The sequence below is a fragment of the Lycium barbarum genome, chromosome 11 (genome assembly GCF_019175385.1).
Source record: "Lycium barbarum isolate Lr01 chromosome 11, ASM1917538v2, whole genome shotgun sequence".
NCBI lineage: Eukaryota > Viridiplantae > Streptophyta > Magnoliopsida > Solanales > Solanaceae > Lycium > Lycium barbarum.
The window spans coordinates 117,468,378-117,539,644 of NC_083347.1; the positions used below are offsets into that span (position 1 = coordinate 117,468,378).

Genomic DNA, 71,267 nt, shown 5'->3' on the forward strand with positions numbered 1-71,267 from the left:
TAGTTCAGAGAGGAAAATGAAACAACTGATAGTTAAGGGGTCAAACTCGTGAAAAATTGATATTGAAGGTGTGTTTTTTTACCATTAACTCTAAATAAATTGCTAAAAAAGACACTAAACATTATATTCATTAATACAAAATAATACAATACGATACTGTACATTATGAAATCATGATTAACTAACATCCAAACAGAGTGTAAGAGCTTATTTGGATTGACTTATAACTTATAAGCCAAAAGTCATAAATTAAGAATTCTAACTTTATGGCTTTTGACTTATTTTTATTATTTTAGATTAAAACAAATGCTTTAAAGTGACTCATTTATTTTAGGAAAATTAACTCAAATATCCCTAAAATACAAAATAATTACCCACCCCATGCCGCTCCTAAACTAATTACCCGCCGTACCCCCTCGCCCAAAACAATTTACCCGACGTACCCTCTCGCCCAAAAGCCTTCCTCCATGACATCATCGCTGTATATTTATATGACGTGGTGGTATCTCTTAGTCCTCATACAATCTCAGTATATTTATATACCACGATGGTACCCATGGTCCTGGGGAGTGTTTCATTCAAGGATTAAAACAGTCCTCCATGATACCATCACAATATATGTATATAAGATGATGCTATCATAGAGGGTTTTTTTTTTTTCCAGAAAAGTGTGTCTTTTTGAATAAATTTACATGATCATCTATAATACCATCTCAGTATATTTATATATCATGATGTATCTTGGAGGACTAAGAGAAGGACTGAAGCAGTCTTCTGTAATACCATCTCAGTATATTTATATACTATATTCGTATTATAATTTCGGGGCATCTCGAGTAAATTATTTTAATTTTTTCTAAGGATACGAAAGCAACGAAGGTATGAGCGAATTATTATTTTGATTTGAGCGAGCGCGTGTCGTTTCTCCTTTATTTTATCCTAAAAGCTACTTTAACTTAAAAGGTAATAAACCAATCCAAACAGGCTCTAAATGGCCGACCTGAGTATTTATTTTTTTCATCACAGGAAAACTGGGTTTCTTTTAGCTAGTGGGAAAAAAGCCTAGGATAATAAGGACAGACAAAACAGAAAAGCTGGCAAACAAAGAAACAAATGGAAGTTGTGTCCAAGTCAACGTACAGTGTTCAAATATTTGGCATTTTCTGATCTGTGCAATATAATCTTATACTAATTGAGCTTCACCACTCAAATCTTTAAATCTCTCTTAATTGTAATTCACACTGTTGTCCTATTTTACTCTGTTAAAGTTGCAATCTTTTACATTTTTGAAGCCCCATAGTCTTGATTTCTTGTAACTTATTGAGTACCAAGATTCAATCTTGTCAAAGTTGCATTGTTTTACTTTGTTGAGGTTCTTGATTTCTTGTAACTTGTTGAGGAATTGAAGTCCAAAATACTCAATCTTGTCAAAGTTGCAATCTTTTACTCATTTAAACCCCAATTTCTTGAGCAAATAAAGTCCCAAAATTCAATCTTTGCTCAGTTAAGCCTCAAATTTTTAATTCCAAAGTTCAATCTTGTCAAAGTTACAATCTTTTACTCTGTTAAAACCCCAAATTTTTGATTTCTTGTAACTTGTTTAGGAATTGAAGTCCAAAAAATTCAATCTTGTTGAATAAACGGTAGAAATGGGTGGTTGTTTTAGCAAGAAACATACCCAAGAAGGTGCTAATGTGTATGGAAGAAGAAGTGGTAATCAAGAATATCAAAAATCACCACAACCCCAGCCAGAAAGACCATATCAGCCACCGCCACAGCCTCAGCCCCAGCCAGAAAGACCATATCAGCCACCGCCACAGCCTCAGCCCCAGCCAGAAAGACCATATCAGCCACCGCCACAGCCTCAGCCCCAGCAACAGGCACGGCCTGTTACCGTGCAGCCCCAAGACCAAATGCAAGGAACCAATGTGAATAACATATTAGGAAAGCCTTTCGACGATATTAGAAGGATGTACACACTTGGGAAAGAGTTGGGTAGGGGTCAGTTTGGAGTGACTTACTATTGTACAGAGAATTCAACCGGGAAACCTTATGCTTGTAAGTCCATACTTAAGAGGAAACTTGTTAGTAAGAATGATAGGGAGGATATGAAGAGGGAAATTCAAATTATGCAGCATTTGAGCGGGCAGCCAAACATTGTGGAATTCAAGGGTGCTTATGAAGGTAGGCAATCGGTCCACCTCGTGATGGAACTTTGTGCTGGAGGAGAGTTGTTTGACAGGATTATAGCTCGGGGATATTACTCGGAGAAGGATGCTGCTGAGATTATTAGACAGATTGTAAATGTTGTTAACATTTGCCATTTTATGGGTGTTATGCATAGGGATCTTAAGCCAGAGAATTTCTTACTGACTAGTAAGGTTGAAAATGCTATGCTTAAGGCAACTGATTTTGGACTTTCTGTCTTCATTGAAGAAGGTCAGTTTTTTTTTTCCCGTCGAGATTTAGAATAAATTGTTGTGTTGTCAGTAAGTTAATATTATGTTAAGTTTTAAATGCTTACGTGAATTCTATTGCTTCGATGTGTCTGTCAATGCATGACGACAAGGACATTTTAGCGCTAAGACACTAACGGTAGATACTATTTGAGAAGAAGTTGATATTATGTTAAGTTTTAAATGCTTACATGACTTCTATTGCTTCGAGGTGTCTGTCAATGCATGAAGACAAGGACATTTTAGCGCTAAGACACTAACAGTAGATTCTATTTGAGAAGTCTTCAAAAAGAAGAGATTTGATTGGGGATTTGGGATAAAATCTAAAGATACATGAATCTTTGTTGAAGATGTATTTATTGTTAGCTGGAATAAGAATTGCATCAATCCTGCCAATCAAGCAAGCAATCAATGATTACCATTAGGGTGTGACAAAATTAGCCCAAGAAAACACGACCCGCACAACCCGTATTGACCCGCCCATTATTAGCTTAGCCTATTTTGACCCGTCCAATTCAGCCCATTTAAAATCTGAGCTGATATGTAGCCCAAATTGACACATGAGAAATCTTGTCAAATTTTTCTTTTTTTTTTTTTCTTTTTGATATGTTATATATAGTCATAATAAAGAAAAAAAAAGTATCTCCGAGGAAAACTACAAGTGTCAAACAAACATACTCCCGACATTTTATTTTATGTGTCTTAGTTTGACTAGGCACAAAGTTTAAAAAAACTAAGTAAGACTTTTGAATCTTGTGGTCTTAAACTAAAGATGTGTATACAACAACAATAACAACAACAGCCCAGTGAAATCCCACATCTTGGGGTCTGGGGAGGGTATAATTTACGCAGACCTTACTCCTACCAAACTAAAGATGTGTATAACGTATGAAAATGCCCTTGAATCTTGTGATATTGGAGTTAAAGAATTACTTTGACATTCTTTTTGAAGCAGACTAGAACGGAAAGTAAGACGCCTAAGCATACTTAAGTGTTAAAGTTGCAAGCTAGCTAATCATAAATAGTTTATAAATGATGGCGCAAACCATATTTGTTAATACATTTGTCCAAGATTCATAATTAATTTTAAAAATCGTCCAAGATTATGTGTAGCGTGACTGAAATTTATAGTTCCTCTGAGTTCCAGATAAACCGCGTAGGGATGATTTGTGTTAGAAATAGGAAAATCAGTCTATACAGACAAACGGGACCCATATCTGAGAATATCCTCCTTTATTGGTTAATTTTGGTGTAACCCGAGTTCCCCCTTTGTATAGATGATTGGATTCTTTTCTAGAGATCCATATTTTTGTATAACTTCTACTTTTTCATGTAGTGCTTGTATACAGGAGTTTTATTCCAAATCAATAGAATTTTTACTCTACCAAAAAAAGGGACTAGTATTTGAGTTTTCTACCCTTGAAGATATCCTTGGCTGAGTCAGGCACGAGTCATGACCCATGTATTTAAGAAAGAGAAAAAGGCGTCTGTCACTGATCCTGGGACGTATGATGAATAGGAATATATCTATTGATTAGAGCCAAGAACACAATGTAACCTCCCAAAATAGGGATTCATAAAAGCACTAGAGGAACAACAAAAGTTTGCATAAGATTTTAATTTATTTATTCTCCCCTCCTTTAGTCCAAGGGTGTGGCCTAGTGGTCAATGAGGTGGGAGAAGAACCATGAAGTTTCAGGTTCAAATCCCAACGAAGGCGAAAAAAAAACAAGACGTTTCTTCCTATTCGCGTAAACCTTGGTTGGCAGAGTCAGCCGGTACCTGCGCTGGTCGAAGATAGTAAGTACTTGTGGAATAGTTGAGGTTTACACAAGCTTGGCCCGGAGACCACTGTCAATTAAAAAAAAAAAAAAACTCTCCCCTCCTTTTTTTCTTATAACAGTGGCAGCTCGCGATTTTTGTTATTTCCCCATTAACTGGTATAGAAGAATATGGTGATACTTGAGCTAATTACTCACTTGTTCCTGCAACGACTTATGACTTAATATAACTTCTAGTCCGATTTAAAAAAAATACCGATTAAGACTTGATGGCTGGATTTAATACAAATTTTCTCCGAGGTAGCATGTTGTCGACCAAGCAAATTCCACTTGGATCTTTGTAGAGTAGCCTAAATCAGTGATTCAGTGGCATCCCAAAAGATAGTAAATGGCGCTTAAGTTTGAAGTTAGAAAATTACTTAAATTTGTAAAAACAAGCCTTAGTGGATCCCTCCCAACATACCCTAGAGGACATTCTTAGTTTATTTTTGCTTTTGTTTTTTGGTCTTGTTATTGTTCTCACCTTTTTTTTTTTGGGTGATAGGTATACTTAACAGCACATCCACTAGTCATGTGATCTGAGTTCCCTTTTTTTTTTTTTTTTTTGGGATTCTCTGTGCTATAGTTGATTTCACAAACTAGTTAAACTTGCATCCCATTCAATGTAACACATTTTTCTATGTGCTTTTATGTCATGTGCTGTCTTGTCACTAGTTCAGTATTACCGCATGGATCATTACCATGGTTAACTTCAAATATCTTTTGTTTCCTCCACTCTTCTATTTAGGATCTAAAATAGATGAACTTATGTTTTATTTATAAATGTCAGGGAAGGTGTACCGTGATATAGTTGGTAGTGCATATTATGTTGCTCCTGAAGTATTGCGGCGTAGTTATGGGAAGGAAGCAGATGTATGGAGTGCAGGTGTTATTTTATATATTCTACTCAGTGGTGTACCTCCATTTTGGGCTGGTAAGGATGGAAATAAAAGTTTAATAAGATTGTGTACTGTGTTTTATTTGCTGTAATTTGTTAACGCATCTTGCCAAATCTTTTTGCAGAAACTGAAAAGGGAATATTTAATGCCATACTAAAAGGAGAAATCGACTTTCAAAGTGATCCATGGCCATCTATATCAAATAGTGCCAAGGACCTTATTCGAAAAATGCTAACTCAGGAACCAAAGAAGAGAATTACTTCAGCGCAAGTTCTTGGTATTTCTGTCTTTTCCCTTCGTGTAATCAGAAGTTACAGCCGCGTGTCATGTCTTTTCATTATGCATATGCATATTTGGTTCTGGGTAATGGATTTCACTGCCGAGTTCTCATTTCTTCTGAAGAATTCGTTCTTCTGTTGGATCACTAGCAGCCCACATTCTTGTTTCTTTTCCGATTCTTTTTTCTTTCTGGGTATAGTTAAGGTTTCAGTATATGGATAAATCACATTGAGTTGTTCTCGTACTACAGAGCAAGCATGATGTGTCATTCTGGTTAATCCATTCCTCTCCTCTCTCTCCTTCTCTTCCTCTCGCTCGCTCACTCTCTCTTAACAATGGTATTCGGGCCAATTTGTACACACCTCGACTGTTCCACCAGATACCTGCATCACAATGCGCTTATAGAACCCAGTGCGTGCGCCAAACCACGTTAATTTACCATAGTTAAAAGAGACGAGTTAAGAATACATGTTAATTAATCATGGCTAAGTGATAAACCACATACAAAAGACACACGTCATGCATTTATTTCCTTGGTCTGTACACCATATATGGGTAAGTGTTTTCCTACTTGCATCCTTCTATCAATACAGGTACCAGGTAACTTCGCTCATTAAGATTTAGTCAGATGAGAAACCATGGTATTCATCAACCACTAACCACCCTCGCCCCCTCTTTTCAGTTTGCTTCCTAGGTTTCTTAGGTCTTTGCCTGCAAGCAAGTGGCCTCACTCACTGGCATGCACCTTGTGTTTAAATGCTCTATATGCTGGATTTAGGTTTTGTTTGCTTGTGTATTACTTAGCATTCATTGTGCTTGTTTCTACAGAACATCCATGGCTTCGACTTGGAGAAGCATCAGACAAGCCAATAGACAGTGCAGTACTGTCCAGAATGAAGCAGTTCAGAGCAATGAACAAGCTGAAAAAACTTGCATTGAAGGTAGAATCTAATATTGCAATCTAATTTTGGCACCACACGTGGTTAAGTATTTTCTCGAGACTGCTGTTACTCAGAATCTTTGACTATCATTACGAGTTCTTCAGTAGCAAAAGTGATACGGCATATGCCGTCCATACTGAATTATCTAGAGGATGTAGCATTTTCTAGGCACTTGATAGTGGAAGTAGAACTATACTCAAAAAAATACTTAATCTTTCTAAGGAAGGTGCTAAACAATGGATATGTTTGCTCAACTAGATGAGAAAATTTCTTAACATCACCTGATTTTTCCATCCACAAGGTGCCCTTTGTGGTTGAGTAAGATCTTACGGTGTGTTTGGTATGGAGGAACGTTTTTCAATTTTCCCATGCTTGGTTGGTCAAAATTTTTAGGAAAATAAGTTCTTTAAAACTGAGAAAAATGACTTCCCGCATGGGAGTAGGGAAAACAAGTTCTATAAGTGGCATTTCGAGCACTTTGTCTCCTCCCTACCCCCAACCCCACACCTTGACTACCCTGACCCCCACCCCCACCACTCCGACCCTCCACTATCCACCCCATCCCACTCCACCATCATAGTGTTTTCCTAGATTACATATAAATGCTCTTGAGACAATATTTTCTTGCTTACTTACCAAACACTAGAAATAAGTTAGAAAATCACTTATATTCCAGGAAAATATTGTCTATGAAAAGCATTTTCCTTCATACTAAACATACCCTTAATTGATGATCATTTTCCATTCACAAGATGCCTCATACCAGTATACGGATTTTCATCGAACGAAGGTCTACAAATTACAGTTTCTGAATTTGACTAACATGTACTCGGATTACTAACAAAGCAAAGCAAAGATATGGATATCAGCATTTTCTGTTCTGACAAGCTCTTGATATTCTGTTACGTTTTGTAATCTCCCCAGGTCATTGCGGAAAATTTATCTGAAGAAGAAATCAAGGGTTTGAAAGCTATGTTTGACAACATCGATACAGACAATAGTGGTACAATCACTTATGAAGAATTGAAGTCGGGATTGGCTCGACTTGGATCAAAGCTAACTGAGACTGAAGTCAAGCAACTCATGGAAGCTGTAAGTAATATGATGCCTCTGACTAGATTTAATTTTTCTTAATTTCATTTTCTAACCTGTAATACGGTTTGACATTTCAGGCTGATGTGGATGGAAATGGAACAATCGACTACATTGAGTTTATTACCGCAACAATGCATAGACATCGGCTTGAAAGGGATGAACATCTCTTTAAAGCTTTTCAGCATTTTGACAAGGACCATAGCGGGTAAGTCCATAAAAACTTCTAATTGAAGTTTTGACTACTAAATCTTGGTGTGTTCAGCAAATGCTCCACATGCCAATGCAGATCAATAAAATATAATTTTTTCCCAAAACCAAAAGAAAAACCTTATCTCTCTGCTCCAATTTATGTCTCACTCTTTCCTTTTTAGTCAGTCCAAAAAAGAATGACATCTGTTTAGATTTAGTAACAATTGACTTCCCTTCTTACCCTTATTGAGATGATTTATAGATTTCTATGGCTTGTTTTATACCGGTACTTTCAAAAGTCTTTCTTTTTCTCTTAAACTCCGTGCACAGTCAAACACCTTCACATAAATTGGGACGGAAAGAGTATTATTTTCCTTGTTGCTATTCGTATCTTATATCATCACATAAGGAAATATCCCTTTATTTGGTTTATCGATGGATTCATGGCATCAACAGGGAATCAATAACTTGATAGGGGCCGGAGATTTTGCAAGTGATTACCTTTGTTGTTAGACCATTAGGATATTGAGAGGAAAACCTCCAAAGCCATCTAATTACTTAATTTACTTGAGTTAAGGGTGGGATTGGCCATAGGTGGTTGGTAGATTTCATTTACTTGCACGATGTGTTGCTCGGACTCTTCAAAAATGCCGACGGGTGCGTGTTGGATCCTCCAAAAGTAGTGCATTTTTGGAGGATCTGATACGGGTGCGACAACATTTTAGAAGAGTCCGAACAACATAAGCTTAAAGGGCAGTGGCTTCTGATTGCTTTAACTTGGGAGTTAATACAGCAATACTTAACGCTTACCCCAGTATCAGATGTCCCCTCATAGTTTTTGCCATATGGTAGTTCCATCAAGAAACCTTCCTGATTATGAAGAACTAAGAGGAATCTTTAAATGAACAGTATTATGGTCTATAGAATCAAGAATTAAAGGTGATTTTGGGTCATCCTCGTTGCCCAAGGGCGTGGCCTAGTAGTCAATGAAGTGGGGGTAGAACCATGAGGTCTCTGGTTAAATTCCAGCTGAGACAAAAAACATTCAGGTGATTTTTTCACATTTGCCTATGCCTTGTTGGGCAGAGTTACCCGATACTTGTGCTGGTGAGAGGTGGTGAGAGGTAGCAGGTACCCAGTAGAATAGTCGAGGTCCGTGCAAGCTGGTGTGGACACCAGCGTGTGATTTTGGGACACTCTTGATTTAAAATTGAACCTTTGTAATGGCATAAGTAACATATTGATCTCTTGCTGGCTGTTTCTATGCTTTGGCTATTTTGGAAGATTTTTATGGTTTCTGAACCTTTTGGAAGCATCCAGTGGTCGTGTAAAATTTTAAGATTTCACACATTTTTCTTTTGCCGGGTAAGTAACATGTTCACTTTTATATGTTGTTAATGTTCTTCAGCTTCATCACGAGAGATGAATTGGAAAACGCTATGAAGGAATATGGTATGGGTGATGAGGCTACAATCAAGGAAATAATCACAGAGGTGGACACTGACAATGTAAGTGGTCTTATATGAAATGCTTGACATTGAAAACTCTAATGTGAAAAATAGTAGAAATAGGTCACCATAAAAAGTGGTCTTGAACTTTTGGCTACGCTTAACAAAATCTTTAAAAAATGACCTCTGTTACCCATCAGACATAAGTTCTAGTTGTAGTGGGTGCATAGGTTAGCTTTCCCTATGAGGCAGGAGATCAGGACATTTCAAGAAGTTACAAACAATGAAGATAGTGTGATGTGTTGGCTATTCGAGCAGAAGTTACAACTTTTACCTCTGATGCTAAATTTGTTGTCAATCGAGCAGGTTTACTGTCTCCAACTTACTGAAATGTCCCGAAGTCCTAACTCATAAGCAAAACTAATTTATGTCACAACGTATGACCAATGAGCAATAGAGGTCATATTTTAAAGGTTTTTTTTTTAAGCGAGGCCAAAATTCAAGACCATCCCATATGGAGGTCATTCTTGCAAATCACCCGATAATTTCATACCGATTCTTCCAATTGACCAGGATGGTAGGATCAATTATGAGGAGTTCTGTGCTATGATGAGAAGTGGAACCACACAACCACAACAAAGGCTTTTCTAGTGCATTGACGGAATTACTCATGCAACAAACACAAAATGTTCACCAGTCAGCACGATGGAGAGGCGTCTACCATGAGACAATCACTTTAGAAAAGGGAGATGAAGTATAGGTGATGTACTAGGTATTTCTTCAATCCTTTAACTTTCTTCAGGTAGCACTGGATTACAGAAGGCACTTTCGTGTAGGTTGAGTTCGCGCGGAGAATGTGTGTGTAGCTAGTTAATGGCATATTTTGAGTTTCCTTTGATGTAACCGGTCCCCTTGTAATTTTGTGTGGATCGCCGTTGTCATGTTGACCCTGTCTATAGATTACAAAATAAGACAGCCTGAAAATAGCTCTGTGCTTGAAAAGAAAGAGGTTTTTTGTTGACCTTATGCTACTGATGTGCTTAAGATGCCAATGACTGATGTCTATGGGAGGCATTGGATGCTTTTCATATTTAACTATGCTAACTAGCAAGTTATAATTTGAGGTTGGGTACTTGATGCACATAAGCTGACTCGGACACCACGTGTTATATGGGAAAAAGGCAGAAGTTAATACGACGAAGACATATGGAAGTTAATCGTACTGAGGGTGTCTTGATCTTCTGTTTTCATTGTTGACTTGATTTTTTCTTTAAATCTTAAAATTCTTTTTTTATAATTCTTACTTTTAGCCTTTTTGGCCAAAGCTTCCAAGTCCCAAATTTGTTCATTCTGAAAAGTGCTTTTTGTTATAAGTGCATTTGAAAAATGTACTTTTCAAGAGTAGCAATTTGTGTTTGGCAGTCAATTTGGAAAACTGTCAATATTAGAACGCCAGTTTGTGCTTGTCAAAGGTTTAAAAAGTGCTTTAGGAAAAAAGTATTTTTTCATCTTTTCAAATACGAGTTAGTTATTATTCGAAAACACTTTTTTTTTCCTTCTAAAAGCTTGGCCAAATTTCATTTTTCTGAAGTAAGCATTTTCTTTAAAAAGAATAAGCAGCTTCTCAAAAGCCTAGTCAAACAGGTTATAAAATTGTTCGAATGAACAAAATCCTAGGAAAATTGTAACATCAAGCAGTAGAAAAAATACATTTTTTTAATCATTACATAGAAGTTCGAAGATAAGAGTGAAAATTTAAAAGATATATATATATACACATATGTACCAGATCTGTCAAAATAAGAGTGGTAATAAAGGGTCCCTTGGCTCTTCTTACTAATGCTGGCCAATTAATGTAAGTATGTGCATGTACTCATTAAGTACCTTTAATTACTGAACAACTAGAGATACAATTTAAAATTGTGACCAAGGATTCCTTTGTTTTTCGTAAATGGAACACCCCTTGACAAATCATAGAGTTCAGTATAATAGAAGACAGATTCAAAATTTAAATTTGATGGGCTTGCTGTTTAAAATTTTTAATATCAAACTCACTATAATTTTAGAATTATACGTTTAAATCTAAAATTTGTTAAAGTTGTATGTAGTAGATTATCACACGCATAGACACATGCTCCGTATAAAAAATATTGAGTTCGAATAAATCCGTTACCAAGGAGCTTCATTGCTTTTAATGTACTTTGTGTTAGAATGAACACTCTCAAAACGCTTCACACCATTAAAATTATCAATCACCTTACATATAGCTTCTTTTTTCTTTTTAACTATCAATGTGAAACTTTATTCACACCCAACGGCCAACACTTTGCTCTCTTGCATTCAGTTTACATGGTTAATATGAAAAACCTTAGTTTTTTCTACTGAAAAAGGAAAGGTACATGGATCAGGCTTTATTATTTTGAAAGAATTAAGAAGGCTTAATACCCAGATGGACCCTTAAACTTGGCATGTTTTGTAAGATAGGCGTATAAACTTACAAGGAGACCAGATAGACACTTAAACTTACTCAAAGTGTATTTTTCAAGTTTTTCAGTTGTTTTGAAAACAAAAACTATATTTTTCAAACACTCACAATTTTCATGGCCAAACAAGCCCTAAATATATCACAAAATATTTTTTTTAAAATGCAAAAATAAGGCAAACGCATATACATGAGACTATAAATGTGCACTTAAACCAATAAATACTCGCTAATCGCAATTTTGCAGCTTTCAATTAACTCGGATTTTTTTTTTACACTTGAATAATTAAAAAACAATAACTTTAACCAATAAAAATCCTTAAAAAAAGAAATTTCAAATTAAGAAATTTCTAAGTTCAGTATTTCAAGTGTAAAAGAAATTTCAAATTAAGAAAACTGTAAAGCCGAGAATAAAATCCTTAAAAAAAATAAATTTCTTAATTTGAAATTTCTTTTTTTAAGGATTTTTATTGGTTAAAGTTATTGTTTTTTAATTATTCAAGTGTAAAAAAAAAACCGAGTTAATTGAAAGCTGCAAAATTGCGATTAGCGAGTATTTATTGGTTTAAGTGCACATTTATAGTCTCATGTATATGCGATTGTCTTATTTTTGCATTTTAAAAAAAATATATTTTGTGATATATTTAGGGCTTGTTTGGCCATGAAAATTGTGAGTGTTTGAAAAATATAGTTTTTGTTTTCAAAATAACTGGAAAACTTGAAAAATACACTTTGAGTAAGTTTAAGTGTCTATCTGGTCACCTTGTAAGTTTATATGCCTATCTTACAAAACATGCCAAGTTTAAGGGTCCATCTAGGTATTAAGCCAATTAAGAAGATGGAATCCAAGGTTAAAGTCTCATATTCTGCTGACATAAATTGCAATTGAAGAATGGAGACAAATCCTTTGAAATTGCCAGTGCACGTGAGGTTAATATTTTATGTTGTATTCCCATTAAGCATATTATATTCATGTGCACGTGTGCACTTTCTCCTTTTTTGCCTTGGAAACAGACTGTCATTGCTACATTGGCTCATACACCAAGACAAATAAAAATGTAATCTTTTATAATGTTGTTCGTTGGAGTTTACTTATGTGGAAGGATGAATAACAGTACTGTGAAGCTTGGTTGTCCAAATAAAATGATCAAAAAAGAAAGGATCCTAGGATTAAAAAACTTTACTGCTCTCTCCTACCCCAAATGTGAGTTTCGATATATTGGCTTTGTTCTAAATATTTGTCGTTTTAGAAGAAGTTATTTTTTATTTCTTTTTCAAATTTACCTTTAACGAATACAATTAGTGAATGTTAATTAAAAGAGTCGTTTAAGGAGAGATAAGGTTGTCTCCATATGACTTATAGATAGTAGGTTGAAGCCATAGAATCAGTACAGACAAGGTAAAACCCTTCCTTAGATCCTACATGATCACGGAATATTTAGTGCACTGAATTGCTTTTTTTTCTTTTTAAAAGGAGAGATAAAAGGTAACAGCCTACAGTTTACCCCCTTAAGCTGCGACCCTTCCTCAGACCCTGTGTGAACGCGACATACCTCATGCACCGAGCTACTTTTTTATTTAAGAAGAGATAAGGAACAATAGACAAATATATTTATGACTATGGCCAAAAGGAAGTAACATTTGTGTTGAGGGGTGGAGGCACAATGGTGCAAGGGGTTCAATTGAACACTCTTTGGTGAAATATTATACTACGTAAATAGGATAAAAATAATTTTATATATATATATATATATATATATATATATATATATATATATATATATATATATATATATATATATATATAATTTGTTAAATCATCTTGGCATATATATATATTTTTTTTGAATTTCTGGTTCCGCCGCTATTTGTTTTGTGTTAAGAGACTTGTAACATACTAATATAATAGTATAAATGGCGCCTAGGATGCTCCTAATGTTTCGATTATTGCGAAAACCAGCCTCACTTGCTCCCCTTAACAGCGAAGCTTTCCTTTTCATTTTTTTTAAATAAATTGCTTTCTTATAGTAATGTTTTAAAATTTTCACCATGAGAATTCATGTGCACTGACTAATACTATTATTATTTTATCTTGTACAGTAAGGAAAACTCAAGATAAAAGAACGAGTGACAATAATAAATAGTAAGAATATTGAGCTATGTTGCTCGGATTCTTACAATATACCATCAAGTGCATGTTAAAACCTTCACAAGTAGTGCATTTTTAAAGAATTCAACAGGACTGCAGCAACAGTTTTGAAAAGTCCGAGCAACATAAGTATTTGAGTGTTCTGTTTGTTGCACACAAGTTATTTTTATTACAATTCAATTCAGTACAACCAATAAATGCATGGTAAGTACTTTCATTTTTGGTAAAATTAGAACACAAGCTTATCAGTGACGACTCCCAGTCTCCTAACCTGTTCCCCTCCTCACGTCCTAATTCTAAATTTTTATTTATTTATATTTTTGGAATCCCATGAAAATAAACTTACAAAAAATGGAGGAGAGGTTGTCTTACACTCAATATGGCTGGATTATTCTCCAAACTCCACTTAGCGCTACCCTTCGAGATATAAAGAAGCAAACACACGAAGAAGCCAAGGGGATTTAACTTCTACCGTACAAACCTAAAAAGGTAATTTTGACCTTATATATGTAGTGTAATTTTTGGCTTATGATGAGTAATTTTTATTTGATGAGTCCACTGACCAGCATTAAAATAGTTAAACTAGCTGAGCTAGTTGTGACTGAGGCAAATTGAGTTGATCAAGTTCTTCAATAGTACTTCTTAAATTAGATAATAACCAGTTCCTGTTCATCTTTATCATTTGCATTAAAAGCCACAGCTTCTACCGAATCCATCTCAAAGTCAGACATACTTCTTCGGTTTTTTGCTCAACTGTAAAGTTTGAAACTTTTTTTTTTATTTGGATTTTAGGTGAAATATCACAACAGAAATGTCGAAAAACAGCAGGGTCAATGCTTCTGCATGTTGCATTGTTGAGCAAGAAGTGAAAGAAGAGAAAACTCTGAATGTCAGTATCGCTGAGATTTCTGCTGAATTGCAAAGGGAGAAACAGAAAAATTCAGAGCTCATGGAGAGAATATCAGCTCTTGAGTCTCAAATACAAGAAAAACAAAAAGACTTCAAGTTCTCAAATGCAAATGTATGATTGCTCAACTTAACTCTTATATATTAGCTATATCATTGTTACTGTGATTCTTACTTGGCTTTTGATCATCTGTTCATAGTGCTTCACTATCATTAAGTGTCCCACATTAGTTGAGGGAATGAGTTGTCGTGTCTCCTTTATGGTCTTGGAAAATTCTCATCTCACGAGCTCAATTTTAGATGTTGACTTAAGCACCCAAGATCTATTTTCTTGTCTGTGAAATTCCTTTTGGCCACATTGTTTTGCTCTTCTTGAAGAGTTAAAAGATACTATATGAAACTGGTTGCTGATTTCTATAGTTGATAGATGGTTGTTTTTGCTTATCCATACAGGTTGAACTTCAATAGTTAAGACCTCTGCAATAATTCCTTGAACAAAACTTCTCCTTAGGCTGTGAAATAATGGTTTATGGCTTTATGCCATCATATGTTTAGTGGGCTGAGGCTTGGGGGAGGGGTGATGGCGACGAAAACTCTATTAACAACTGTAGCAACGAAGGTACCAAGTAACTTGTTGGAAGTAATAAGCTGTGTTGCTCTGACTCTTCAAAAATGTCGATAGGTGTGTGTCAGATCCTCCAAAAAGCCTGATCCTCCAAAAGTAATGCATTTTTGGAGGATCCGACACGTATACGAACAATATTTTTGGAAAGTCCGAGCAACATATAGTGTAAAAAAAGTTCAACCATGAGTTTCCCTCGGAGTGTATGCAATAACATGATTCACTTTCAAAGTTTCTATTTCAGTAGCATTTGTTTGAGCATATTCAAAAAAGTTGGAGTTGAAAAGATTCTGATAACATAATTAATCACTTGCTACGGTTTCAGATTTCAGCACTAGTGCATTTATGTTATGTTGAGAAGCAGAAATTTTATCCTGTTATATTTATCTTTGTATACCTGCAACGTCATAGATTAAGCATATTAACAGTTTATTAGTGAAAATCTTCTTGTAAACTTTTATGAACATTCAAATACACCCATGCTTATTTTAACTATCTTTATGACAGGCTAGTTCTCAAAGTATAGGGGAAAGGCATTTCAGAAAGCCCAAGAGACAAAAAGTAGCACAATGTGTCGACAATAACGAGGACAGAACACAAAACATGGACTTCGAGGTGAAGGATCACACAGAAATCCTCCTAATGGAAGACATTCATACAGAACGTTGCCTAGTGAATTGGATGAGCATGGATGATACTAAGTTTCTGAATTTCGAAAGATCCAAAGACAGTGATTCAGCTGAAGACAATGATCCTGATGACAGCGAAGACGAAGATGACCAAGAATCTGATGACAATGGCACTTATACTGACATTATGCATATAAAAAACGTCAAGAACTTGAAAATTGAAAAGGAGATAGAAGATAGCGGTGAAGCAAAGAGTTCACCAACTGATATGGACGTTTACAAGAACGCAAGGGGACTCAGGAACTGTAATAATGAAGAATTTAATATGCTCAAAACCTACGAGGAACTTTCAGAAGCGCGTTCGATTGATCATGGAATAAGAAGACAGGGAAGTGCATTGTCACATAAAAAGTCCCTAAAGATGGCTTTTTGTCCAAAGGAAGTAAGCGAACTGCTAGGATCAAAAGAGCTTTCCCTGGAAAATGCTCAATCTCATACTATGAGAAAAATCTTAGTTTTTGCGCCTCTCGGTATAAGACATGGGAGTGAGGACATATATGAATTAGACTTCAACCATTTCAGCATTTTGCACAAGGGAGAACCATATATTGATGCAAAAAATCCAGGGGTATGCCACTAACTTCAATTATATGTCGCATTTCAGTTCCTCCGATTGTCTTTTTGGGATATTAAACTGCATGTGGAGATGTCTAGTTAGTTTCAATAAGGGATCCGTTACAGAAATAGCAGACTGGATTGACTGTTTACTTTTCCTAGCCGTATACATAGATTATACACTGACTATACACGGTTAAACACATATTATACATGTCATCCGCCGGCTATATTTTTAGTCTAAATTCTCCTTTCAAAGAAGCAAATGTTTATTGTAAGAACAGAAATCTGTCCATTGTACACTATTCATTAGCAGAAGAAAAGCTTAATTTCCTTGATGACCATGTTCATTCTTATAACAGACTGATAGAAATCTTTGAAACTTATAATCAAGTTATTTTACTAAACTTGGATGTCTAAAACTTTTGATGTATTACTTTCGTATACCTATAAGTGGTTCAAATTTCAATTGACTTGATATGTCCTACGTCAGGAACATGTATTATACGACAATCCTGGAGTTCGGAGGAAGATATTCTTTCCCAACAAACAGAACCGAGCCTTATGTCCTGTTAAAATACTCGAAGAGGAGAAGGCCATGCGTCCGGCTGATGCTAGCTGCCCGTCATGCTTATTCCTATGCATCAAGTATGGAGGAAGGACAAGAAATCTTCCTCAAAATGAGTAAGACTGCTTGACTAATTGTATCTTATACGCTTCGTTGCAATAGTGCATGACTTTATGTTTCATGTATTGAAAGTGTAAAGAATTTTTATGCTATTAGGTTGAGTTGAACTATATGTAACTCTCCATATCGAGCCTGATATGGAAATCTAAAAAGTAGAGTAATAAGCTGCAATAACTGTTAAATTGCACTGATAGTGTATACTGTCAGACCTCTCTATAACAACCATCCTTTATAACAATATTTCACTAGTAGCCATATTTTTTGTGGAACTGATATTTCATGTTATGTTATATTATATGTGCTCTATAGCAGCATTCCGCTAAGCAGCCAAAAATTATCGGGACAGAGCCGTTATAGAGAGGTTTGACTGTATAACTTAGACACCAGTGTACAATACAAAATTAGTGGCACAATCTCCTAGCTCTACCGGTCACTCATATCTTAGTTTTTAGTTGCCTATCTGTCAAAATTTAGAAGTATCTTGTCTAATGAACAAACATGAAATTGGTAAGGCACTTTTTCTCATAGTTGAGATTTTAGTAGTCTGTGAAACAAAGTCAGCAGAATTTTTCTTGCTTATAGTAACTTAAAGTTGATGCATTGTCATACCAGATACGTCAGGCAGCGGATGGGAAGAAACAAACTAAAATCTTTTGGTCCGGTTATATGTCGGATGGCAATGCTGGTCCATATTCGCAGCGGAAGCTTCTTCTTTAAGGCATTGGGAATTACACTTCTCTTCATGGCTGGCTTTCCAAATGATCTGGTTCAAAGGGAAACCAAATATAAGAACTTGAACCTCCTACAGAAGTATTACAGGTATTCTGTAACGAACCCTTATTGTATTGAGATGGATAGTTCGAATTACACGTACAATTGTAAGAGTTCATGTCCAAACTAGTAATCAAATCTTCCAAGGAAAGAAGTACATAAAAAAAGGAAGAAGGGAGGGAGGTTCCAGAATTAATCTAAGCAACAAAGAAAATAAAGAGACAACTTCATTGCTAACCCTAAGGCAACATTTCCTCTTCTATTATAGCCACATCACATGCATGATCCTTTCAACTGGGGCCCCAAACGTAATCTGTCAATTCCCCATTCATAACATATTCTGCATTGCATATGTCATATATTTTTCATCAAGTAGCCCTATAGTGAATCACGAAAAAAGGGTATATACTCCCTTCATTTCATCTTATATATATATATATATATATATATCTTAGTTGACTTGATACAGAGTTTAAGAATGTAAAAAAAAAAAAAACATTTGACCTCCTCCAGAAGTATTACAAGTATTCTACATTACATGTTTATCTTGTATATTTTCAAGTAGCCTACAACTTATCGCATAAAAATGGTATATACTCCCTCTGTTTCATTTTCATATATCTTAGTTTGACTTAATTGATACAAAGTTTAAAGAACCTTAAACTAAAGCCGTGTATAACATTCCAAAAATACCTTTTGAATCTTGTAGTCTTAAAAATGTCATGTTATTCCTATAAGAGACTGCCGTTATGGTAAAATGGGATTGTTGGAATTCAAAACATACTTAATATATAAAGATAACATTCTTTTTGAAACAAAGACACGTAAATCGAGGTGGAGGAATGGTTGATGAAGAAGTAATCTAAATAGCGTCTGCCCGACCACTTAAACTAAAAATAGCCAGCAGATGTATAATATATGTATAATCGTTGTATTATATGTGTATATCCATGTATTATCAGTGTATAATCTATGTATACTGGCTAGAAAAAGTAAACAGTGAATCTGGATGGCTATTTGTGTAATAATCCTGTAGTTCATCTGCAAAACTCCTCTCAATTTATTTCCATTACCTTGTTCGGAGATGTTCTGCTGGCAATATTTTTTTTATTTTTTGGGCTCGGGAGATTCTTCTTATGTTGTCGAATCATCTCTACATTTGCAGGACAGATGAGGATGCAGAAAGGGAGGAGTTATTTCTATCACATTATGAGACTGATGCTATAGTAAGATATGCAACTCATGGTCAATTTTCTCCAGAATTTGTGGTAATTCTGCTGCAAAGTAAAACTCAGTTACTAGTAATTACTCTTGCCTAAATGTTTCTTAAGGATACTACTTCCTCCGTTTTAATTTGAGTATCTGACTTTCCTTTTTAGTTTATTTAAAAAAGAATGACTCTTTCTATATTTCGTAACTTTCTCATTCCAACATTCTACTAAGACCACAAGGTTCAAAGAACATTTTGGCGCATTACGCACATTTTTAGTTTAAGACCATAAGATTCAAAAGTCTCCTTTATTTTCTTAAACTCTGTGTCTAGTCAAACTAAGAACTTAAATTGAAAAGGAGGGAGTATAAGTAGTGGCGGAGCTAGGATTTACATTAAGGGGGTTCAAAATATTAAGAAGCAGACACACAAAGACACCAAAGGGGTTCAACATCTACCATATATACATAAAAATAATTTTAACCATATATAAACAATGTAATTTTCCGTCGAAGGGGGTTCATCCGAAACCCCCTCGGCCCTACTTGGCTCTACCTCTGAGTATAAGTAGGCGAGATATTCATTGTTTGTGATTTTAAAGTTAATCATCTTGTGAAAACCTCCCTTAAGGGCTAAAAATGCATGTATTAGCGACGGACAAATTCTGTAGCTAAACAACAAAATCCGTCGCTAATCCTATTTAGCGATGGATTATCAAAAAATTCTGATAGCTATGAGCAATCTAGTGACATATTAGCGACGAAGTTCGTAGCTTGTAGAGTTTCGAGTTTAACTTTCACAGTTTAGACTAACACAATATTCATGTTCTTCCAGGATATTAGTCCCAATTCTGAGCAAGGGAAAAAAGCATTGACGAAAATGAAAATCAAGAGAGAAGCAATCTATAAGACCAAAACTTCAGAGAAAGTTACAACTATACATCCTGAACCTTCATGTTCTGCCCCATCTCCTGCACCGTTCGGATTAATGGGCTACGCCTCGTCTCCAAGTCCAGTGACGCAAGCACCAGTAGATATGACAAGGCCTGTAATGGCTAATACCGCATCCAATATTCTCTACCATAACCAATGTTCATATCCTGTTTTCCCAATGTATCCACCAAATTCTGTCATGCCTTTAGTATATTGGCCTCAACCTAATGCGTTTGCGCCATTTCCTCACCCTTCTTCCTATAGATATATTGCACCTGGAAGCTGCATTTCAGGACAACCATATTCTTACTACAGTCATCATCCTTTGATTCCAGAAACTTTAGGGACTGATGAGAAACAAAATGGAGGATCAGATGAGGCTAAAAGGGAGTCCAATAGCAGTTCAAGCAGTACAGATTCAAGAAAGAAGTAAAACAAACTTTAGTGCTAGGAAGTTAAAGCAATTCGTATTTCTTCTCTCTAGAAAAATCGAGGGGGTCCACTGGGATGTCCATAATTGTAGCATTTTCTTCATTTCAGATCAACATAAGACAAAGTAAGTGGACCTGACCTATTAAATCATGACCATATACACTATTTTAATATTCAAATTTGACAGAGATGAAATTTGAGCATGAGCAGTTGATCTTTCTGTGGAGCAGCATTTTTCTTCTTGATGAAAAGTTGTTCTGTGGCAGCAACTTGTAGTCATATCTGAAAAAGTTGGTCTTTAGGAGTGAAAACAGTTTGCATGATAATCATTTCATTCACATAACACCAAAACCATTAAAGTTGAAAGCTTTTGTCACTGTTAGCTTCTAGCCATCTCCACTAAATTTAGTCTTGATTGCATCAGCTGATGATGCCTTCTATAAGTGAAATTGCCCTAGACCAATGAACTTGTCTAATGACAACTTGAAACCAACAAGAGCACAATGCTGACTGACTTTCACTTTTGGAATGTGCGCAATCTTATACCAGTCTTCTCCTTGTCCTGGCTCGCAACGCTTCTCCAATATTGCACAACCCAAAATGTTCAAGGACTGAAGGTTCATTCTCTCCATACACTCTGGCAGTGAGGCAAGATTATCACACTGTAATATGTTCAGTTCCTTGAGAGACGTAAGTTCTCCTAACCACTCGGGCAATAAAATCAAACTTGGGAATCTACATACAGAAAGTGATTGCAGATTCTGGACATTTCGTAAATCCTCAGGCAATTGCCACAAAGCCTGAGGAATAGTGTCATCTCGAGATTGGAACATTGGCAGGCTGTCATCTCGCGATTGGAACATTGGCAGGCCATCAAGGTGAACACGATGAAGGGAATTCAGGTGTTTAATCTCGTGTGGAAAAGAAATCAACTTTGGACACCCAAAAATTTCCAGTTCCTCCAAGGAAGCTAGGTGCCGGAATCCTCTAGACAGATATCTCAATCTATCAGAGCAGTTGATTGACAATTTACGGACTGAGGTGAGGCCTTGCAATCCCTGCTCTGGTAGAGACTCTAGTTGGTTGCAGTAACCAATATGCAAGGACTTCAATGCAATGAGGCTTGCCAGGCTGTTCGGCAGTACTTCCAGCTTTGTGAAACCCCCTATCGACAATATTTCAAGGTTGGTGAGGTTTGTTAGCACCTCTTCAGGGAAAGAAGTTAGTTCCTTGTTGTAAGCAATTTCTAAGCAAGTAAGACTGCAAAGATTAGGGATAGAGGCTAGAGTCATGTTTGAGCATTTCCTATTTCTCAATTTTCTGAGTGATAGAAGACGCGGAAATGTCAGCAAAGGGCAATCTTCGATCCATATTTCATGAAGACTTGGAAAATGTTCTTCACCTTCTTCGATTGAAACTCCTTTTAAATTCGGGAGGTTGCACATCTCGAGTGATTCCAAGGATGGGAACTTTCTTAATCGGGATATTCCGCTTTCACGGTCACTGTCAATGTACTCCGCATGACTTCCCCTCAGTGAAAGAAATTTCAAACAAGGAAGCTGAGCTAGTGGAGAGAGATGCGAGCAGTATTTACAATCATGAAGATCAATGGTAATGATGGTTTCCAAAACTGAAGCCCTCATCCAACTTGCCAAGGATGTACTTCTGAAACCGGATACCTGTTAGGACCGAAGCAAGCAGATGTCATGCGAAAGCTAACAAAGAAAATCTCCAAAGACGATAAATCAGACAACAAAAGAGAAATATACAAAGAGACACACTAATTTAACGTGGTTCGGTCAATCGACCTACATCCAGAGGCAGAGATGAGCAATCCACTATATAAAAGAGTACAAAATATCGAGAGAAATATAACCTCACAAAATTCACTCAGAAAAAATAGGTTAACACAAGTGACAAAGTGACATATTGTGTCTCACAAGTTCTCCCCTAAACAAGACTCCCAAAGCCCTTAAGCTACATTGTGGATGCTGCCAAGTGAGAAGGAAGGGGCCTCAATTTATAGAAGTCCAAACCTTTTTCTCCAAGAAAAAGGATTAGTCAAATATGAAAAATTTATATTTCCTTTTAGGAAAAAGAAAACCCCATTATGTTAAGAAAATCAGGGAAAACACCTAACAATACCTTCAAATGCTGAAGGTTGGAATGAGGCACTAGCGCTTCGAGCACCTGCAGATCAACATCCTTTGATGACTCACACCCATTGGAATGGTTCCAGTACAGAGCTAAACTTTGGAGGTTTTTCTTTGAACTTAGAGCTTCTTTCGCCTCCATATGATTTTCAACCCTCTCAAGGTGTTCAATAACTAGTTCTCCCTGAAGATTCAAGTCTCGCAATTCACTAAGCTTGGAACAACTTTTCTTCCCCACAACAAACTTGTTTAAAGTCTTGAGGTGTGTCAATTGTCCTATATTAGGAGGCATGTGACTCAATGGACAGCCTCTTAGCCGAAGATGTCGAAGATTTCTCAGATATTTCAGATCTTTTGGTAAAACACGAAGTAAGCAACAATCTTCTACACTTAGCATCTGCAAGTTCTGAAGAGAACATATACTGTGAGGAAGACTCTCAATACATGTACTGAAAAGGTCCAAATACCTTAAATGTATTAGATTTCCGATTGCAGATGGCAATTCCTTTAACTGAACAGAGCAAAAAATCAACACCCTTAAAGAACCATACATTGTGATTGTTGAAGGGTTGTAAGGCATAGTACTTTTAGGAAAAGCAAGAAATGACTTATCTTCTGCATGTATTGTTGCATGGCGAATTCTGCTCACCGATATCTTTTCCCATCCTTCAAGTTTTGTTGGATGAATTCCATCATCCATTACAGATTGGGCCAGGTCATGAACAAGGTCGTGTATCTTAAACAACATCCTCCCATCTGAATTTTGTTGAACTTCTTGGAACAAAGATCTCCAGTATAATTCATTCCATACTTCATTACCCCTATCCTCAGGTTCCAAATTTCCCTCGGATGAGATAAATCCGTTTGCCATCCAGAAATAAATTAGCTCTTCTTTGTCAATTTTGGAGTCCTTCTCATATATAGCACAATAAGCAAAACAGTTTCTCAAATCTTGAGGAAGGTGAAAATAGCTCAACCTTAGAGCAGGCAAGATTGAACTTTCTTCTTGTGGCAAATTCCAAAAATCACTATCTCTGACAAACAACCATTCTTTTTCATCACTCTTATAGCGCAAAAGACTTCCTAGAGTTTTAGCAGCCAAAGGCAGCCCACAACATCTTCTTACAATCTCTTTTCCAATATCAACAAGTTTGGGGCTCTGTTTTCTATCTAGGCCAAATGCACGTTGCTTGAACAACAACCAACAGTCGTGCGCGGACAAGCAGGATAAACGATGTGGCTGTACTGTTCCCATAATTGAAGCAACCTTTTCTAGGCGAGTAGTGGTAATAACTGAAGTACCTCTAGATCCAATTGTTAGTAAGGCTTTTAATTTATCCCACTTCTCTTGATCTTCATTCCAAACATCATCCAAAATGAGTAAATATCTTTTCCCTCTCAACAAGGTTATGAGGTGACTTTGTAAAGAAGCTAACTCAGAAACATTTATATCTTTCCCAACTATGGCTTCGAGGATTGCTCTTATCACCCTCTTCTCATCAAAATTATATGACACACAAACCCAAATTTTCAAATCGAAATGTTCGTGTACCCACACATCATTGAAAATTAATTGAACAAGAGTCGTCTTTCCAAGACCCCCCATTCCAACTATAGGGAGAACCAAAAGCTCTCGAAAATCATCCACATGCTTCATTAAGATTTCAACAATCTTCCTTTTGTCATCGTCCCTTCCATAGACTTCTGCCGGAGTTAAAACAAAGCCAGTTTCACGTACTTCGTCTGTTGTGGATTGTTTCTTCGCGGTCGCAACTTTAGACAAATGGAATTTAATACGTTCCTCAGCAATTCCATCTAGTTTCCTGATGGCATCTTTAACCTTTTGCCCTATCTGACGACGAAACAAAATATTCTCAAAAGAAAAACCAGATGGCATGGAAATACATCCAATCCTTCGGGCATTTTCCTGCAATCTGATGGCTTTCGCTGCACATTCATCCAAGACATCATCAACTTCATAAGTAGCACTGTTTAGCTTCTGCAACCAGTTTCTTATTGCCTTTTCTTTCAGTTGTTCCTGATCAGCATCCTGGAGGACAGCCTTGATTGTCGATAGCAAGCTTGAAAGCTTTCTTAATTCTTCATCGACGCCATAGAGCAATCCAAGCTCCTTTTGGATAAAAGAGCTTAGATTTTGTAATAAAACTTCGATGAATGCTTCTGCCATGTTGCCTTGCAAATCAAACCAAGGAAAATTTTGAGTAGCGCAAGTATCAGTAGGAGAGCATTCAGAATTGCAATTAAACAGAGAATTAAGTCAAATTTTGTGTGTTTTACACCTGCTATAAGAGGAAATCGTTGAGGAATTTGCACATATCAGTAATCACAATATCCCATGATTCACTATATGCCAAGAATATTGTGGATACCATCTAATATACCAATCATCACAGTATACTATGATTCAACAAATATCATGAACATTGGTAATATTACACCAGTAATCACAGTATAACCATGATTCAACAATAATTATAGTATACAGTATACCAAGAATATTGTGAACACCGTTTTAACATACCATTTATTATGACATGTTGGGGAAGTGCAATGATCATAGCCCTCTGAATGCAATGACATCTAAGAGAGGGCTTGGGAACAAAGGACAACGTTATCTACAACAGAACTCAAAAGAATCTTCATTGAAATAAAGATTTCAGGTTGCATAGTCTTAGGTTGTTTTAAGAGGGCTTATATATTTTATAGGTTAAACATAATTCTAGCATCACATTGCCAAAAATTCTACTTCGGTGAAAATAAATACCAGCTTAATATACAATCAAAAAGCTAATTTAGTTAATCCGGCAATAAACTGATACAACCTACCCACTGTTTAGGGAGCACTGCTGTTTTTGCTCAGTTGCTTTCCCCCTTTTGCAGTAAGGACAAACAAGGAATAGCCATTTTGTTCTTGAACTCCATAGAACAGGTGGAATTTAGATATAAACTATGTTGCTCGGACTCTTCAAAAATACTGTCAGGTGTGCGCCGGATCCTCCAAAAGCTATGCATTTTTGGAGGATCCGACAGGATGCGGCAACACTTTTGGAGGGTCCAACCAACATAGGATATAAACAACCTTAAAAGGTGTTATGATTTTCCACCTTAGATAATAATTTTCAACCTTAGTTGGTTTGTATTAAGTAGGTAACACATTGTAACTGCACAAGCTAGGAAAAAATGACTTCCACTCATAAGTGAAGAAAGTCATGTATCCTTATTGTTGGAAAAAAATTTCCTGGAGAAAATATATTTTGAAATTCGAAGCAACCACTGTTAATGATTTCTTAATGAAAAATATTTCCTAGAAAATATTTTTCCTTTTACTTAACACACTTAGCTTCCTTTCTCTTCCTAACAAATTCTTCATTACTCAATAGAGCAAACCTAATTTTGATTTAGTTTTTTTTTTTAAAAAAAAATAGGTTCTCTTCCATTGTTTCCCTGAAAAAACAAGTTCAATTTTGACTGACAGCCTGCATGTTCCTCAACTAATCTACCACACAACCTACTATTACTCACAAGCAAAGTACTTGATGAGCTCACAACAGAGTACTTTAAGATAACAAACAACAACAACAACTGGGATCTGCGGAGGAGGATAGAGTGTACGCAGATCAGAGGTTGTTTCCAATACACCCTCGGCTAAAAAAATAAGCATATCAAACCAGGCCGAAAAAAGAAATAACGATAGTGAAGAAACCGTGACAAAATACGGTAGAAATCGTGACAAAACATTATGAAAAAAGAAACAGTAACTTTAAAAATATTAGCATAATTTAATCAGGAGAAAGAAATCAGAATTGAAAAAAAGTAAAGAACTAAATCACAAATAAACAAACCCCCTTTTAGTATCATATTAAATCTCTTAAACTCAAAATTAAAATTTCAATTTTCATGAATTATAAAGTAACTTTCTTGAACTTACCAGAGAATTACCTATTTATTATGCTTCAGATATAGTAAATATGTTTAGCTTCTTGAATTGAAACTCTTAAAAGTGAAGTAGGATTTTTAGTAAGTACTATATTGGAACAAAGAGACTCCTTTTTTTTCCCCTCCGCCTATAATAAATTATGATTTATTTGCTCAAAGGTCAAAACATAATAGTACTATTTTGGATTGATCTTGGATCTTCTGCCAAGTATTCTATGATATTTTTAGAGGATTTGAAAAACAGTTGATTTGGTCAACTTTCCAAAGTAGAGTAATAGCCTGTTCTGTTTGAAAAGTATTTTTTGACATTTGTAATTGAGAAAATTACAGTGAAATATCATTTCGCCTTCTAGTTTACAAAATAGGTATAAAATGTATAAGTAGTATATAGTTTATACTAAATATACATATATTATACATATCTATACATATAATATACATACCTATAACATATAATATACATGCTTATACACAACATATACAACTGAAGCGTCTAGGCAGTGTATACTTCAGCTATGCTTTGGTAAACTAGTTGGCCAAATGGTATATTTACATAAGTTTTTTATAGTAATTTGTGTTTGGCTAAATAATTTTAAAAAAAAATTGTTAATATTAAAATAATAATTTATGTTTGGCCAAGATTCCAAAAGTGAGAAAATTCACAAATAATCATTTTAAGAGCCTATGATTGAAAAATAACAGCATATTCAAAAGTCGTTGAAAAATACTAAATTTTTTAACATGGAAATAAAATCCTTTAATTGCCAACATTTTTTTTTAAAAAAAAGTACCAAGCAATTTAATCGACTATCATGTTTGTTACTCTATTTTTAAAGTTACTATATCAAACTTACAATGAATAATTACTTATCATTATAAATCAATTTCACCTAATGGTATGAAAGATTTTACTATTAGTAAATAGAATTTAAACTCGTGCTTACCAAGAAATTAGTTGAATCTTCCAACCAAAAGGATTTAAAAGTTCAATCATTAGTAAATGTCGCAATCAATGATCTATAACCTTTATTATAGAAATTACATGGTAGTAATTAAACGACCCCATTCTATAATAACCACTAATTAACAAGTTGAACATTTCCTAATGAAAGGGGAAAAGAAAGATTTGTGTAAGTGGTGGATGAGTGAGACTTGATGGGATCGGGAACATTTTCAATGAAGACAATGACCATATGCATTGAGTCCCCACTTATCTTCACAAGGCAAAGAGAAGAAGAAAAGTACATAAAGATGAAGAAAAAAAAAATCTCTCATATTGTGCCTCCTTTTCACTCAATCAATCAATCAGTTCCACAGCCAAGAAGTGTGGCGAGACAGATATTATCGATTTCTATCTTTAATCAGAAGTTTTGGGCGAGTGTCATGGATATGAAAAAAATCTTGATAGAAAACACTTCTTCCTTCAATAAATCTTATACGACGTAAATCAATATTCATCGAGATCTGTTGAGAATATAATTAAATAAATAAAAGTGTGCTCTTTCTAACAACTTAAGCTTTTAGATGAGATATCATACTCTTCAACATGATACCAGAGCAGTAAGAGGTCCTAGAATCGATTCTCACCGCCACCCATTATCAAAAAGAATTTCAACATTTTTGGCCAATGAAAAAAGAAAAAAATCAGGTCTGCACGTAAGAAGGCATGTTGAGAATATAATCTTAAATAAACAAAAGTGTGTTCTCTCTAACAGTTTAGCTTTTAGATGAGATAATCATACACTTCAACAAGATCCAATGCAATTACCGTGTACCGGGCGGAAAACAAAAAAAAATCAATCAATCAATTCAACTACATTGGTGAGAAAGAAAAGTGACCATGTTCCTCCACTTATTTGCACCTACAGTTTTACGATTATGTTAAAGTTGATGACAATTTCCTAGTCGTAGTGCTTTTCCTATCCAAGATGGCATATTGTATCACATTCATTAGCTTATTTGAATGTTGTCGTGAAGTTGGACATGTAATTAAATTTGTCCAAATCCCTTATTATCTTGTTTATGAATCTGCTAAGCTGTTGTCTGTTGAAAAAGCTGATGAAAGGAATTAATATGACTCATCTATGTATTACTTTAATTATATATATCAGTGTTAATTATTAAAACATGCCCGAGGCTTTATAGTTTATAAGGCTATGCGTATAACTAAAATAGATTATATATTTTAAGTGGTTAACTTATTTACGTAATGAACTTTTAATAACACGTGCAGAAGCTTTTTCAAAATTTAAACCGCCGAACATGTCGAGGAACATTCTATCGTTAGTTAGGTGTTCAATAGGAACATGGCATAATTCAAACGTCTAAATGCAATTCAAAACAAATATAAGATCTTGTCGAAATATTCTGCCTTAATCTAATATTCACCGCATGATGGGACATAAATAGGACCATGAGAGAGCACCTTATTTACATAAAAATTTTGTTTGGTAGGCCTCCATTTATGCTATGCAAATTAAAACCACCTTTTCGTTTTCCTTTGACATTATTGGCATAAATTAGAAATACATCTTATACCTATCTAGTTGCCCTTTTGTCAGAGAAGTAGGTCCTAAAAGAAAAGTAAATTCTGAAAGGATTATGAAATGATTTTTAAGTAGACTATAGATGTAGTCTGCGACCTACATTTTTGCCTTTCGTTATATATAACTGAATATAAATTATAATCGTGAGGGACATGAAACATTTGAGAAAAATGTAAATTGATGAGTCTACGAAGGCGTTTGGCCATGCATTTTCAAACCATAATTTCAAACTAGCTTTTGAACATGTGTTTTCACTCATGATTTAAAATTATGATTTTAACTTTTTAAATATAAAATTTAACTCATAAGTTTATATTGTGTTAAAAAAGACTCAAAAGTTGGTAGATATTTTTAAAAATTACCCTATCAATCATTTATCAATCTCATTAACTTCCACCAAATTTTATTATGTTTACCAACCTTTTAATTTGTATATTTCTACCAAAGTAGTGATGAAATATTCACGGAATATGAACATGATGATATAATTGCTAATGATATTGACCAACAACTGGCTCAAAGTAGCAATGTTGGTTCATCTTCTCAATCATCTAATCTAGAATTGCATGCTCGGCGTGAAGAGATTGTCCGTACCATGTAAGAGGATTATATTAAAGAGTAGTTACATTACTATTCATGTTAAATTTTCTTTTTTATTGAAATAAAATTTGATCAATTGATGTTGTATTTTTAGAAAAGTCTTCTAGTATTAATTTTGAGCCAGTTTTTATGAATTAACGTATTAATTTTGTTATGAACTATGACTTGCTCATTTGGTAAGATTGTATAAGAATTGAGAATGTTTTGATAGTTTTCACAACTGGTGAGGTTTTTATGTCTATAAGAGAAAATACTCCTTAAAACATTCAAATTGCATGTCCAAACATGATTTCAAACCATGTCCAAACGGGCCTACATTTAAGTACACGCAGTTGTGCTAAATTCTTTTAACGCAGAATACTTACACAGACTTAATGATTATTTTAAATCAAGAAATTTAATCGTCGTTAAACTTATATTAAGATAAAAATGTATATCACTTGACTATAATTAAGTGAACAAATTTACTTGATGTATGCGCTGAAAAGACTCCATCCCACAACCATTGACATGTGTATGCTCATTGCGTCTAGACATATACGTTCGATACATATACTTGCATTTAATGTTTATATGCAATTTAACAGCTAAACTTCAAGTCTTAAGAGCTATAAATAAGCTAACATATACTCTCTCCGTTCACTTTTACTTGTTCAATATTTCAAAAATAGATTTTCACTTTTACTTGTCACTTTTAGCATATCAAGACAAGACAATTTCTTTTTTCATGTTTTACCCATAGTATTAAATACTCACTTCAAATCATTTATGATCCAAAATTTTCCGAATTGAAACTACAAATCATCCCCTTTAGTTCCCTATCATTAATTATAGCTACCCCTCTCCATTACATTAAACTCTAATGGTGCTGGAGGAGTACTAGTTTCTTGCTTCTCAGATTCACTTGCTGCAGCTTCTTCATCCGTATCTTCATCGTTATTTGAACCTTTGTTCTGATTGGCCTTTAGTCTTTCAAACTCCCTCAACTTATACAAGTACCTCAACATGGCCTCAGCATAGTTGTCAAAATCAAGTGATCAAATCCAATAAAAATATGCACCAATTAATATGGGTACATTGGTAAATTATGCACTTCATTTATTATTTCTAATGAGGTGTGCATAGTCAAAAGTGAACGGAGGGAGTAGTATATTTTTAGTGGCGTACAAATTATGTATAATTATTTACTTGTATTCGATGTTTATACTAAATCTAATAATTGAATTTTAAGAGCTATAGATAAAGTGAAAACACATAATTTAGTGCCATAAAATACGTATAAAGTGAAAATACATAACTCGTGGACATATTATTTGGACATATTATTACAGTTCGTCTTGTATATGTGTTTGGACATGGGACTTCGGAAATTTTAAGATTCACTTCATGTTTCAACTTTCAAATTGATGTTTGCTTTGGACCATTTCCAAGCATTGTTGGCAGATTATATGTGTACATATTATTTCTTTTGCAAATATTATTTATATTTAATAAAACTATCAAACTATGCCCGTGCAATGCACAGGATCCAACATGATTAATTTGATTACTTAATTTAGTTAGTTTTTATGGTTTGTATATTTTGCAAAGTATGCTGCGATTCTCCTTAGTGAGTCTCCATATTTTTTTTTCTTTTCCTCTTATTTTCCCCCTTAATTTTTCAATTGTTGTTAAAATTTGTCTTATTTTGGTTATGTCCGCCTCTTTTTATATTTAGTAAGTTGACAATTCAAATATCCTACATGTCAAGTTAATAATCATAAGATTCAAAGGATATTTTATTATATTATACACATTTGTAACTTAGAACCACAAGATTCAAAAGTCTATCTTTATTTCTTAAACTCCGTGTCTGGTCAAACGTAGACACTAAAATTGAGACAGAGGGAGTATAGTATATGCCAAATGCAGGAAATTAAAGGACAACCGAGACATTGCAGACATGTGGGGACTTAAAAAGTAAACACACAAGAGGTAGAATTAATGTTCAACTTCTGAAATGTACAAATGTTAGTCTCCGCTTAGAGTACAATTTCAGTTGCTTTTCGTACAACTTCTTGTTGTTGTGTTCGTCCACTTGGGCGTTTGTTGTTAAAAATTAAAAAAAAAATTATCTTATTTTGATTATGTCCGTTTCTTTTTATATTTAGTAAGTTGACAATTCAAATATCCTACATGTCAAGTTTATAATCACAAGATTCAAAGAATTTTTTTATTATATTATACACATTTTTAATTTAGAACCACAAGATTTGAAAGTCTATCTTTATTTCTTAACTACATGTCTAGTCAAACGTAGACGCTTAAATTGAGACAGAGGGAGTATAAGCCAAATGAAAGGACAATTAAGACACTGCGGACCCGTGGAGACTTAAAAAGTAAACACACAAGAGGTAGAATTAATGTTCAACTTCTGAAATGTACAAATGTTAGTCTCTGCTTAGCGTACAATTTCAGTTGCTTTTTGTACAACTTATTGTTGTTGTGTTCATCCACCTTGGGTGTTTAATGTGGCCAAGTAATATAGGACAAAAGGAGTACTTCATTTATTAATTCTTAAAGAACGTGAAAAGTCAAGTAATGTGGCCAAGTAATATGAGACAGAGGGAGTACTTTATTTATTAATTCTTAAAAAACGTGAAAAATCAAAAGTGAACAAGTAAAAGTGCACAGGGGAAATAAATATGTGTCGGAGAATTAAAATTGAAGTGCATACATGTATACATGAGAAGAGAATAAATATTCAGCAAGAACGTGAAAAGTCAAAAGTGAACAAGTAAAAGTGCACAGAGGAAATAAATATGTGTCGGAGATTTAAAATTGAAGTGCATACGTGTAATAAATATTCAGTACTATGACATATATCCACGTGGAATTTATTAATTCTTAAAGAACGTGAAAAGTCAAAAGTGAACAAGTAAAGGTGCACAGAGGAAATAAATTTGTATAGGAGAATTAAAATTGAATTGCATAAGTCTATACATGAGAAGAGAATAAATATTCAGAAAGAACGTGAAAAGTCATAAGTGAACAAGTAAAAGTGCACGGATAAAATAAATGTGTCGGGGAATTAAAATTGAAGTGCATACGTCTATACGTGAGAAGGGAATGAATATTAAGTACTATGACATATGTCCACGTGGGATAAAAAAATAGTTGTGTAAAGTGTACAAGTTATATAACTTTGGGTACAAGCATTCATTGCGTGTACAATTTGTAAAACTTTTGGTACAAGTATTTGATGCGGTGTTAGTCCTCTTTAGCCACTTATATATAATAGAAAAATATAATATAAAATATATATAATATAGAATAGAATATAATAGAAATAGATGGGTACAACATGGAATGCTCTATGTACAATTTGTTAATGCTATGTTGGTCCTCCTTTGACACTTATATATAATAGAAATATAATAGAAAAATATATATTTTTAGTAATGTGGCCTAGTAATATGGGACGAAGGGAGTACTTCATTTTTATTAATTCTTAAAGAACATTAAATATCAAGTATAGTAATGTGGCCAAGTAATATGAGACGAAGGGAGTACTTCATTTATTAATTCTTAAAGAACGTGAAAAGTCAAGTAATGTGGTCAACTAATATGGGACGGAGGGAGTACTTCATTTATTAATTCTTAAATAACATGAAAAGTCAAAAGTGAACAAGTAAAAATGCACGGGGGAAATAAATATGTGTCAGAAAATTGAAATTGGAGTGCATACATGTGTACATGAGAAGAGAATAAATATTCAGCAAGAACGTGAAAAGTCAAAAGTGAACAAGTAAAAGTACACGGAGAAAATAAATTTGTGTACGACAATTAAAATTGAACTGCATACGTCTAAGTAAAAGTGCACGAAGAAAATAAATGTGTCGGAGAATTAAAATTTAAGTGCATACGTCTATACATGAGAAGAGAATAAATATTAAGTATTATGACATATGTCTACGCAGAATATAAAAATAGTTGGATTAAGTGTACAAGTTATATAGCTTAGGATACAAACATTCATTGCGTGTACAAATTGTGAAGCTCATCGTACAACTACTGGAAGCTGTGTTCGTACCCCCCATGGCACTTATATATATTGTAAAAGTTCGATGAGATAATACTCCCTCTTTTTCTAAATAAATGGTGTTTTAGGTTTTTCATTTTGTTTCAAAATAAGTGGTGCTTTAGGAGTTCAAGAAAAAATTGATCTTATTCTTTCAAAATTATCGTTACTTACATAATCAAGAATCATTAAATAATCTTTCTTTTCTAGACATATAATTAGGGGTAAGTTAGTAAAAATACTCTTAATTTTCTAGGAGTAAACACTTTCTTAAAGAGTTTGCATAACTAAAAAAATTACTTATTATGAAACATGGAGTATCAATAATCCGGAATCTCATGACACTTGTTATTGTCTTTCCAGAGTCAATATTTGAGCAAAAACTGAAAACAAGCAGCACTTAAAGTTGAGAAACATTTAACCCAAAAAAAAAAAAAAATTGAGAAACAAAGAGATTAGCAATGACTAAAAAGAGATGAAAGAAAGTTCCAAGTCACAGTGTCACACTTTAAAGGCCATGAGAAAAAAAAGTTAATGGCCAAAAATACGCTTCAACTATAATTTTTTTTGCTAGTTTTACGCCAATTATCAGTTGTTCATTTTTATTATCTGAATTATTATTATATATGTATTAAAACACACCTCAAAGTTAATTAGGCCAATTATCAGTTACTTTTCCCTACATAAACTATTAACTAAAGTGTGCTTTAATACATAGATGTTAATAGTTCAAGTAGAAAAAGAGAACAACTGATTGTTGAAATATGAAATTTGTGAAAAAATAATAGTTCATGTGTGTTTTTACCATTATATCCAAAAAAAAAAAAAGACCACAATTTATAGGACTAGATTCCGAATTTGAACTTTATTAGTTTGGATTTAGAATTTCAGCACATTCCATGGGACTTTTAAGCTTGAAATCCGTTATTTATATTTATTCACTAGCTATTTTACACAATATTAACGTTTGAGTTAAAACTATTAAATCGGACAAATCCAAAATTTATTCACTAGACTGATCCACCCTGCACAAATCCCTATGCATCAGCTGACTAGGTGTTTAGCATATTCCAAAAATGGTTTTTTTTTTTGGTGTTTATCTTTTTTTCACTGTCACTGACCATTTTCCCCTGGTTTTTTGTGCAAAAATTAGTTGTTTCATGAGTTGGACAAGGATAACCTAAATCAGTGAAAGTTTCCCAAAATCCAATAGTTTCTCTCCATTTTTCCGAATCTAATTTCTGTACCTGACCCCATAGTGCACCTAAGTACATTTTAAATGTTTTAAACCACCCCCCGCCCACCTCGCCTCAACACATAAGATTTTTACGTGAAGCATCACACGTTCACACAAGATTTTAGAGAAAGCCGTAATTAAAAAGAAATGTTAATTTTTGTCTTATATTATAAAAATAAATTGACAAGAAGAAAAAAATTATACATAAATTCTTTTATATTTTCCACTAAAATATAAGTTACTAATGATAAAATTAAAAGACTTGAACATTACTAGGCCTCAAGTAAAAGGGCCAAAATGACAAAAAAAAAAAAAAAACACTTAATGTTACTCATATAAAAAGTTTACTCCTTATTTTTTGCCAGATAGAAAAATCCTACTTCAATTTTTTTTTTCTATATAATACTAAAGTTTTCACTGAAATAGACAAATTTATCGTCTTGTGAGATTTCCATGGGCCCCTTAATTTACAACCTATATTAAACTGTGGGCGCTTTTGGATTTTCATGTACTAAAATATTCCAAATATTCCTTCCAGAATTTAAGTTATAAACCTTTTTTTTTGGAAGAGAAATGTGATTGAGAACACATAGTGGAAACCGAAAACTTTCTTGAAAAACCTCATTTTCTTTTTTAGTTTCCAGTTTATTATCTCACTGTTTTGCCTTTTTTCCTTCTAATATAGCACTTGAAAATCTGTGTACCTTGTTTGGCATTTTGCAAAAGCCATAGTAAAATAGTTTCTGGGGTTTTTGTGGAAGTTGCTATTCAATTCTGATTTCCCCTTTTTAGCTAAAAAGTTGGGAGTTATTTGGCCAAAAGCAAAGAAGGTTCTTGATCTTTGATGATTTCCTAGAAAACCAACTTTTTTCATCAGAAAGAGAACTAGGCCTTTACCTACAAATATTTGGGAAATTTGCTAGCTTGTTCTTGGTATTCAAAGAGGGACTAAAGTTATATACATCGTCAGTGAAAAGATTTTTTATATTATCGGAGCAGTTCAACTTATTATATCAGGTTGGTTACTAGCATTTTTATAAAGTTATGACTCCATGTTCAATATAATGATCTATCTATTTTCTAAATGACTTGATTGTTATTTTGCTCGGGCTGTTTTAAATGACGCTGTACTTGTGTTGGATCCTCAAAAAATTGAATATTTTTGGAGTAATTCGACACGCGCGTCGTGGCATTATATGAGATGTTGATTTCTTGTATGAGTCATCAGTTTTATGTATAGTTGGTGTGATAATATTTACACCATTAGAATATGTTATTTGAATTCTTCAAAAATATTGTCGCAATTGTATATGGTCCTAGAAATAGAAATGCACTATTTCTGAAGAGCCCGATACACACTCGACAACATTTTAAAAGTCCGAGCAATATAACTTGATTGTGTAAATATTTTTACACCAGCAATGCATAGCACTTAAGACACATTCAAGAAATCAACCTTTTTTCATACTCAATTCCTGAAACTTTTTCAAAACTATTTTGATTTATTGCACTTGAGCTGAGGGTTTTTCGGAAACAACCTCTCTACCTTCACGAGGTAGGAATAAGGTCTGTGTATACTCTACCCTCTCTAGACCCCACTCGTGAGATTACACTGGTTATGTTGTTATTGTAATTCTTGAAATATTGGGAGATTTAACTCATGATGAAAGTGTCTTTTTCTTTTAAATTTCTCCTAGTGGCAACATCATGACAGTTTTATTATGTTGGCTACAGAACAATACAAAACAGGGGGGAAAATATGGATGGAGATTTTCAAGAAGAAGATATATGGAGTCATCATGTTATGAAGAGGAAATTATCCACTGCTCCAAAGGTGATTCCAAGAGCTAAAAGTGCAATTAGCAACCATGAATCCAAAGTGCCACAACAATCATCAGCTCCTGTTAAAATCCCTGATTGGTCCAAAATTTATAACAAGAAATCAAGTAGTAATAATGGAAGTGTTGATGAAGATTGTGGTGATTTTGGTGATGGAATGGTACCACCACATGAATATATAGCTAGGAGGGTTGCTAGAAGTCAAATTGCTCCTTCTTCTATGTGTGAAGGTGTTGGGAGAACACTTAAGGGAAGAGATCTTAGTAAAGTGAGGAATGCTATTTTAACCAAGACTGGTTTCTTGGAATAAAATCATCATCAACATCAAAATCATTATAGTAAATTTTAGTAGCATTCAACCAACAACAATATGAGGCAAGCCATCTTCATCAGGTGTCATTGTCATTTTTAGTAACGCCAGGGTTGTCTTCGTATAACCTATAGCATATATGTTCGAGCCGTCGCATTAGTCACTAGTGATTGCATCAGAGTAAGTTGTGTACATAGTACTCCCTTGCCCTTGTGGTTAAGCCCTTCGGCGGATCCATATCAACGTGGGATGCTTTGTGTACCTAACTGCCCCTTTTTATGATATTTCTTATTAGCAAGGCAAGAGGTTGCCCTTGATTGAGCTAAGTGAATTTCGAATACTTAATAATTTAACATCCAATGATTCTTATTTTGGTTCTCTTCTCCTTTTTCTTATTTTCCCAATTTTAATTTGTATATGCCTTAGTAGGCACAAAGATTCTTGAAGAATAGTTATTATGGAAGGGTTGATGATATTGTAGAAGATGAAGATTGTGGTCATGATTATGGTGATGGAATGGTACCACCATATGAATATACAGCTAGGAGGTTTACTAGAAGTCAAATTTCTCCTTTTTCTGTGTAAGGTGTTGGGAGGACACTTAAGGGAAGACTGTTTTTGGAATAAAATACCATCACCGTTACAGTAGATTTTAGTTGAATTCATCCAACAATAACATGAGGCAATCCATCTTCATCATGTGTCATTGTCATTTTTAGCAATATGATCTTCTATATTAGCGAAATTCGGGATAAAATTATCTTCATCTGACTTATAGGTTATAGGTTCAAGCCATGAAATATGCTTGCGTCAGGCAGACTGCATATATCACACCCATTACATGCAGGCCTTCCTCGAATCATGTGTCAATGCGGGATACTTTATGTACATAGTTGTTCTTTTTATTATTTTTCTTATTAGCAAGTTTAGAGGTTAGTGCCCACGTTAGAATAGACAGTCTACATCATATGTCCATGGGGTGCAGCTTATTCCTTGGACTCCGTGTGAATGAGAAATACTCTACATCATATGTCCATGGGGTGCAGCCTATTCCTTGGACTCCGTGTGAATGAGAAATACTTTGTGTCGCTAGGCTATCTTTTTTATGATTTTTCTTATTAGCAGAGCAAGATGTCACCTCACTAGTCGGGCAAGTGGATTTCGAATATTAAATAGTTAAACTACTATAGCATTTTTTCCTTCTTTATTTTGGTTAACTTCTCCTTTTTCTTATTTTCTCGATTTTAATTTGTATATGCCATCGTGGCAGAGGCAATTTTGGGTCTTGAATTTTATCAGGAGACCGGAGGAAGTTTCTTGTTATGTATGTATGGAAAAAAGGCCTTTTACAGTATATATTTCTGTTTGTTGCTTTAGTATGTAGGCCGTAGGGAGTACATATTAAGGATGAGAACGCTTCGCAGGCACTTAGCCATGAAAATCAAATATTTTTCACTTTATTTGGAATTCTGAAGTTGGAGTTGAAGATGGAATTGTGTTTGATTATAGTTTTTGCAAAAAATATGTGGTTGTTTGAATGGACTTAAAAGTGAAAATATGATTTTAGGTGTTTTTCACATTTTACATGTAAATTCAAGTTGTATTTGGAATTTTTATGGCCAAATGCTGATTTTCAAATACAGTGATTTTTTTTTGGAAAAAAGTGAAAATTTGAATTACTCTTACATAAAATGCTAAATGGGTAACACATCATTTTTTTTTTTGCCAAAGAAGGGTTGTGGTGAGATGGATAGGATTCCTCCACCTTTAATCAGAGGTTTCAGATTTGAGCCTTGAGTATGAAGAAAATTAGCTCCCCACCCCCACCCTTCTTAAATGGGTCTTATGTTGTGCAAATCTGAATTAGTTTGGGTTGCATACAATTATCAGACAACGGATGGTAAACCAAAAAAAAAAAAAAACACCTTTTATGACACTACTCTACATGTTTTTGATTGACCGAAAAAATGATTCTAAAAAACAGTGTGAAGACCACTTTATCCGTTTCAATTCATGTGGTAGCATTTGACATGAAATTCAAGTGAGAGAAAAAATTTCTAAAATCTTTGATCTAAAAGAAATCATAATCGTTCATGTGGTTATAAATTACTCACTCCATCTCAATTTAAGGGCCTTACTTTCAATTTTTGCATTTCCCAAAAAATGTTTCTTTTCTATATATAGCAAGTTTTCCAATTTCGACGTTATACATGGCAAGCTTCAGAACACAAGATTTAAAGGACTACACACATTTTTTTAAGAACACAAGATTCAAAAATCTCATTTTATTTCTTAAACTCCGTGCCAATCAAACTAAGATGCTTGAATTGACACGGAAATGAGAAGTTTAAAGTTAGATTATTTCTAAATATAAAAAGTCTCATTTTTTAAATACCTTTTTTTTTAAAAAAAAAGTTGAGTAATTCTTTATTCAGTATTATTTGCCTTTAAATTCAACTCTTCTTTTTCTCCTTTTTTTTTTTAATTGACTTAGGAATTCATTAAAATAGATTCTTTCCTTGGACTTTTTAATGAAGGAATGCTAAATCAAATAGGTTAGGTCCAATAAATACGCAAACTAAACGACGCCGTTTCACCATTTAACATACTTAACGACAGTGTTTAAGGTATCACCGAACCCAACCCAAAACACATGAATAAGGAATAATAGCATGTTTGGTCTTTCAATTATTGATAAGTTCTAATTTTGATCCTTATGATTCTTGACTAAGCATATTTAGCCTTTAATTAATTGAATTGTATTCTTTTGAGCCCTTTACTTATAAATATTCATAATTATTTGTCGTTCTATTACTTAATTACCCATAACACGTCAAATTTGAATTGTTACTCCATATTTGACGGTAATATAGTTCTAAAATTAGTTCAAACATAACAACAACAACAACGATAACATACCAGTATAATCTTACAAGCAGGGTCTGAAGATGATCGTAAGATGTACGCAGATCTTACCCCTATCTTTGTGGGGTAGAGAGGTTATTTTCGATCGACCCTCGATTCGAAATAAAAGACAAAGATATGAAGCATGGTATCAAAAAAAATATGATACCAAAATAACAAGATAAAAAGCAAATGAGCCAATAGACAACAATACACATTGAAAATGGGAAACTACGTATATTAATTAAAAAGCTTGTTTTGTCCCTTTACATACAAGTATCATAGGGACCAAAATCATAATATTTTGATAATCGAGGGACCAAAAAATGCAACTCCATTATCCCTATAAATAATCACATTAAAATTCGTAGTTGAGAGAGTTTCCTTGTGAATTCAAACAAATTCATTCCTTTTCGTGTACGTATCAAAAACCCTAATTTTTTTTCTCTGTTGAATAAAGTTCATAATTATCGGTTCTTGACTTTGATGTGAAAAAAAAAAAAAAACTTTGTTTTCTTACTTTTTTGGGTAATTTGGAAGGTACCCTTTTGCTTGAATTGCTGTTTTTCTTATGATTTTCTACACGTTAATACAACTTACATGTGTGTATATATATATATATATAGATGTTTGTGTGTGTTTTTATTTTTTAGGTGAGTGAAATTTTGCTTTTTTTTTTTTTATGTGATCGTGATGTTTTTTAGATGTCTGAAATTTGCAGAAAGAGATCAAAGTTGGAGTTTTGCAATGGCTAAGAGTTCTTTCAAGCTTGAACACCCTTTAGGTATGTTTTTATATCCCCCGTTTATTTATATCTCCAGTTAATATATATATAATAGCCGTGGTGTTCGGATTAGGGTAAAAGGTCAGTAGGTAGTTGAGCGTTGTCATGCTCATCTTTCCATACTTGTAGTCATAGTTTCTTGTCCTTTGATTTCTGTTATTATCTGGTGTTTTCTGTCCTTCGATTACGCTATGATTTGGTGACAATTGTGCTGTTATTCCTCTGTTCAGACTGATTTTTGTTATTATCTGTTGTTTCTTTACTTTTGTTATTTCTTCTTTGTCCGGACTGCTTTTGTTTACTTTTCCTTGAGCCAAGGGTCTATCGGAAACAGCCTTCCTACCTCCCAAGGTGGGTGGGGGAGGTTTGCGTACTCTCTACGCTCTCCAGACTCTACTTGTGGAATTACACTGGGTCTGTTGTTGTGGTGTTGGGGCCAGCTTGAGAAATTCCACGGGCACTTGCTACCTGCCACAGGGTAACTCAATCCATCAAGGCTTGGACAAATGGGATGACATCACCCAGTGTTTATGTCTCCGCCAGGAATTGAACCTAAGAACTTATAGTTCTCAGACCACTTTGTTGACCACTAGGCCATACCTTTTGTGCCTAGGCCACACCCGGATGCTTACATTGTATCTATTTGAATATTTTAGATGCCATTTTTTAGGGCAAAGTCAATTAACTAAAGGTAAATATTTGGAAAGGCAACGACCAGATGTCAATGAAGTTATGAGCTGTGTCCTATATGTTCTGTTCTAAGTCTTCCTGAATCTAGGAATATATCAAGTGCATGAATTTTGAAACAGTTCTATAGGCATGAAATTAGCGTCTGTTGTTCTTTTCTGCCTTTGCATTATGGACGTCGAGATGCTTCTAGTATTTCGTCTTGTGACGTTTTCTATCTAAATCTGTGCTTGCGACAATATCTGTTTGTTGAATATCTCAACTTTATTCCATTGATAGTGCATTACTAGTATGCTGGACTGCTTCTCTGTTGTTTTACATGTGTATATCTGCACCGAAGCGGAAAACACATAGTGGTGCTTTATATAGGGGATACCAACAAATTAGGATTAAGGCTTATGTAACCGTTGTTGGTACATTTACAGAAAATGTGGTTTTTGCTCAAGTCTTTTTAGTTCGGTTGGAGAGTTGTTTATCAGTGTGGGATTTAAAGAACTTCTTGTTTCAGAGAACATCTAATTTGTCTTAACAAACCAAATAGAGCGGAGTGAATATAGATAATCTTTTAGTTAAAACCAATTATTTTGGGATTTTGTCATAATTGTTCCTTTGTAGTATTTACCCTCATACTTCATGTCTTTAAATTTCTTCTTAGTTTCATTAAATTTCTACAGTTTCATTAGTTGAGATATGTGTGGCATTTAGAAAATCTCTAATTAGCCTTAGAAGTCAATATTTGTACAATGTGATGCTTTTTCTTTCCATATAGCTTCTAGAGATCAGATCTGTTACCTGTTCTTATGATGTTTTTTTTTTTATTCCGAGCATATCCTTACTTAATTGAGTTGACAACTTTACAGTGCCTCTCTTCCTAAAAAAGCCTGTGAATGAGACAAAAGGGATGATTTTATTGTGTAATTGTGCTGATGTTTTCAATTTTTTGTTCTTCTTTAAAAGAGAGGAGGCAGGCAGAATCTTCTCGCATCAGGGAGAAGTATCCTAAAAGAATTCCGGTATGAAATCTGTTGTTAAAGGTCTTGCTCTTCATTGATATTTCCCTGTTCTTATCCCTCATTGCTCTGTTTCCTACCCAGGTGATTGTTGAGAGAGCAGAAAAGAGTGATATCTCAGACATTGATAAGAAGAAGTAAGTTTTGCTTCTGCGCTTTTCCATGATGATGGTTGTTAAGAATCAAGTGAAACAATATTTATGTTCCAAGTCCATCTATGTGTATCATTCTGTTTCGGACCGAAGGTTTATTATTAATAATAATTACTTAAATCTGGCTCATCGGGTTGTCATAGTTCATTCAAGATTAGGAGTTCTTGACTGAGTTAGTTAGGGGGATATATCTTGTGAATGCTGCTTGTAATAACAAAATTTGGCAGATTTTGTGTCCAGGAATTGATTAGAAAATATGTGTATATGAAATTTTAATGTAGTTTGTCATGGTCGATTTAAGATTATGAGTTATCATTATGATGGTGGATTTGCTGTTGTGCTGGACACAAGTTTGGGAGACATATCTTGTGAATGTTGCAGTTTTCTGCGTTTATCGGCATGCATTTTTTGTAGTACCAATTTAACAGGGTTTGTTGCCACGAAGGTTGTTGTTATAAATCATTTGCTTCTCTGTTAAACTCAACTTTCAAGTATGATCTCTAAAGTACTTTCTAGTGTTCATGGTCCCGATGTGAGGTTTCCGTTCCCTAGATACTATATTTTCCTGCCTTTATATCGTAATGCTTCAGTGTCATCTTATTTGCGCAATAAGCTTCAACATGTTGACAGAATTAGTCTCATATGACATGATTGCATCGACTATTGTTCCTACATATAAGTAGATCCAATAGGATTATAGCTGCTTTAGTATTATTTATTTATTTATTTATCTTACATTGAAACGTAGGTACCTCGTCCCAGCTGATTTGACTGTTGGCCAATTTGTTTATGTGGTTCGAAAGAGGATCAATCTCAGTGCCGAGAAGGCCATATTTGTCTTTGTCAAAAACATTCTTCCTCCAACTGGTAAGTAATTATTAGCATGTTTGGCCAAGCTACCAAAATTTGCTTATTTTGGAAAGTGTAGCCGTTAGTGTTTGGCTAATCAATTTTCAAAGTACTTTTACTAATATTATACCAGTAATTTATGCTTGGCCAAAGTTACCAGATGTTTCAGGGGAAAATCTACTTTTTAGCTACTAAAAACAACTTTGCAAACACCTCAACTCTCTAAAATAAGCAACCCGTCCAGAAGCTTTGACCAAACAAGCTATACGTGTCACTATGGTCTCAATACTTGTCTGAGACGTTTGTCCTGATATATCTTCTTCCCCCGTTGCAGCTGCTCTGATGTCTTCAATTTACGAGGAAAACAAGGATGAAGATGGATTCCTTTACATGACATACAGCGGCGAAAATACATTTGGGTTCCTCGAGCTTGGGAATTAATATTTGAAAAGTTTACTATCTGAACTGTAAAGCTGCTATTTCTTTGATTAGTTCATGGATGTTTTAACTGGCTCCTGACTTTTGTTTTTGTTGATGGAAATACCCATAAAATGTACAGATGACAAGTCTTTTTTACTTTTATCCAATATCTCTTTTATCTTCAGTGGGATAGTTGTATGACTTCATGCTCTTTGATTTTATGAATCACTCCAAGAAGAACTCCTCACTACATACCCTCACAAATTCTTATTAATTGGCTTGTGAAAATGACTTGGATTGCGTTTACTCTAAGTTTATTTTGCAACTCCATTTCTTTATTTGGGTTGAATCTATAGTTCATGTATCAAAAATTGCCTTGCACCTCCTCTGGTTTTGGATCTCTAGCTTTGATATAGGAATTAGATTTAATAGTTGCATAAACATTGGCCAATATCTTCTGTTTTAAGTACCAATGATATGTTGGGGAAAAATAGATTTTGGGGCAGTCAGATAACACCGACTTTTTAAAGAGATCTCTGTCGTTGAGGAATCTAAGCTTCTTCAAGATGTTACAAAGCCAACGGAATTTAAGTTTTAGCAATAAATTTGAATTTTCCACAAGAATGACAATGTGAATCTTTTGAGAAGAGAAGTAATCAGTGTTAGACAAATATGTTGTACTTAGGAGGCAAAAGACAGGTATTTAATATTTATAATACCTTTTGGGTATATGTTAAGATAGTTTTCTTAACGAACAGACATGACCTTAAAAGACATCATTTAACTAAACTAAAAGTCAAACTTGCCTTCTCTTCTGTCTCAACTCTTAGAGCCTGTTTGGATGAGCTTTTTTTTGGCTTATAAGCTGTTTTCAATTTATAAGCCGCTTAAAAAAAGCCCATCCAAACGGTCTAACTTATTTTTTTGATTTATTTTAAGCACAATATAACTTATAAGCTAAACACTCAAAAAAACTGAAAACAGCTTATAAGCTGTTTTCAGCAACTTATAAGCTAAGTCAAACGGGCTCTTAATCATATCTACACTAACATGGTACTCACATATACGTTTTCCTTTAAGAAGTACGGTATGAGAAATGCTTAGATGGCTTACAAACTAAAGGTATAGACGGAGAGTTTCTATATAATAGATGTGTGTTACAGTTCTCGTTTTGTCCTCCTTTATTCTTCCCCTTCCCTAATCTTCCAATATAATAAAATTTCTTTTATTAAAAAGAAAAACAGAAAAGGACTAAGCAAATTGATAAATTTCACACAGAAGACTATTAAAGACAAGATCTTCAACTAGAGGAATTCTTTTGGCATTTGTTCTTGACTCATTTGATGCCCATCAGCCCTTGGAAGTGCTATTCTCCTTCACCTTTTGTGCTCCAGCTAATGAGTGCTTTGGCCAGGGCCGGATCCAGCTTATCGGGTGCCGGTTTACAAGAATCCAATAACTTTTGCTCAAATCTTACATATATATTAAAATATTCACTAAATATTTATAAATATTTGAATGTGAACTCAGCTATTATCGTATATTAACTTAAAATTGTTGTAGGAACCCATAAACTTTAAATCTTGAATCTGCCTCTGAAAGTTGGCTTTCAAGTTCTTCTGATGATGAATCGGTAAGGTGAAACTCCACCTTTCCCCTAGAATCCACTCCGAGCCGGAGGAGTGACTAGTCAAACGTCTTTAGTAGCCGAGATATTGAGTGAACATTTTCTTCTTACTCTCGTTCTATTAGTATATAGTTGACTCCTAATAAACAAGTGCCATCAAAGCGTTTGTAGTCCAACGGTTAGGATAATTGCCTTCCAAGCAATAGACCCGGGTTCGACTCCCGGCAGACGCAGTTCCCCCCTTTTTTTAATACTCAAAACTCAAAAACAATCATCTAGTAGTATTATTTTTGGACTGAACTAATTTTTCAAAACCAGGGGAGATTATAAATTACCATTACTACTGTGTTGTGGGATGATTCGAACTCAAGGAGTAAAGTGCATAGTTTGTGTCCGCTTTAAATTTTTGCATGTGTACCTCTTTCGGGACAACTTTAGACATTCGGTGTCTGAATTTAGTGTTAACAAAGTAACTTTGGATAGAAATGACCAAAGTGCAGCAAAAATAACTTTAATCCAATCATTTTAAGCTGAACTTCCGTAAAATATGATTAAACTTTAGTTATATGTAACTCAGACACTGTGTTGAAGTTTGGTTTTGTCGAACCTAACTTCAGGTACCACATATTTTAAATGATGGTCTCAAAACAAGCTCCCTATGAAATTTCTACAAACTCAAGTATCTGGTCCTTCTGAAGTTCGTTGGGCACTATTATTCTATGTTCTTATTTTGGGACTTTTACAAAAGTATACGAAATAAAACTCATATTTATAAATAACTATTCATATATATTAAATTTAAATGAATACCCTTAGTCCCTGCAACCAGTGATGGCGAAACAAAAAGAATCTTAATAAGATTGTAATTTAATAGGCGTTTGAACATAAAAAATGTGGATATTGAAAGAAAGAAAATAGGAGTAGTATTTAAAAAGAAGTTAAAAAGTGTATTTGAAAATCCAGTTATGTTTAAACATACATTTAACTTGAAAATTCTTTGAAATTTTGGAGCGGAAGAAAGTTAACTTGAAAAACTGGTCAAAGCAACTTTTTCAAACTTAAACTCATCTTCAAAAGAATTTGAAGACACCAGTCCAATATAGAACTGAATGTTGTTCTATTCTTTTTTCTAACAAAAAGTAAAATAAATTTTATGGACGCGTACACTTTATATATATATTTACAAAAAGTTATTTTTTGACCTCTATATGTCATATAATTTTTTATATATATAGCATAATCTTACGACTAAGGATGTTCCACTGATCATTCTTCAGTCTATATAGCTCCACCAGTACTATGTACCTGCAGCTTTTTCAGCATTTCTTAAGAAAGTATGCCATCATGGTCTTTATCGAGGTTGTTGAAGCGCTCCGCGATGAATTTGCTGAATACTTCTTCTTCTTCGACGAAGCTAAGGATTGTGGCACTGTCCAAAACCTCTACACTCATATTTTTGTGGAGTTAATTTATAGGTTGAAACACAATGAATATAATGAGTAGTTTGTTTTCTTGTGCTGATATGGAGAAGACTCATGCTTCATGATTCTATTTACGAAAAAGGCTAAAATATGCCATCGAACTATTGAAAATGACTCATTTAAGCTACTCATCAACAGTTTGACTCATTTATGCCATCGAACTATCGGAAATGACTCATTTATACCACTCATCAATAGTTTAGCTCATTTATGTCATCACCTGTTACCAAAATGACTCAGCCATGCCATTTTTCATTGACGCCGGTTTTATAATACCAGTTATGACACGTGATCTCTAATTAGAGGGATGATGATTATGATGATTTTATTCATAGAGATTCTAAAGCTTATGAAACGATGTTATGATGAGACTAATGATCCTACTGCATGATTTTCTTGATATTACACATTGTTGATAGTCTCGCCTCATAATACTAGTTCCTTCAAGGTGAGACATAGTGATGATGAACGTTCCATAATAAAATCGGAGGTCACCGACCTTACGTCACTCCAATATGATTATAGCTTTGATTGGTCTCACATGCATGCTTATTTTTATGTATGATTATACCGGGCCTAGTTGGCCCGGCAAACACCACTACGCTAGGCGTAAGTGGGCGGCTTATGGATGATAATAGTACACCGGGCCTAATTGGCCGGGCTATCACCACTAGTGGGCGGCGTGAGATGACTATCCCGGAGGCGGGCTAGTGATGATATATGACTCAGACAGCTTACTTATATACATATATGTTATGATGTAGTTTTAAAAGTAAAAGTTGGCATGCATGGGTTCCGCCTTAAGAGGCAGTCACATGTGCAGGTTATTTCTTTATCTCATGTCCCTTATCTCTTTATTATGTCATCATTCATGCCTTGCATACTCAGTACATTATTCGTACTGACGTCCTTTCTTTTGTGGACGCTGCGTTCATGCCCGCAGGTAGACAGGGAGGCGGTCCAGATCCATAGGAGCATTATCAATAGATACACGGGAGCACTCCACTTCTCTGGAGTTGCCGTTTATTGGTATATTCTTTTTGAAGAAGAGGGGTCCCACAGGTCCAATGTGGATATAACTTAAAGGTGGTTAGGGAGTTAGTTAGGCAGTTAACAAGTAGTTAGGATGACAGCTATAATTAGTTAGTGGAATATGTTCTCAACCAAATCAGTGTAGTTAGTATATAGAGTTAGAAATATCTTGTATTAAATAGAACACTTCTCTCAATTTTGAGAATGAGTTGAATGAATAAAATGTGTTCTCTTCTTCTCAATTTTCTCTAGAACTGTTTCTTCTTCCTATTTTTGTTCTTAACCAGTTCATGGCTGAGCTTTTAACATGGTATCAGAGCTTTGTGTGTAGATCCTAAAGCTCGGCTAACTCAAATTTCTCAAATTAATTCTAATTTGGTTCCTCAAATTATCAAATTGTTCAAATTCGAAATTTACTGTTCTTGAGCCATCAAACTTACGATTCAGCTATATCTGTGTGTGTATTCAAGTTTGGAAGTGAAGTTACAGGTGATTAAGGTGAAATAATCATTCAGTTCATCCTGTAGAGGTTGTCGCAAAATCTAGGTCATCAAAATTGAACCAGATTCAACATGACAAATCCAGCAAGGACTGAATCATCTCTCAATGGTGAACAAACTGCTACGGAGACAGTAAATGCAACTCACGCAAATGGAAATTCACAACGAATCGATGAAGTTCACCATAATCATCCTCTCTACATTCATCCGTCAGATACACAAGGTTCAGTACTCATTTCAGTACAGCTTCAAGGTACAGAAAACTATTCTCTATGGAGTAAATCATGGATGCTTGTTCTGCGTGGTAAAAACAAATTAGGATTTGTGTTAGGTACATGTATGAAAGAAAACTATGAGTCAAATTTGCATAATTTGTGGGATAGATGTAATGCTATAGTTCTAGCTTGGATTATGAATACAGTGTCAAAAGATCTAATCAGCACTGTGATTCACTCTTTTAGTGCTCACAAACTTTGGGAAGATTTTAGGGAAATATTGGATAAAGTAAATGCTTCTCGAGCCTTTTACCTACACAAGGAGATTACTACCTTAACTCAGGGAACATCATCTGTATCTGTGTATTTTTCAAGGCTTATAGAACTCTGGGATGAGTTTCAAGCCTTAATTCCACCACCTTCATGTCCTTGCCCTGAGTCAAAACAATAGAAAGAGCACTTTCGCTTACAAAGACTGTGGCAGTTCCTAATGGGATTGAATGAATCCTATGATCATGCTAAGAGTCAAGTGTTGATGACTGTACCTTTGCCAAATGTAAACCAGGCATATGCAATGATAGTTAATGTTGAAAGCCAAAGGAGAAACAGTATTAGCAACTCTGCTGTTCATTCTGAGAAACATGAGTCAATTGCTCTTATGAGTAACAGGAACCAGGCTCATATGACCAATAACCAGAGAATTTCTGGTGGTGTGAATACTGAAGGTTATAACAGATCTCAGAATGGGCAAACTAGTGGTGGTTACAGGCCTAGAAATAACTTTGGAAACCAAAACTACCAAAATAATCAAAGTTATCACAATAAGCCCCCACTCATTTGTGATTTTTGCAACTTTAAAGGACAATGCAAGGGACACATGCTACAAACTGCATGGTTATCCATCTGATTCTAAGTACAAGAAGAAAGGAGCTACTGTTCATTCTTATGCCAACAATGTGGCAAGTACAGGCCAATCATCATCATCTGCTATGCAGGATAGAGCTGGTTCTTCCACACAAATCTTGGCACCATTCTTTACTCAGGATCAGTATAATCAAATCCTACAGATGCTGAACAAGGACACAGAAGTGGACTCTAATGCACACTCAACTCACTCTGCCTCAGTTAGAGCAGCAGGTAATATTGTTGTCTGCTTGTCTAAATCTGTAAACAGTACATGGATTGTGGATACTGGGGCTTCAAACCATATGGTACACAATCTAAATTTACTAAGTACTTGGGAAAAACTATCAGATATGCATAAAAATAAAGTCAACTTACCAAATGGTGGCCAAGTTTCTATCACTCATACAGGAGTTACCTCTATTTTTAAGGATAAATCCATAAAAGATGTTCTATATATCCCAGACTTCAAATTCAACCTCCTATCTGTGTCCAAAATAACCAAAGAGTTGCAATCTTGTGGCATTCCTTCTAGATTTTTGCATTTTCCAGGCACTCTCAAATGGGAAGGTGATAGGGATTGGTAAGGAAGATCAAGGTTTATACATTCTAAAGGCTGATTTTGATGCTGATCATGTCAAGGTTGCTACTCCACCTGTTACCTCTTCTGTGCTTAATAGTACTTGTAGACATAATAAGATAAAAAATAGTTTTAGTGCTGTGGAAACTAAATGTCCTACTGATAACATTTTGACTTGTAACTCTGTTGAAGCTAAGTCCTGCAGTGACTTGTCTATATGGAATAGGAGACTAGGACATGCTCCTCTGTCTGTTCTTAAGAAGATTGATAGTTTGAAGTGTACCTTCTCAAAAAATCATATATGCATTGTGTGTCCTATTGCCAAGCAGACCAGACTGCCCTTTCCTATTAGCACTTCTTCATCCTCTCATGCATTTGATCTTATACATGCTGATGTTTGGGGTCCCTATAGGGTGCCATCTCATGATGGTAAAAGATATTTAATGACACTAGTAGATGACTACTCTAGGTATACTTGGATTTTCCTAATGCATACCAAAGTTGATTCTATTGTAGTGTTGAGAAATTTTGTGTCATTTGTGAAGAATCAGTTTAATTGTGGTATTAAATGCCTCAGGTCTAACAATGGCACTGAGTTCTTCAATGACCAAGTTACTAGATTGTTCACAGATTTAGGTATAATCCATCAAGGTTCCTGTGTCTACACTCCTCAACAAAATGGAGTTGCTGAGATGAAGCACAGATATATTCTTGATATGGCTAGGGCCATCAGATTTCAAACCTATGTACCCTTAAAATTTTGGAGTAAATGTGTTGAAACTGTAGTGTACCTTCTTAACAGACTGCCTACTGTGCTATTAAATGGTATGTCACCATTTGAAAGGTTATTTCACAGAGTTCCTTCCTATATTATTTCACAGAGTTCCTTCCTTGCACCACCTCAGAGTTTTTGGGAGTCTTTGTTTTGCTACAAATGTCAAAAAATCTGACAAATTCTGTGCCAGGGCTATACCGGCTGTCTACTTAGGCTATTCTTCTATTCAAAAGGGGTATGTCTTATATGATCTCATCTCCAAAGTGTTCTTTGTCAGCAGAGATGATGTCTTTCAAGAGCATGTTTTTCCTTTCAAAGGTATTCCCTCTGATTCTAACTTGTCTCCTTTGTTTCCAGTCTTTACTCTACCTACTGAGCCTTATTCATCTATGCCATCTCCACCTCTCACCTCACCATCTTCCCCATCATCTTCTCATCCATCAAACACACTCTTATCTGATGAGCCTTCTGCTCCTCCTATGCCTGATCACACTGATCCTATACCTGCTCCTTCAGGAAGTCCATCTAGTACTCCATCTATTCCTTTGCCTTCTCCTAATATTACTCCTTCAGTTACACTCAGAAAATCATCTAGACCATCTAAACCTCCTATCTGGATGGCTGATTACATAGGTCATCCCTCTTCTTCTGCCTCTTGTGCTTATCCTCTATCTCATTTTGTCTCTTATGAACATTTGACTCCTGCATATAGATGTTCCCTCTCTGCCTACTCTGCTGTACTAGAACCAAAATCCTATGCTGAGGCTTGTTCCCAACCCCAATGGGTTGATGCCATGAAGGCTGAGATAGCTGCCCTACAGGAAAATCATACTTGGTCTCTAGTTGAGTTGCCTGCTGACAAGGTCCCTATGGGTGCAAGTGGGTATATAGAGTCAAGTACAAATCCTCTGGTGAAGTAGAAAGTTTTAAAGCCAGGCTTGTGGCAAAAGGTTATTCTCAACAAGAAGGCCTAGATTATAAGGAGACTTTCAGCCCTGTTGCTAAAATGGTAACTGTCCGATCAGTGGTTGCTTTGGCTGCTGCATCTTACTGGTACATATTTCAGATGGATGTACACAATGCTTTTTTGCAAGGAGATCTGATGGAGGATGTCTACATGAGGGTGCCAGATGGCTTTTCAAGCCAGGGGGAGTGAAGTAGAATGGTATGCAAACTTCATAAGTCTTTATATGGCCTAAAACAAGCACCTAGGCAATGGAATCTTAAGCTTACACAAGCACTGGTGGATTTGGGATTTAAACAATCTCATTATTGTTGACACCCAATTTTGTCCCACCTTTCCTTCAAAATACCTATTTTTCACTTCTAATATTTTGACAACTTTAAAAAATAATTATTTGCATTTTTACTATAATTAGCTTTTATTAATACCGGCATTTCATTATCCTGTCATTATCTTTTACTACCGTCATTACTACCGTTATTATTATTATTACTATTATTATTATTATTATTATTATTATTATTATTATTATTATTTTGTTACTATTTTTATTATTACTAGTATTATCAAAATTATCATTTCAGCATTTTTTACCGTCTTACGCACACGCATCGCATTTATCTTCGCATAATTAGATAACAACATTTACTTACTGTTGAATTTCAAATATTATTGCACTGCTATTATGACGGCATATAATTTATTATCCGAGTATTAGTAATTGCACATTTTATATTAAGTAATTTAAATTGGTCTTTTATTTTAATGTAGTAGCCCAATCAACTCATAAACATTTTTTGACCAGCCCATATTTTGATCCCAATTTTTTAGACCAGTCCATGTTTTAATTCACTAGTCCATCCTTTAATACCCAGTCTAAAAATTGACCCAGTCCACAAATGGACCGGGTCCGATCCATTTTTCCCTTCATTTTCCTTTACCTCTCCGCCGCGCACACCCTTCCCCCTCTTCTCTTCCTTTCTCCCTTCCTCCTTTCCTGCGAAAAAACCCTAGCCGCTGTCCCCCACTTCCCTTTGTCCCCCGCTCTTCTCTCTCTCCCGCTCCTCCTTCTCTCTTTCTTCAACACAAAACAAAACCCTATAAAAGGGTGGCGGGTTGAATCGTTTGGGGGAGGTTTTTTGGAATCAGAGAAAACCCCTAAGAATCAAAGCTTTCGAATCGCAAAAAATCTCCCTAAAAAGGAAGTTCTTGAATCACCGAAATACCCTAAGAAATCAAGTCCTTCCAGCCGTTTCAAATCCCCTGGAAAACTACTAAGTTTTCATCTGTTTTAATATTTCTTTGATATTCATTCGAAATAGAAAGTTATTCTGGTTCTATTTCGTTTCTTGTAACTGTTTCGAGTTCGAGTAAATTCGAGATCGGAGATTGAAGTGTTCGAGGGTATATCGGAGATCCCGCATCTAGTTCGCTGCACCCAAGAAAGGTCGGTAATCCTCCTTCCTCTTTCGCTTTAGTTCTGTTCTATGTAAATTTATGTAGTCAGATTAGTCTAATTTAGTTGGTTCTAATCTGGTATGTTTAGATTGCTGGTTTGTGATCCCTTAGTATAATTTTGTTCCTCGTCAGAGTTTATTTTCATTTTTTTAAGTGCTGTGCCTTTTTGATTTCTCATAAAATTAGCTTAGCTTGTTTTTGTGTTGTTGAAGTTGGATAAGTAATGGTCTTCCCTATTTCAATTCTAGCGCTTTTCCCTTTTCTTCATGTTTTGTATAGTTCTGTGATTGTGGATCTGTTAGCTTAGTTCTGAGTCGTTGGGTCGTGTTTACATCTCAGTTTTCTTTACTTAAGTTCCTGGGATTCAGTTGCTTAAAGCTTTAGTTTACGAGTATAAAATTTGGCCATGTTAGCTTAACTAGTTTAAATGAATATTTTCTTCATGGACTAAGTGTTAGTGATATTCCCACACATTCATCGTTGGGTTGAGCTTTGACTATTTGAACCTTATTTGTAGAATATGTGTTTTCTGACTTCATAATTGTAATGAAGTTTACCTTTCATTTAGGATTTAGCCATCTGGATTTTTACAAACTAATATATTTCCTTGATTTGAACAATGCTTCCTTCTTTCATTCTTCGAGCCTATCTTCCTCTTCAAATCAATATAAGACTATAAATGCTTTAAATAGCTTATCTCCTTTAAGGTTATTTGACAAAATATGAGTCGAAAAGTCCTTGTTTGAAATAGGGAAATGATGTTTTTTTAGTTCAAAGGTTCAAGAGTACTCAAATATGTTTGTCTATCTCCTACCCCCCTTTTAGGTAATATGGATGTTGTCTTGTTTCTCCTATTTTGTGTGAGTAGTTTTAGTTCGGGACTGCTGAATGGCTGGCATATCATGCAGATTCATTTTTTAGTTACCTCCAATTCCTAAAATTCAGTTTGTTTAATTTTCGATCCTTAGTTAGGAGTGCAAACCTCAGCTAAATGCTATCCTAAACTTGAATGATCAAGCACAAAGTGTTATGCGCCCTACATTCACTTTCCTGTCTATTTCGTCACTTTCATTTGTATGGAGTATGTGTCAAAATCAGTTTTTTCTTTCTCTTTCTCTTTTATGAACTTGTGTAGCAATAGGTTTTAAAGTCAGTTGAACCAATTAATGAACAAGAATATAGCGAGCTATAAATCTGTTTTGGTCGCAGTAATGAATGTTTGTTAGTTTCCTCTTTTTATTTTTACTTTTATGAATGTTAATATGTCAAGTTGTGTTTGGTTGCTTTTAAAATCCCGGAAACTTGGATCGTTGGTCACTAATCTTTATTTCCCCTTCTTTACATGTACACGTTGGAGCAAATGGAGTCTTAATTCAGGACTCTCTCACAATGTAGTCTCGAAATGAGACTCGACGCTATTGCTATACCCATGCATGGATTCGATGCGTCCCATACTCTTTAATCACAACACTCGACGAGAAACAAGTGAAATCTCTAATCGCTTGAGGCTGTCTATGACATCCTTATCGTTTTTCTCTTCTCCTCTTTCCTCATCATTCATTTTATTTCACCCTTTGTTTTTTTGTGATTGCTAATTTATCTGTATGTTGGATTTGTCTATGGTTTGAAAGAATGTGTGTCACTTATGATTCACGTAGGATTAGAATGGGTAGATTTTATCATTTAGAATTACCGCTCTGAACATTTAGTACTTATTTTCACCATATAGGGTGCATCATTCATATAATAATATTTTTGAATTTCGTTAGTTATAAGTTGATCTTTTTTTTCTCAAAGGTATTTTTCTTACATCTTTAGCATTAATTAATTAACCTAAGTTTGGCTGGATAATCGTAGTTAACGGATTCTAAAGGATGCCTAACCCCTTCCCTTTAGGATAATATAGAACCCTTACTCAGAATCACATTGGTTAAGCAGACTATTAACAGAGGTTTAGTTTTAACTTTGCCTTAGTTAACAAGTAGGTGCCCTAATTCACCTTAAAATCAATTAGGTGGCGACTCCATAAAATAAAGCAATTTAGGAATCACCAATATGTTGTACTCCTCTTCAACCCGGTTAAAATGGGGTATAACAGCTTGGCGACTCTGCTGGGGAATTCTAGGTTCTAACCATAACAAACTTAGGTTAATAATTATTTTTGGTTGTTTTCTTTATGCTTGCTTTTATCGTTGCCTTGTTTGTTTCTTTTATGTTCTTTTAAGTATTTGCTTTATTATATGAAATTTTCTATGTAGTAATATGTTACTGCTTTCCTTAAATTGGCATTCCGTTCATATTTCCTCCACTTTTGGAAAACTCACACTATCACACGTACACGCGAGGTGTGTTTTGCGCACCCGCAAATTTTCTTCGTAGAATCCAAATTTTAGGAGAGTTGGCGTATGCGCGGGGTGCCCGAGTAACGGGGACCGCGTAGCCTTCTCACTCGAGTAGTCCGCTCGGGAACCTTGTGTCTAGTAAGATAAATCTTAGAAAACTTAAGATAGAGCTTTGCCACCAATTTTATTTAGTCATGCATGCATAAGCCTTAGGTGGGTCGGTCCTTGGTAGCGACTCCACAATTAGGAAACCTACCAAATTGTCGACGGGTTTCATAACCCAACGACCAACAAGCATATTGTGTGTAACGCGATAATGATAGAAGGATCCAAGCTTAATCATGACATGTCGAGTTTGGGAATGTAAGTTTCAAAGAATCAAGTTTGATGTTCTTAGGAAAGTCCGAGATTCTGTTTCGAATTTGTATTTGAACTGTGATTGAAGGTTTGAATGAGTTTTGTTCATCTAGAAATCATAAGTTGTTACCTTTGCTGTTTGACATTACAGTATATGCTCAAATGTTTGTTACAAGTTCCTGGGATTCAGTTGCTTAAAGCTTTAGTTTACGAGTATAAAATTTGGCCATGTTAGCTTAACTAGTTTAAATGAATATTTTCTTCATGGACTAAGTGTTAGTGATATTCCCACACATTCATCGTTGGGTTGAGCTTTGACTATTTGAACCTTATTTGTAGAATATGTGTTTTCTGACTTCATAATTGTAATGAAGTTTACCTTTCATTTAGGATTTAGCCATCTGGATTTTTACAAACTAATATATTTCCTTGATTTGAACAATGCTTCCTTCTTTCATTCTTCGAGCCTATCTTCCTCTTCAAATCAATATAAGACTATAAATGCTTTAAATAGCTTATCTCCTTTAAGGTTATTTGACAAAATATGAGTCGAAAAGTCCTTGTTTGAAATAGGGAAATGATGTTTTTTTAGTTCAAAGGTTCAAGAGTACTCAAATATGTTTGTCTATCTCCTACCCCCCTTTTAGGTAATATGGATGTTGTCTTGTTTCTCCTATTTTGTGTGAGTAGTTTTAGTTCGGGACTGCTGAATGGCTGGCATATCATGCAGATTCATTTTTTAGTTACCTCCAATTCCTAAAATTCAGTTTGTTTAATTTTCGATCCTTAGTTAGGAGTGCAAACCTCAGCTAAATGCTATCCTAAACTTGAATGATCAAGCACAAAGTGTTATGCGCCCTACATTCACTTTCCTGTCTATTTCGTCACTTTCATTTGTATGGAGTATGTGTCAAAATCAGTTTTTTCTTTCTCTTTCTCTTTTATGAACTTGTGTAGCAATAGGTTTTAAAGTCAGTTGAACCAATTAATGAACAAGAATATAGCGAGCTATAAATCTGTTTTGGTCGCAGTAATGAATGTTTGTTAGTTTCCTCTTTTTATTTTTACTTTTATGAATGTTAATATGTCAAGTTGTGTTTGGTTGCTTTTAAAATCCCGGAAACTTGGATCGTTGGTCACTAATCTTTATTTCCCCTTCTTTACATGTACACGTTGGAGCAAATGGAGTCTTAATTCAGGACTCTCTCACAATGTAGTCTCGAAATGAGACTCGATGCTATTGCTATACCCATGCATGGATTCGATGCGTCCCATACTCTTTAATCACAACACTCGACGAGAAACAAGTGAAATCTCTAATCGCTTGAGGCTGTCTATGACATCCTTATCGTTTTTCTCTTCTCCTCTTTCCTCATCATTCATTTTATTTCGCCCTTTGTTTTTTTGTGATTGCTAATTTATCTGTATGTTGGATTTGTCTATGGGTTGAAAGAATGTGTGTCACTTATGATTCACGTAGGATTAGAATGGGTAGATTTTATCATTTAGAATTACCGCTCTGAACATTTAGTACTTATTTTCACCATATAGGGTGCATCATTCATATAATAATATTTTTGAATTTCGTTAGTTATAAGTTGATCTTTTTTTTCTCAAAGGTATTTTTCTTACATCTTTAGCATTAATTAATTAACCTAAGTTTGGCTGGATAATCGTAGTTAACGGATTCTAAAGGATGCCTAACCCCTTCCCTTTAGGATAATATAGAACCCTTACTCAGAATCACATTGGTTAAGCAGACTATTAACAGAGGTTTAGTTTTAACTTTGCCTTAGTTAACAAGTAGGTGCCCTAATTCACCTTAAAATCAATTAGGTGGCGACTCCATAAAATAAAGCAATTTAGGAATCACCAATATGTTGTACTCCGCTTCAACCCGGTTAAAATGGGGTATAACAGCTTGGCGACTCTGCTGGGGAATTCTAGGTTCTAACCATAACAAACTTAGGTTAATAATTATTTTTGGTTGTTTTCTTTATGCTTGCTTTTATCGTTGCCTTGTTTGTTTCTTTTATGTTCTTTTAAGTATTTGCTTTATTATATGAAATTTTCTATGTAGTAATATGTTACTGCTTTCCTTAAATTGGCATTCCGTTCATATTTCCTCCACTTTTGGAAAACTCACACTATCACACGTACACGCGAGGTGTGTTTTGCGCACCCGCAAATTTTCTTCGTAGAATCCAAATTTTAGGAGAGTTGGCGTATGCGCGGGGTGCCCGAGTAACGGGGACCGCGTAGCCTTCTCACTCGAGTAGTCCGCTCGGGAACCTTGTGTCTAGTAAGATAAATCTTAGAAAACTTAAGATAGAGCTTTGCCACCAATTTTATTTAGTCATGCATGCATAAGCCTTAGGTGGGTCGATCCTTGGTAGCGACTCCACAATTAGGAAACCTACCAAATTGTCGACGGGTTTCATAACCCAACGACCAACAAGCATATTGTGTGTAACGCGATAATGATAGAAGGATCCAAGCTTAATCATGACATGTCGAGTTTGGGAATGTAAGTTTGAAAGAATCAAGTTTGATGTTCTTAGGAAAGTCCGAGATTCTGTTTCGAATTTGTATTTGAACTGTGATTGAAGGTTTGAATGAGTTTTGTTCATCTAGAAATCATAAGTTGTTACCTTTGCTGTTTGACATTACAGTATATGCTCAAATGTTTGTTACAATGCCTCCCTCTTTGATTTCAAGTATCATGGCTGAAAAATTATTTATGATGTTAGTTAAAAGGAACAATCAACTTCTACTTCATTGTATTGGCCTCTATCATTTGCAATAAGAGGTGTTAGTCTTTTAATCTCTTCTTCCTCTATATAGTTGTTTGCTTTGTGTATTGCATTATAGTCTGGTTGTTTGTTTTAAAAATAAATAAATATGATTTTTGATCTCGTCTGGTCATACCTCCTTCAGCTTTGAAAACTTGTCTAAGCCATGCCTTGCTTACTCTCCACTGGCCAAACGTAAACAACATAATAAGTCTTATCTCCTGTGTTAAACTGCTCAAGAGATGTAAAAAGGATAAGGCGACTAGGGGGTGGAAGGTTTCCCACTTCTAAATAATAATTGTTTGAGTGATTTCCTTTGAAGGTAGATTAAGAGATGTCGTTTGTTTGAAGTGTTGGAGTGATTGTGTGAAGATGTTTGACTCCCCGTCATTAATATTAACCCATGTTTTAATGTTACAAAAAAAAAAAAAAAAGTGGTTGCCCTATTTGATACCAGTGCTGCTCTAGGGGTAAAATTGTCGCTGTGTTCTTGAGCGTTGAAATCACGCTTGCTATATTTTGAATTCTGGGAAAAAAGATGCGTTTTTTTTGTGACTCGAGTTATTGCTTTGTTTTACAAAAGATACCCTGCTGGTGCTGCTGAGTTTCAAGAAACGTAAGCTACATTGACAATGTCTGTATGATTGGTATGTTAGGAAACAATGTCCTAGAATCTGCATATAACACTGTAAAGTAGCCTGAAGCTTGTCTTTTCTCTAATACTTTGAATCATGCCTTGTCTGACCCTCTGAAATTGCCCTTTGCCTGAATTGTGCCAAAATGACTCAAGTATCATCATGTCTTCTTTAAAATTACAAGTCTGCACTCAATATGCATAAACTTCGACTGCTATGTGCACCTTCATAATCTCTAATTGAAACCAGTGAAAATGTCATTTGCATGGATTAAGTTGGATCGAACTGCTGCCTGTCAGTATGCATGATTCTTCCATCTTTTTCCTATTATCCAAGGAATCTGTTAAGTATCACTGATTACTGTAAAGTAGTAAATAAGCACCCTTGTCATGACAAATGGAATTGACGTGAAACTCTCTGCTTTCTTCTCTTGTCTTTCGAGCTTGATGAGGTAGTTTGATGTTAATGGTCAGTCTTTAGGTTTACTTTATTTTTTTGAAAAGTGTTGAGGTTGTTTTGACTCTCTGATAATTATTTCCAGTGATTGGCTACTTAGTATTCTTTAAGCCGATAGAGAATTCTTGATACTCATTCTTCACCCCTTTCTTCTTTGCATGACCGGGGAGTCCACAAACCTCCTTGAATTTGCTAAGTTTGATTTCTTACTTGATGTGTTTGTTGCCATAATTCGTTGACTAAGTTGTTATATATTGTGAGGACAGTTGCCATGTTCAGCTACTACACTTACCTCTCTGTTGTTGTTGCCTTTTGAACAAAAGTTGCATTTGAGTTGTTAAACTGAAGTTGGAGCTGCTATGTTGCACTAAAGTCTGCTACACTTTAGCTACTATATTCTGATAATGTCATCTTTCTCCTTATGAAAGTAAAAGATACTACTCTAGTTGCATTTTGGCCATTCCGTTGATTTGTTTTAGCCACGAGTTACTATATTGCTAATTCCTTTGAACCTAAATTGCTGCTATATTTTGTGGAAATAAGACACCACATTTTGGAAATTCAAACCTCAGTTCTGTAGTGATATATCGCCAGCATTTTTGAGCCAACTTGTGGCTACATAGTTATACAAGACTGTTGTGTTTGGCTGTTGTACTGTTTTGCTCGCTTTCTTGCCAAGGTTGGGTTGTTAATTGTGCTACTGAGTAGCTGGCATATTTTGAAACTTGAAGTGTGGCCTGGCTGCTTAAACTACTACTGCTATTCGTTTTTGCTAGAGTTGAAGCATATTTGCTGCACTATCGAGCCGAATTTTCGGCTAAACTTTGAGGTCACTTTGTTGTCACCTTCGAGGGGAACTGCTGCTAGCTATCATTGCTACTCTGTTGCACTTGTTTCACTCCCTGCAGTTGTGATTTGAGGACGACGACTGCTGCGTTTTTCAATGCTTTTAAAGTATTGTGATCTGGGGCTCTATGTACGCAACAGCGGATGTCATGAGGATTCGGAGACTCGAGACGACAACAAGCCTCAGTTCGTTGTCACGGAGTTGTTTCATTTGGTGAGAATGGTTGCTGTGTGGTTGCTGCATTTTATGAGGCGAAACAGATGCCATAATTGATGTCCCAATGCTACAGTTAAGACGAAACAACTGCTGCATATCAAGATGGTTAGGTAGTTGTTTATGAATCGATTTTTCTGGTAAACATTTTGAGAGAATGTGCTAAACTTTAAGCCGTTGTTTGCTGCTATATTCCGACTCATCTCTGCGGTATTTCGGGTCAACTTGTGGCCTCATATTGATGGAAATAGTGGTTGTCCTCTCAAAGTTTTAATGCTATCTTTGGTGCCATTTGGGACTGCCTACAGTTTCTTTTATTACTGCATTTTGCTGTTATCTAGTAGCTGCTGTCTGTGGTTGCCTATTGCTGAAAACGAACAAATAACTACACTTGACGAGGTATACAATTGATGGTTTCTTTTTTTTTTTTTTTTTTTTTTTTTGTTTTTGCTGCGTTCCTGCTACTGTTATACGTTGGCAGATAGCTGATGCGCCAAGCCTATTATTATAACATTTAAAGGTAGAACTTGTTGTATCGTAGTGTCCAGTTGCGACAATTCAATAGGAGATGAACAAAATCAGTTCTCGCCCTTGAGTTCATGTTGTGTTTTGATGACTGAATTACCGCCTATTTAAAAAAGGGAACATATGCTTATTTGAAGAAATAGCTGCTGCTATATGTTTCAGGTTGCACTTGATTAAAAAACACCCTAATTCGAACATGATGCCACACTTGGGCCTTTTATTCCCAAACTCAAGTGTCTTAATTAAATGGCATGGATCCTTCTATCATATTCTCGAATATGTGGCGTTAGGCCTACCTCTGGCATAAAGAGGCCCCTGCATATTAGGGCGTGCTATTAATACCGGTGTTAAAACTTTGTAAGTCGTTTGCCTGCTTGCCTACTTGTTAAGTGATTTACTGGAATTTATTTGTAATATGCTCGCACTTGAATTTATTTGCGATTATTTGATGCTAAGAGAATTATTTGAATTTATTTTCTACTTGTTTAGTTTTAATTCTAAAGAGGTTGCCTAGCATTGAATATTGTGTTGGCTGGGAATCTGCGTTAAGGACAAAATACAATGGCAAAAAGATTTGAATCATTCAACATCGGTGTGGGATTGGTGCAAGCGCAAAATGAGGATAACGAGAAGAATGTGGTACCAAGAAGCGTGTTGGTCAATTTGGGAAATACCTTCAGCCTTCTTCCTAACACAAGTTCAACTTCCAGCTCAACCCAAAACATTTCCTTCACTATTTCTCCTCACCCAGCTCCTACATATATACCACCAAGATTCTCTATTGAACCAGAAACTTTGCAAGTCACGTGGATGCCTAATGTTCAAAAGCCTGCATTCGGAGCACCCTTCACAGAAAACCAGCAGAATCAGCTAGCGACATGCCCATACAAGAGATTGAGAAATGAAACAAATGCAATTAATTGGGATGACTCGGATAGAGAGCTTCACAATTTAAGGATAATTGTCGAAGAAGAGATGCGGGCAAGAAATGTCCAAAGTTTAAGATATGAAAGCTTGTGCATGCTTCCAAATGTTGAGTTGCCGCCAGGATTCAAAGTGCCAAAATTCAACACCTTCCATGGCAGAGGAAATCCTATTACGCACTTGAAGGACTATTGTAGCAGATTAATGGGAATTGGACACGATGAAGCCATACGAATGAAATTGTTCATTCAGAGCCTATCAGGGTTAGCATTAGATTGGTACACAGAACAAGACTTTCGCAAATGGTACACATGGGAGGACATGGCCCGCGACTTTGTAGAACATTTCAAATTTAACATCGGGTTAGTATGAACCTTTATGATATGCTTGAGATAGAAAGAATGCCACATGAGTCTTTCCAGGAATATGCCATCCGATGGAGATTGGAAGCTTCAAAGATACGCCCTCCATTGCCCGAGAATGAGTTGATTTCAACTTTCATCCACATGCAAAAGGGCATATATTATGAAAAGTTGTTATGTGCGCGGTTACGTGACTTTTCTGATCTAATTCAAATTGGAAAGCAAGTAGAAGCGGGCATTCGAGCAGGAAGAATTGTTGACACTTCATCAGTACAAGCAACTTTTCAAGTTGAGACATTCAACAACTTGCAAGGCAAAAAGAGAGAAACCGACTCAGCTGTCAGGTCTACATATCAGCCGCAATCACGACAGAACTATCAAGTTTCACGTGATCATATATCTCTTCATCAACGAGGCTTTCAATATCAACCCGATCAAGCACAGTCTAGCTTACGACAGTCAGAGCACGTAAAATTCCGCATTTTTTACTCCTCTTGAAGAGTCATTAACCAACATATTTGCGAGAGTGAAAGCTAAGGGACTCCTGAAGCCAAAGAAAGGATGGATCCCTAAAAGCCTACCGCCAGATTTCGATTGGTCCAAGAGTTGTGCTTACCACTCTAATATTCCAGGTCATGACACAGAAAATTGCCCGACACTTAAGCATAAGATCCAGAACATGATCGAAAAGGATAAGATAAGTGTGCAACAAAATAAATTGTGCGACAACGATGGCCCTCCAGTTGCAAATGCAATTATTGTTACCGGCGATCCATCAAAATTAGCACCGAGACATTTGAAAAGGAAGCGTGGAACTAAGTAAGATGATTGAAAGGATCTACTGTCACTAGCATTCTCCACCCACTTGCCTCATGATCAACTTTCCTTCTTGTAATTTTTGCTAAAGCTTTGTATTATGAACTACGTTCGACCTGATTCCTGTTGGTAGCGGGATACGTAGGCGCCTATGGTGGGTTCGGTCTTAATATAGTGAAAATTTCATTTTCCTACGAAGCAACACTGGGGCAGCTTTGCAAATGGCCTATCATTATTCAACAAAAGCATGAATCGAAGTCTCGAGCAATATATTAGCGTCACCAGATTGTTGCAATGCCATCACCACGAGAAATGCAGATTCAACGCCAAAGCTTTGGTGTTCAATGCAAGGCAACCATGTTATTTTACACTAACGAATTTTCTTTGAGTAACGCAGGGGCATATTTTAGCTATTTCTGAAGGATATCGCACAGTATCAAGACGGCCATTACAAGATTCGGATAAAGCAAAGGGCAAAGCCAACTTAATATTAATTAAATTTGAAACTCACAAATTTCTTTGAGTGCAGGAACTTTTGGCAGGGTAGAAGGTCCCCAAGTCTTCAGCATTGCATCATGAATATTTGTTGCTGTAAATTACGCATTGCGTCAAAACTCGTCTCACCGCATATAAATCAAGCATCGCAAAAGCTCTTCGCTCCGCACTAATTTTTAGTAATCATAAATCAAGCACTGCATTTAGGCTTGTTCGCCTTTAATTGCACATTTTAGGCTAGTCCCCCTTTAATAGGACAGTTTAGGCTAGTCCGCTTTTAATAGGACATTTTAGGCTGAGCACCGCCTTTTATATGTTGCGTGGGCTGTGCACCGCCCCTTTGAAATTTTAGCATAAGACCGAGCACCGCCTTCTATCTCAATTTTATTCTGCTTTGTAATTTGAACTACGCTTGACCTGATTCCCTTAGTGGGATCCATAGGCAGCCTATGTCAGGCTCGGTCTCGTCATTCGCAAAAGCAACATCCTCCTATACCAGAAACTGGGACAAATTTTAAGGGCATCACCGCAAAAGCTCAATATCCTCCTATACCAGAAACTGGGACAGTTTTAAGGGGCATCATCGCAAAACGACACCCTCTTATGCGAGTAACTGGAATAATTTTTAAGGGCATCATCGCAAGCGACATCGAGAAACATGAAAGAGAATATGGCCAACAGAGTCATCAGGCAAAAAGAAGACTTGGGAGAAAGGACGCTCGCTTTGTTTCACGGTTCCCAAGTTGCAGAAGCCAAAATATATAATGTTCCCAGCCTTGCAAGGATTGCACGTCGAACGGTGTGATCTTTCTTATAACAATTATGCCTCTCGAGTATCAATAATTTGCGAGATTCGCAACAAAGTAATGCTTGAGTCTTGCAAATGATTTTTCAAACGTGTCGATGCACAAACATTTCCTATTGCTTTCAAATGCCTTCCATAAATGCTTTCAAATACAATGCGCATGCACTATTGCTTTAAATGCCCCGCACTGCACTACTGTTTTCAAAATGCCCTGCACTGCAAAAGCAACCGCACCTGCATTACATTATTACTTTCAAATGCCCTGCAAAGGCACATCATCATTGTTCGCAAAAGCACCGCATTTAGGCCCGTCCGCCTTTAATAGGACATTTAGGCTCGTCTGCCTTTAATAGGACTTTAGGCTCGTCCGCCTTTAATAGGACACTTTAGGCTTGTTCGCCTTTAATTGAACATTTTAGGTTAGTCCGCCTTTAATAGGACAGTTTAGGCTAGTCCGCCTTTAATAGGACATTTTGGGCTGTTCACCGCCCTTTTAAATTTCTTCATAAGGCTGTGCACCGCCTTTCATATGATGTATGGGCTGCGCACCGCCCTTCGTATCGCTTTCATATATTGCCTGGGCCATGCACCGCCCTTTTAAATTTCTGCATAAGGCCATGCACCGCCTTTCATATGATGCATGGGCTGCGCACCGCCCTTCGCATCGCTTTCATATATTGCCTGGGCCATGCACCGCCCTTTTAAATTTCTGCGTAAGGCTATGCACCGCCTTTCATACGATGCATGGGCTGCGCGCCGCCCTTCGCATCGCTTTCATATATTGCCTGGGCCATGCACCGCCCTTTTAAATTTCTGCATAAGGCTGCGCACCGCCTTTCATATGATGCATGGGCTGCGCACCGCCCTTCGCATCGCTTTCATATATTGCCTGGGCCATGCACCGCCCTTTTAAATTTCTGCATAAGGCCATGCACCGCCTTTCATACAATGCATGGGCTGCGCGCCGCCCTTCGCATCACTTTCATATATTGCCTGGGCCATGCACCGCCCTTTTAAATTTCTGCATAAGGCTGTGCACCGCCTTTCATCTGATGCATGGGCTATGCACCGCCCTTTGCATCGCTCTCATATATTACTTGGGCCATGCACCGCCCTTTAAAATTTTCGCATAAGGCTGCGCACCGCCTTTCATATGATGCAGGGGCCGCGCACCGCCCTTTGCATCGCTTTCATATATTACTTGGGCCATGCACCGCCCTTTAAAATTTTCTGCATAAGGCCATGCACCGCCTTTCATATGATGCATGGGCTGCGCACCGCCCTTTGCATCGCTTTCATATATTGCTTGGGCCATGCAACGCCCATTTTAATTTCTGCATAAGGCTGAGCACCGCCTTTCATATGTTACATGGGCCATGCACCGCCTTTTGTAATTCGCACCGCCCTTTGAAAATTTCCGCATAAGGCATCGCACCCCACCTGCCTCGCTTATTTATTTTCAAATGCCTCTGCATATGCTCGCAGCCGCATTGCACCGCACTTGCATCGCTTTACTTCAATATTTATTTTTACTGACTATTTTTGTCTAGTTTAAAGTTTCGCAGGAGCTTTAGAGCAACGTGGAACTTTTTCTTCGGCAGCGAACTGGGGCAATACGTCGGGAAGGATAAGCAAACTTCCGACAAGGGTCAATGATCTACCTCGAACACTCGGCTCCAATTCCAAATATCCCGCTCGCGTTCCAACACACTCCATTTTCAGGGTTCTATCACAATACCCAGTGTCATCATAACTCGACACTGGGACAATATTTTTGCGAAGATTCGCATCAAATCGTGAGTTGCCAGTCATAAGTGTCGTAGTCTCCCCAGAACTACACACGGCCTGATTCTCGTGCAGCCCGAGATATGTAGGCGATTCAGAGACCGGAGTTCGGCCGTAATTTTTTCTTTACCCTTAGCCTCCAAAATCCCTTAGTCGGGACAAAATAGGCTACTCAGTCAACGTCTTTGCCCGAAAATTCTTTTCATCATTACCGGGCAAAGAGGGACAAGTTGTTGACACCCAATTTTGTCCCACCTTTCCTCCAAAATACCTATTTTTCACTTCTAATATTTTGGCAACTTTAAAAAATAATTATTTGCATTTTTACTATAATTAGCTTTTATTAATACCGGCATTTCATTATCCTGTCATTATCTTTTACTACCGTCATTACTACCGTTATTATTATTATTACTATTATTATTATTATTATTTTGTTACTATTTTTATTATTACTAGTATTATCAAAATTATCATTTCAGCATTTTTTACCGTCTTACGCACACGCATCGCATTTATCTTCGCATAATTAGATAACAGCATTTACTTACTGTTGAATTTCAAATATTATTGCACTGCTATTATGACGGCATATAATTTATTATCCGAGTATTAGTAATTGCACATTTTATATTAAGTAATTTAAATTGGTCTTTTATTTTAATGTAGTAGCCCAATCAACTCATAAACATTTTTTGACCAGCCCATATTTTGATCCTAATTTTTTAGACCAGTCCATGTTTTAATTCACTAGTCCATCCTTTAATACCCAGTCTAAAAATTGACCCAGTCCACAAATGGACCGGGTCTGATCCATTTTTCCCTTCATTTTCCTTTACCTCTCCGCCGCGCACACCCTTCCCCCTCTTCTCTTCCTTTCTCCCTTCCTCCTTTCCTGCGAAAAAACCCTAGCCGCTGTCCCCCACTTCCCTTTGTCCCCCGCTCTTCTCTCTCTCCCGCTCCTCCTTCTCTCTTTCTTCAACACAAAACAAAACCCTATAAAAGGGTGGCGGGTTGAATCGTTTGGGGGAGGTTTTTTGGAATCAGAGAAAACCCCTAAGAATCAAAGCTTTCGAATCGCAAAAAATCTCCCTAAAAAGGAAGTTCTTGAATCACCGAAATACCCTAAGAAATCAAGTCCTTCCAGCCGTTTCAAATCCCCTGGAAAACTACTAAGTTTTCATCTGTTTTAATATTTCTTTGATATTCATTCGAAATAGAAAGTTATTCTAGTTCTATTTCGTTTCTTGTAACTGTTTCGAGTTCGAGTAAATTCGAGATCGGAGTTTGAAGTGTTCGAGGGTATATCGGAGATCCCGCATCTAGTTCGCTGCACCCAAGAAAGGTCGTTAATCCTCCTTCCTCTTTCGCTTTAGTTCTGTTCTATGTAAATTTATGTAGTCAGATTAGTCTAGTTTAGTTGGTTCTAATCTGGTATGTTTAGATTGCTGGTTTGTGATCCCTTAGTATAATTTTGTTCCTCGTCAGAGTTTATTTTCATTTTTTTAAGTGTTGTGCCTTTTTGATTTCTCATAAAATTAGCTTGTTTTTGTGTTGTTGAAGTTGGATAAGTAATGGTCTTCCCTATTTCAATTCTAGCGCTTTTCCCTTTTCTTCATGTTTTGTATAGTTCTGTGATTGTGGATCTGTTAGCTTAGTTCTGAGTCGTTGGGTCGTGTTTACATCTCAATTTTCTTTACTTAAGTTCCTGGGATTCAGTTGCTTAAAGCTTTAGTTTACGAGTATAAAATTTGGCCATGTTAGCTTAACTAGTTTAAATGAATATTTTCTTCATGGACTAAGTGTTAGTGATATTCCCACACATTCATCGTTGGGTTGAGCTTTGACTATTTGAACCTTATTTGTAGAATATGTGTTTTCTGACTTCATAATTGTAATGAAGTTTACCTTTCATTTAGGATTTAGCCATCTGGATTTTTACAAACTAATATATTTCCTTGATTTGAACAATGCTTCCTTCTTTCATTCTTCGAGCCTATCTTCCTCTTCAAATCAATATAAGACTATAAATGCTTTAAATAGCTTATCTCCTTTAAGGTTATTTGACAAAATATGAGTCGAAAAGTCCTTGTTTGAAATAGGGAAATGATGTTTTTTTAGTTCAAAGGTTCAAGAGTACTCAAATATGTTTGTCTATCTCCTACCCCCCTTTTAGGTAATATGGATGTTGTCTTGTTTCTCCTATTTTGTGTGAGTAGTTTTAGTTCGGGACTGCTGAATGGCTGGCATATCATGCAGATTCATTTTTTAGTTACCTCCAATTCCTAAAATTCAGTTTGTTTAATTTTCGATCCTTAGTTAGGAGTGCAAACCTCAGCTAAATGCTATCCTAAACTTGAATGATCAAGCACAAAGTGTTATGCGCCCTACATTCACTTTCCTGTCTATTTCGTCACTTTCATTTGTATGGAGTATGTGTCAAAATCAGTTTTTTCTTTCTCTTTCTCTTTTATGAACTTGTGTAGCAATAGGTTTTAAAGTCAGTTGAACCAATTAATGAACAAGAATATAGCGAGCTATAAATCTGTTTTGGTCGCAGTAATGAATGTTTGTTAGTTTCCTCTTTTTATTTTTACTTTTATGAATGTTAATATGTCAAGTTGTGTTTGGTTGCTTTTAAAATCCCGGAAACTTGGATCGTTGGTCACTAATCTTTATTTCCCCTTCTTTACATGTACACGTTGGAGCAAATGGAGTCTTAATTCAGGACTCTCTCACAATGTAGTCTCGAAATGAGACTCGATGCTATTGCTATACCCATGCATGGATTCGATGCGTCCCATACTCTTTAATCACAACACTCGACGAGAAACAAGTGAAATCTCTAATCGCTTGAGGCTGTCTATGACATCCTTATCGTTTTTCTCTTCTCCTCTTTCCTCATCATTCATTTTATTTCGCCCTTTGTTTTTTTGTGATTGCTAATTTATCTGTATGTTGGATTTGTCTATGGGTTGAAAGAATGTGTGTCACTTATGATTCACGTAGGATTAGAATGGGTAGATTTTATCATTTAGAATTACCGCTCTGAACATTTAGTACTTATTTTCACCATATAGGGTGCATCATTCATATAATAATATTTTTGAATTTCGTTAGTTATAAGTTGATCTTTTTTTTCTCAAAGGTATTTTTCTTACATCTTTAGCATTAATTAATTAACCTAAGTTTGGCTGGATAATCGTAGTTAACGGATTCTAAAGGATGCCTAACCCCTTCCCTTTAGGATAATATAGAACCCTTACTCAGAATCACATTGGTTAAGCAGACTATTAACAGAGGTTTAGTTTTAACTTTGCCTTAGTTAACAAGTAGGTGCCCTAATTCACCTTAAAATCAATTAGGTGGCGACTCCATAAAATAAAGCAATTTAGGAATCACCAATATGTTGTACTCCGCTTCAACCCGGTTAAAATGGGGTATAACAGCTTGGCGACTCTGCTGGGGAATTCTAGGTTCTAACCATAACAAACTTAGGTTAATAATTATTTTTGGTTGTTTTCTTTATGCTTGCTTTTATCGTTGCCTTGTTTGTTTCTTTTATGTTCTTTTAAGTATTTGCTTTATTATATGAAATTTTCTATGTAGTAATATGTTACTGCTTTCCTTAAATTGGCATTCCGTTCATATTTCCTCCACTTTTGGAAAACTCACACTATCACACGTACACGCGAGGTGTGTTTTGCGCACCCGCAAATTTTCTTCGTAGAATCCAAATTTTAGGAGAGTTGGCGTATGCGCGGGGTGCCCGAGTAACGGGGACCGCGTAGCCTTCTCACTCGAGTAGTCCGCTCGGGAACCTTGTGTCTAGTAAGATAAATCTTAGAAAACTTAAGATAGAGCTTTGCCACCAATTTTATTTAGTCATGCATGCATAAGCCTTAGGTGGGTCGATCCTTGGTAGCGACTCCACAATTAGGAAACCTACCAAATTGTCGACGGGTTTCATAACCCAACGACCAACAAGCATATTGTGTGTAACGCGATAATGATAGAAGGATCCAAGCTTAATCATGACATGTCGAGTTTGGGAATGTAAGTTTGAAAGAATCAAGTTTGATGTTCTTAGGAAAGTCCGAGATTCTGTTTCGAATTTGTATTTGAACTGTGATTGAAGGTTTGAATGAGTTTTGTTCATCTAGAAATCATAAGTTGTTACCTTTGCTGTTTGACATTACAGTATATGCTCAAATGTTTGTTACAATGCCTCCCTCTTTGATTTCAAGTATCATGGCTGAAAAATTATTTATGATGTTAGTTAAAAGGAACAATCAACTTCTACTTCA

At 35.7% G+C, this 71,267-nt stretch overlaps 5 protein-coding genes and 1 non-coding gene across 10 annotated transcripts; 5 read left to right on the forward strand and 1 right to left on the reverse strand.

The window, feature by feature from the left end:
* Positions 1 to 1,032: 1,032 nt before the first annotated feature.
* Positions 1,033 to 10,270, forward strand: LOC132617294 (calcium-dependent protein kinase 21-like). Its single transcript, XM_060332269.1, has 8 exons — positions 1,033 to 2,439; positions 5,067 to 5,210; positions 5,300 to 5,452; positions 6,283 to 6,395; positions 7,320 to 7,487; positions 7,568 to 7,695; positions 9,088 to 9,187; positions 9,701 to 10,270. Exons 1-8 carry the CDS (start codon positions 1,650 to 1,652, stop codon positions 9,776 to 9,778), a joined length of 1,674 nt encoding a protein of 557 aa, XP_060188252.1. The 5' UTR covers positions 1,033 to 1,649; the 3' UTR covers positions 9,779 to 10,270.
* A 4,276-nt stretch (positions 10,271 to 14,546) lies between these two features.
* Positions 14,547 to 20,564, forward strand: LOC132620181 (uncharacterized). The gene is made up of 6 exons (XM_060334875.1): positions 14,547 to 14,779; positions 15,794 to 16,543; positions 17,024 to 17,214; positions 17,831 to 18,037; positions 19,155 to 19,257; positions 20,034 to 20,564. The coding sequence occupies exons 1-6, from the start codon at positions 14,570 to 14,572 to the stop codon at positions 20,562 to 20,564; spliced, it is 1,992 nt and encodes a 663-aa protein (XP_060190858.1). The 5' UTR covers positions 14,547 to 14,569.
* On the reverse strand, positions 19,981 to 26,933 carry LOC132617293 (putative disease resistance protein RGA4). Of its 3 annotated transcripts, none has more exons than XM_060332266.1 (3): positions 26,677 to 26,933; positions 22,709 to 24,909; positions 19,981 to 22,242 (listed from the first exon to the last, which is right to left on the reverse strand). In XM_060332266.1, exons 2-3 carry the CDS (start codon positions 24,902 to 24,904, stop codon positions 21,001 to 21,003), a joined length of 3,438 nt encoding a protein of 1,145 aa, XP_060188249.1. In that variant the 5' UTR covers positions 24,905 to 24,909; positions 26,677 to 26,933; the 3' UTR covers positions 19,981 to 21,000. The 3 variants fall into 3 exon arrangements, with proteins under 3 accessions (XP_060188249.1, XP_060188248.1, XP_060188251.1); XM_060332265.1 differs by having other exon boundaries at positions 26,666 to 26,933; XM_060332268.1 differs by lacking the exon at positions 26,677 to 26,933 and adding an exon at positions 25,564 to 26,649.
* An 8,749-nt stretch (positions 26,934 to 35,682) lies between these two features.
* Positions 35,683 to 37,634, forward strand: LOC132616554 (protein S40-6-like). Its single transcript, XM_060331041.1, has 2 exons — positions 35,683 to 36,133; positions 36,851 to 37,634. Exon 2 carries the CDS (start codon positions 36,876 to 36,878, stop codon positions 37,263 to 37,265), a length of 390 nt encoding a protein of 129 aa, XP_060187024.1. The 5' UTR covers positions 35,683 to 36,133; positions 36,851 to 36,875; the 3' UTR covers positions 37,266 to 37,634.
* Positions 37,635 to 40,495: 2,861 nt separating this feature from the next.
* Positions 40,496 to 44,255, forward strand: LOC132616552 (autophagy-related protein 8C-like). Of its 3 annotated transcripts, none has more exons than XM_060331039.1 (6): positions 40,496 to 40,586; positions 40,891 to 40,953; positions 42,598 to 42,653; positions 42,735 to 42,787; positions 43,551 to 43,669; positions 43,986 to 44,255. In XM_060331039.1, the coding sequence occupies exons 2-6, from the start codon at positions 40,917 to 40,919 to the stop codon at positions 44,090 to 44,092; spliced, it is 372 nt and encodes a 123-aa protein (XP_060187022.1). In that variant the 5' UTR covers positions 40,496 to 40,586; positions 40,891 to 40,916; the 3' UTR covers positions 44,093 to 44,255. The 3 variants fall into 3 exon arrangements, with proteins under 3 accessions (XP_060187022.1, XP_060187023.1, XP_060187021.1); XM_060331040.1 differs by lacking the exon at positions 40,496 to 40,586 and adding an exon at positions 40,642 to 40,709; XM_060331038.1 differs by lacking the exon at positions 40,496 to 40,586 and having other exon boundaries at positions 40,848 to 40,953.
* A 1,604-nt stretch (positions 44,256 to 45,859) lies between these two features.
* Positions 45,860 to 45,931, forward strand: TRNAG-UCC (transfer RNA glycine (anticodon UCC)). Its single transcript has one exon. It is a non-coding gene; the product is annotated as a tRNA-Gly (tRNA).
* The last annotated feature ends 25,336 nt before the right edge of the window (positions 45,932 to 71,267 follow it).

What these genes read in the sequence shown, in the direction of transcription:
- LOC132617294 (XM_060332269.1), top strand. Translation starts at nt 1,650, where the DNA reads ATGGGTGGTTGTTTTAGCAAGAAACATACCCAAGAAGGTGCTAATGTG. An exon ending in TGAAAAAACTTGCATTGAAG is followed by an intron (nt 6,396 to 7,319) that starts GTAGAATCTAAT and finishes TAATCTCCCCAG; the next exon opens with GTCATTGCGGAAAATTTATC. An exon ending in TTTGACAAGGACCATAGCGG is followed by an intron (nt 7,696 to 9,087) that starts GTAAGTCCATAA and finishes AATGTTCTTCAG; the next exon opens with CTTCATCACGAGAGATGAAT.
- LOC132620181 (XM_060334875.1), top strand. Translation starts at nt 14,570, where the DNA reads ATGTCGAAAAACAGCAGGGTCAATGCTTCTGCATGTTGCATTGTTGAG. An exon ending in CTCCTACAGAAGTATTACAG is followed by an intron (nt 18,038 to 19,154) that starts GTATTCTGTAAC and finishes CTACATTTGCAG; the next exon opens with GACAGATGAGGATGCAGAAA. An exon ending in AATTTTCTCCAGAATTTGTG is followed by an intron (nt 19,258 to 20,033) that starts GTAATTCTGCTG and finishes ATGTTCTTCCAG; the next exon opens with GATATTAGTCCCAATTCTGA.
- LOC132617293 (XM_060332266.1), bottom strand. Translation starts at nt 24,904, where the DNA reads ATGGCAGAAGCATTCATCGAAGTTTTATTACAAAATCTAAGCTCTTTT. An exon ending in CCAACCTTCAGCATTTGAAG is followed by an intron (nt 22,243 to 22,708) that starts GTATTGTTAGGT and finishes CGGTCCTAACAG; the next exon opens with GTATCCGGTTTCAGAAGTAC.
- LOC132616554 (XM_060331041.1), top strand. Translation starts at nt 36,876, where the DNA reads ATGGATGGAGATTTTCAAGAAGAAGATATATGGAGTCATCATGTTATG.
- LOC132616552 (XM_060331038.1), top strand. Translation starts at nt 40,863, where the DNA reads ATGTTTTTTAGATGTCTGAAATTTGCAGAAAGAGATCAAAGTTGGAGT. An exon ending in AGTATCCTAAAAGAATTCCG is followed by an intron (nt 42,654 to 42,734) that starts GTATGAAATCTG and finishes TTTCCTACCCAG; the next exon opens with GTGATTGTTGAGAGAGCAGA. An exon ending in AAACATTCTTCCTCCAACTG is followed by an intron (nt 43,670 to 43,985) that starts GTAAGTAATTAT and finishes CCCCCGTTGCAG; the next exon opens with CTGCTCTGATGTCTTCAATT.